This window comes from Pelophylax lessonae, assembly GCF_965119305.1.
Source record: "Pelophylax lessonae genome assembly, chromosome: 12".
NCBI classification, from domain to species: Eukaryota; Metazoa; Chordata; class Amphibia; order Anura; family Ranidae; genus Pelophylax; species Pelophylax lessonae.
The window spans coordinates 223,621,205-223,679,760 of NC_138779.1; the positions used below are offsets into that span (position 1 = coordinate 223,621,205).

Sequence of the window (58,556 nt, forward strand, 5' to 3'; positions counted from 1 at the left end):
ACCTCTGTGCTTCTCTATGCAATGCAGACAGATCATGAATGGTGGGAGGGGCCTTATTTTATACCCAGTGATGTCATCGGTAGATCTCTGTGCTTCTCTATGCAATGCAGACAGATCATGGCTGGTGGGAGGGGCCTTATTTTATACCCAGTGATGTCATCGGTAGATCTCTGTGCTTCTCTATGCAATGCAGACAGATCATGGCTGGTGGGAGGGGCCTTATTTTATACCCAGTGATGTCATCGGTAGATCTCTGTGCTTCTCTATGCAATGCAGACAGATCATGGCTGGTGGGAGGGGCCTTATTTTATACCCAGTGATGCCATCAGTGGATCTCTGTGCTTCTCTATGCAATGCAGACAGATCATGAATGGTGGGAGGGGCCTTATTTTATACCCAGTGATGTCATCGGTAGATCTCTGTGCTTCTCTATGCAATGCAGACAGATCATGGCTGGTGGGAGGGGCCTTATTTTATACCCAGTGATGTCATCAGTGGATCTCTGTGCTTCTCTATGCAATGCAGACAGATCATGGCTGGTGGGAGGGGCTGTACATAGCTTTCTGAGCACAGCCCCGCCTCAATAAACCTCTTCAGAGCCCAAAGTCCTGATAAAGCAGTGGGAGGAGTTATGCAAATATCAAAATGCTTTGATTGGCAGGTATCAGTCTGGAGTAGTGGGTGGTCCTAGGCAGGCTTTATTTGCATTGGTAACGCCCACATTCGATACTGAGCCTCTATGATTGGAAGAACTGAAAGCCAATGAATGATAGAGGCCGGCCAGGGACAGTCAGGCAAACAGTGGGAGGAGTTATGCAAATATCAAAATGCCATGATGGGTGGGTGTTGGTCTGGAGGAGTGGCTGGTTCTAGGCAGGCTGTATTTGCATAGGTAACGCCCACATGTGATGCTAAACCTTTATCAACTGCCATCCAGTGAAAGGGGCGGGGCCAGGGACAGTCAGGGATGGGAGGAAAGAGCTAGATGATGCGGTACGTCCTCCAGGCAGGAAATGGGGCGGGACTTTCTCTGACTTCACTTCTTTTTCCTGAAGACACAACAGGAAGTGGGAAGAAAGCAAACAGCGATGACCTCTCTGGTGTCACTGAACTGGCACCCCCATTGGAAGATATCCCACCACTTCCTGTGCTGGTGACAACTTAAACATTTTGTACTTCCTAATCCCCTTCTATCCCAGTGACCCCTCCCCAGGACAAATAGAGATGGGGAACCAATAGAAATCTCTATAGTTTTTCTATTAGTTATGGACAGAGTGAGGAGGGATGAGACCCCCCCCCCCCCCTGTCAGGTTTTTATTGCAGTCTGTGTCCCCGGTAGGGAGATTCATCCTCTCTATTTGTTCACTGAGAGTGAAAGAAAATCCCAAATGTTGGTGTTGTCACCAGAACAGGAATAGAGGGGGAATCTTCCAATGGGGACAACTCACTGTGGAGAGATTTCCTCACTTCCTGTTGTGTCTATGGGACAGGAAGTGAAGGGAATTCTTCCTGATGGACTGTGAATGGAGTAGAAGGTGCGTGACCCAATGTGACCGGGTGTAAAAGCAGCGCTGTGAATAATTATAAATGGCAAAGAATGTGTAACATGAAATAAGTTACAGAAGTGCGCCAATATCAAACAAGAGAACGATAATGTCCATAAATGTGAAATAAAGTATTTTTCATCCAGAAGAAAGGAAATGACGGGTGATGAGGAATGACAATCCATAAACGTGACTTTACACAAAAATACAACTTAGTGGTGACACCGGTGATGTGAGAGGAGTTTTATCCAATAAGAGAGAGATTGGAGCATAAACTGTGCTACCAGGGATCCAATTGGTCAGCCAGATGGGATGGAATCTCAAATGGGATGGATGGATCACCAACTTCCCTGTTGGGGGGATCGATAGGCCTCCAGGGGTGAGGAGCTCCAGTCCCAGAGGCCGACTTATCAGTAGAAACGCGTCGGAGGGAGCCGGCCGTGCTGCTGCATGTCCCGGATCGCACTGCAGGCGACCATACCGAGTATTTGCTGTTTACTGTTTTGGATCCTGGAAGTGTCTTTTCCCCGTATTTTATTAATAAACTTGGGGGTAATGCACTATCAGTCCCTTCTTCTTTTTTGGTGAGGTCTCCCTGTTGGCATCCTCACCCCTGGAGGCCTATAGATCCCCCCAACCGGGAAGGTGATGATCCATCCATCCCATCTGGCTGACCAATTAGATTCCTCGGTACCACAGTATACGCTCCAATCTCTCTCTTATGTGGTCATCAAGAGAGGGGGGTGACAGGTGAATGTAAAGGGGTGACAGGTGAATGTACACAAGGGAGGGGGAGTGAGAGGTGAATGTAAAGAAGGGAGGGGGGGTGACAGGTGAATGTAAAGTAGGGAGGGGGGGGGTGACAAGTGAATGTAAAGTAGGGAGGGGGGGGGTGACAGGTGAATGTAAAGAAGGGAGGGAGGGTGACAGGTGAATGTAAAGGGGTGACAGGTGAATGTAAAGAAGGGAGGGGGGTGACAGGTGAATGTAAAGTAGGGAGGGGGGGGGTGACAAGTGAATGTAAAGTAGGGAGGGGGGGGGTGACAGGTGAATGTAAAGAAGGGAGGGAGGGTGACAGGTGAATGTAAAGGGGTGACAGGTGAATGTAAAGAAGGGAGGGGGGTGACAGGTGAATGTAAAGGGGTGACAGGTGAATGTAAAGAAGGGAGGGGGGTGACAGGTGAATGTAAAGAAGGGAGGGGGGGTGACAGGTGAATGTAAAGTAGGGAGGGGGGGGGGTGACAAGTGAATGTAAAGTAGGGAGGGGGGGGGTGACAGGTGAATGTAAAGAAGGGAGGGAGGGTGACAGGTGAATGTAAAGGGGTGACAGGTGAATGTAAAGAAGGGAGGGGGGGTGACAGGTGAATGTAAAGAAGGGAGGGGGGGTGACAGGTGAATGTAAAGAAGGGAGGGGGGTGACAGGTGAATGTAAAGAAGGGAGGGGGGGTGACAAGTGAATGTAAAGTAGGGAGGGGGGGTGACAGGTGAATGTAAAGTAGGGAGGGGGGGGTGACAGGTGAATGTAAAGAAGGGAGGGGGGGTGACAGGTGAATGTAAAGAAGGGAGGGGGGGTGACAGGTGAATGTAAAGAAGGGAGGGGGGGTGACAAGTGAATGTAAAGTAGGGAGGGGGGGTGACAGGTGAATGTAAAGTAGGGAGGGGGGGGTGACAGGTGAATGTAAAGAAGGGAGGAAAAAATGAACCTGTGTGGACCCCCCCTCCCCCCAGGTATAGATGAAGGGTGTCCCCGCCTCTTTTGGTAAATAGAAGGAGGAGACGGGGAACATTCAGTGTTGTAGTCGGTATACATCATACAGAGGGGGCACTTCATCTAGCCCTTTCCTCCCCAGCCTGACTGGCCCCACCCCTTTCATCTATTGGATGCCAGTTCTGTCAATCATGGAGGCTCAGCATCAAATGTGGGCGGTACCCAGGGTGGTCTATATGCCAATACCTCCTGCCTAGGGACACCCACCCATCAAGGCATTTTGATATTTGCATAACTCCTCCCAAAAGCATGTCCACTGCTTGAATCAGGATTGAGGGCTCTTGAGAAGAGTACTGACCGGCCCCTCCCACCAGCCATGATCTGCCTGCATTGCATAGAGAAGCACAGAGACCCATTGATTTGGTCTAAAAATAAGGAATGTAATGAGAACAAAGATTTTATTGAATAATTTTATTATGTTAATGAGGGGGGGGGAATATTCTAGGTACAGACAGACGGACACGTGGGGTAGATTTGGTACCATTTATTAGTTTACATGTAAAATCCGAGAACAGGCGGATCCACACAGGAATCCCAATGAAGACAAAAAGCAAAGAGTTCCTGAGTGCGAAGCCTCAGATGGAAGCTGCCTGTTCAGCTTCACCTACGAGCGATGTGACCGGTCCATGCCCCCCCCCCCCCCCCCCCCAGCGGCAGCTTCAATCTGAGGCTTCCCACGCAGCCAGTTTCCCATGGAATCCCTTTTTAAAGAGCACCTGTCACCGCACACAGCGGCGGCCGTCCAATCAGATTCTGCGAATCACATGTCCAGGACGGAGGGGGGGGGGGGTAAGCCTGCTGTCTGGGCTCCTGTTTTACGTTCCGCCCGTGTGCATCCTACAGGCCCCGCCCCCCTCGCTGTGTCTGGGTGACAGGTCCCCTTTAAGAAGGCGTTTCCAGGAATACCCATTGATCTATGCCCGGTAAAAACGTTAAAAATACGCAGAAGACGGGACATGAGGGGTTAACGCTCCGATGTGAACAGAACAGAGGCGCAGCAAAAAGTGCATATAGGTTATTCCTGTGCGATCTGATAGTCCCGCCCCGCAGAGACTCCGCCCACAGCCAAGACACACCCTCCCCCAGATGTGCAAATTAACATCCCAATACTATAGAAAAAAAAAAAAAAAAAAAAAAAAAAAAGCTTAGTCCACTCTCTCGCCATGCAGTCAGTGCAAAGGGTTAAATAAATAGGGAACCTCGTGGGCGGGGCATCGTGCAGGCAGCAATATGGTGATTGGCGTTCTCATGTGGTGGAGGCCGTGCTCGGCCTATAAGGGGAATGTACGACCTTTGCCACACCCCCAATGTGACCTCATCAAACCTGAAACAGCTGGGGGGGGTGGGCTCTGTGCCATTCTGCTGTACTTTAATATCACCTCCAGAGGGCGCCAACACTCAGAATATATCGAACATTTTGTAGCGGGATCTCTATATAAAATCTATAGAATAATACGATCACCATAACAACAAATAAACTTTTTATTCAGTAATAACAACAGAGCAGCTTCAGCCGTCTACATTCCGGCCATGCGGCGGGACGGTCACAGCGCCTACAATCCCGCTCATTACATATCTTAGCTTAAAACTTCTGTAAGAGGCGATAATCTGGAGGCTTGGCGAGGAACGATCGCGGCAGAGACAGTCAATTCCAGAAAGCAGCAGCTGCTGGTGGCGGAACAGGAGAGGAACTGGGATCCCGCTGATCCCTACTATCCCCTCCCCCGCCCCACTAACCAATATACATTCAACACTGTTATTTGGAAGACTCCCACAATCCTCTGCAGCATCAGAAAAGGCGAAAAATAAAGATCCCATAGGATAAAGTGTAATAAAGACAGAAGGCACTACATTCCCGCCTGGGAATCCTGGGGGCGCTACATCCCCGCCTGGGCATCCCAGGGTGCGCTACATCCCCGCCTGGGCATCCCAGGGTGCGCTACATCCCCGCCTGGGCATCCCAGGGTGCGCTACATCCCCGCCTGGGCATCCCAGGGTGCGCTACATCCCCGCCTGGGCATCCCAGGGTGCGCTACATCCCCGCCAGGGTGTACCAGGGCACACTGCAGCTTTACCGGGGCATCCTGTGGCACTACATCCCTGCCTGGGAAAACAAGGGGGGTGACTGGGGGGGACGAGGAACTGCTGGGTGTCCTCTGATATCTGCAGGTTGAAAATGAGTGCTCTCCAGTCTTCGCACAAACCCACAGGCCGCCACAGGAGAGATCTGGGCGGAGCTCTGCAGGCGCTTAATAAATACCAGCTGATATTGGATGAGAAATCCCGCTGTGAGCTCCGCCTACCAGGAACCAAATCTGTACAAATCCAACAGAACCTAAAAGCAGCCAATTGTTAGTGTGTAATAAACCGATCAGCAGATCAATGTGCAAATCTGGACCCTCGCACAGCCCTGGGACCGTATATAATCCGATCAATAGATAAATCTCCGTCACAGAGTGCCCCCCCCCATAGAGCTTGCAGGTTACATGCTTATTCAGTCCTAGCAACACCTGGACTCTCCTCCTCAGACAAATCACCCCCTTCTACGTCACACATACATCCCCCCCTATACAATCACATATACACTCCCCCCACCCCTTATATGTCACACATAAATCCCCCCCATACAATCACATATAATACGAGAACCTTAATTACCAGCCCACACATCAACCAATCACAGCTCTCTATACATGGCCTGTGTGTATACTCACCCCCTCCAATCACAGCTCTCTATACATGGCCTGTGTGTATACTCACCCCCTCCAATCACAGCTCTCTATACATGGCCTGTGTGTACACTCACCCCCTCCAATCACAGCTCTCTATACATAGCCTGTGTGTACACTCACCCCCCCCCCCCCCCAATCACAGCTCTATATACATGGCCTGTGTGTACACTCACCCCCTCCAATCACAGCTCTCTATACATAGCCTGTGTGTACACTCACCCCCCCCCCCCCCCAATCACAGCTCTATATACATGGCCTGTGTGTACACTCACCCCCCTCCAATCACAGCTCTCTATACATGGCCTGTGTGTATACTCACCCCCTCCAATCACAGCTCTCTATACATGGCCTGTGTGTACACTCACCCCCTCCAATCACAGCTCTCTATACATGGCCTGTGTGTATACTCACCCCCCCCCCTCCAATCACAGCTCTCTATACATGGCCTGTGTGTATACTCACCCCCTCCAATCACAGCTCTCTATACATGGCCTGTGTGTATACTCACCCCCTCCAATCACAGCTCTCTATACATGGCCTGTGTGTATACTCACCCCCCCCCTCCAATCACAGCTCTCTATACATAGCCTGTGTGTACACTCACCCCCCCCCCCCCTCCAATCACAGCTCTCTATACATGGCCTGTGTGTACACTCACCCCCTCCAATCACAGCTCTCTATACATGGCCTGTGTGTATACTCACCCCCTCCAATCACAGCTCTATATACATGGCCTGTGTGTACACTCACCCCTCTCCAATCACAGCTCTCTATACATGGCCTGTGTGTACACTCACCCCCCCCCCCAATCACAGCTCTCTATACATGGCCTGTGTGTATACTCACCCCCCCCCCTCCAATCACAGCTCTCTATACATAGCCTGTGTGTACACTCACCCCCCCCCCCCCAATCACAGCTCTATATACATGGCCTGTGTGTACACTCACCCCCCTCCAATCACAGCTCTCTATACATGGCCTGTGTGTACACTCACCCCCCTCCAATCACAGCTCTCTATACATGGCCTGTGTGTACACTCACCCCCTCCAATCACAGCTCTCTATACATGGCCTGTGTGTACACTCACCCCCTCCAATCACAGCTCTCTATACATAGCCTGTGTGTACACTCACCCCCCCCCCCCCTCCAATCACAGCTCTCTATACATGGCCTGTGTGTACACTCACCCCCCCCCCAATCACAGCTCTCTATACATGGCCTGTGTGTACACTCACCCCCTCCAATCACAGCTCTCTATACATGGCCTGTGTGTACACTCACCCCCCTCCAATCACAGCTCTCTATACATGGCCTGTGTGTACACTCACCCCCCTCCAATCACAGCTCTCTATACATGGCCTGTGTGTACACTCACCCCCCTCCAATCACAGCTCTCTATACATGGCCTGTGTGTACACTCACCCCCCTCCAATCACAGCTCTCTATACATGGCCTGTGTGTACACTCACCCCCTCCAATCACAGCTCTCTATACATGGCCTGTGTGTACACTCACCCCCTCCAATCACAGCTCTCTATACATGGCCTGTGTGTACACTCACCCCCTCCAATCACAGCTCTCTATACATGGCCTGTGTGTACACTCACCCCCTCCAATCACAGCTCTCTATACATGGCCTGGGCATTCACTCTCCTCGGAGACAAACAACAACAAAGAGCAGAGCCGCTCAGGTGTCAGTTCAATGGGTGGTGCTGGTCAGATCCGCCGTCCAAGCAATGAAGAATCCAAAAAAGTAGACCGCACTCAGGAAAGTAAGATGAAAACAATCAAAACTCCTTTATTCTTCTTCGGTGCAGCAGACAGACAGTACAATGCACATAACAGACGTGCCGGGTTAACGCGTTTCACAAATTAAATCGCTTACTCATAACCATACACTGTGGAGCTGTGGAAGCCGACGTACATTTGTAGGTAAACCAAAAAAGAGGGAGGTGACCGAAGAATGCAATTACTTGCACCTTGAATTGATTAATTGATGGAAAACAGATGTAGGTTCAGCAAGTCCACAGTCCCACAGTGAAAGACAAATAGATACAAAACTCCTTCACCCAGTGGGGGAATGGAGGTATACATACGAACAATATAAAACCATATGTATGACTATAATACAGAAAAATATATATATATAAAGATATAAAACAATGACTGAAAAATCGGGAACCAAAAAATAAATGAGTCATGTATGAATAAATGAAAAACTTTTTTTCTTCATCATCAAATGCTTTTAAATGCTTCAAACCCCGGTGGCGTAGACATAATAGATGAAAAACAAAGTATATGTAAAAAATGGTCGTTCAGTGTGTGGAGATTTGAAGCATTTAAAAGCATTTGATGATGAAGAAAAAAAGTTTATGGTTATGGTATGGTTATGAGTAAGCGATTTAATTCGTGAAACGCGTTAACCCGGCACGTCTGTTATGTGCATTGTACTGTCTGTCTGCTGCACCGAAGAAGAATAAAGGAGTTTTGATTGTTTTCATCTTACTTTCCTGAGTGCGGTCTACTTTTTTGGATTCTTCATACACTCTCCTCCCCCAACCACAGCACACCGGACCTTTCCTAGCACCATAAAATAACATCCATATATTCTCCTTGATCCAAAGCTAAAATATTTCCCCACCCTCCCCCCCACCAGGCCTATACCCGGCTATACATCCAGGGAGGGCTTTACAGAGTCCAATCAGTACCAAAGAAGCCATCCAGCTCCAGAGTTGGGGGAGGGGCCCCAGGCGGCACCAGCTGAGCGGGGTTAGTGGTGATAAGGATGACCATAATGACGGATGTCCGGGTGAGCCTTGGCACTGCTGGGTATTCCCTGCCCGGGTCCGTCCAGAAGATCCCGGACTGGCACAGCCTCCACCATGAGTGCGGGTCAAAGCAGCAAATTGGCAGCGTATGTACACATATACACCTCAGCCTATATATACAGTTTATATGTATAGATATACAGTCCTGATATCGTCTGTACACACCGCCGCTGGCCAATCAGCACCACGGGTCCCGGGAGGAGCGGCCGCGGCACAGGCTGTCACTGCGCTGCCAGGCACTGTGTATGAGGGCCAGCGCATCCTCGCACTTCTTCACCGAGGATTCCGGGATCGATGTGTGAGGGAGATCCACCTGCAACAACAAGATCGTTTTTTATATCTTTATTTCTAGATATTAACTGCTGAGATCCAGCTGCATGACACCTCTATTATTTATATCGGACAGCTTTATAGTACTCCCATGGAACAGCTATCACTCCGGGAGAGCGACACTGATCCTTCTGGATCTCTGCATCCTTAACTTCGGGACCCTGGCCTCTCCTGCCCAATCAAAGAAGCCTTTGTATTTTGTGAATGTATTCATACAATACAAAGGCTTCTGTGAATGGGCAGCACAGATGCTCTGTGTGTTTCTCTCCTCTCAGATCCCTGGAGTGTTTCTGCACAGAGCAATAATCCTGTAAGATATAAATAAATAGAGATCAGCCCAGGAGATGTCATGCAGCTCCGAGGACTTAACTCATAGTGTGCCTTTTTACAAAGTGGCTAAATACCTGCAATTCAGCTTTAATCACTTGGCGACCAGCAATGAACTGGTACATCGCTAGTATTCAAGTGGTTATAATGGGATGATATGCAGCTGCAGGCATCACCCTGAAACTTTTTTTTTTTAAGAGCCGTCAGTCGGCTCTCTTCTAAAAGCAATCCTAGCAGCCAACTAGCTGCTGGATTGCTTTTACAAGCAGTAGGAGGGGGACATCCCCCCTCCCATTGGCTTCCGCGGCTTTCCCGGGATCTTCCTTTCCCACTAGGAGTCCTAATCCGTCTAACATTGGCGTCTATGGGAAATCTTTATCAGCTTGACATGGCACTGCTCCAAAACATAAGGTGACAGGGACACCAAACTTGGGGAGCACCGAGAGGGGACCCAGGACTTTACTTGTATGTGATTTCACCCAGGAGAGCTGCCACCCTGCAGTATATATATGTGGGGCGGTCAGCAAGTGGTAAAGTGGCCCAATCCCCCCCATACACGCGCAAAGGCGAATGCCCGCTTCTTGCCTCACACATGCAAACAGCGATACTCCTTGAGAGGAAGCTTCCAAGGAACGTCGGCAATAAGCCGCACCAGATCAGCGTACCAGGCCCAGTGAGGCCAGTCTGGGGCCACTAAGATGACCGGAATCCCTTCTGCCTCAATCCTGCGTGGAAGCCTTGGCAGAAGCTTGAGAGGGAAGGCGTAAATCAGATACTGACCCCCACATGGCCACCAGCGCGTCTGTGGCGTCCACCAGAGGATCCTGTGAATGAGCCACGAACCTCTGCACTTTTCTGTTGAGCCGAGACACCACAGATCCACGTCAGGGGTGCCCCACTGGAGACACAACTGATAAAACACCTCCGGATGAAGAGACCATTCCATCTGGTCCAACGGCTGCCGACTGAGGTAATCTGCCTGTCCATTTTCCACTCTGGTAATGTGTACGGCGGAAAGGGCTAGAATGAAAACTTCTGCCCACCTCAGAATGCCGGCTACCTCCAGAGCCACCAGGACACTTTTTGTGCCCCCTTGGTGATTGACATAAGCCACGGATGTGGCATTGTCTGATTGAATGCACATTGGGACATCCATGGAGACAATCTGTCCAATGTTCCAGGCACAGTCTGATCGCTTAGAGCTCCAGGACATTGATCGGTAGTCTGGACTTTCCAGGGTCCAGACCCCCCCCTAAGCAGAATTTCTGTTGAGAACGCCTCCCCACCCAGATAGGCTGGCATCCATAGTGACCACCGTCCAATAAAAGGGGAGGAAGGATTTGTGCCGGAGAGTGAAGCCACCAGATTAGGGACCTTTTTGTACTTCTGCTCAGCTGGATTTGGTTGTCCAGAGACGGCAGATTCTTGTCCCATTTAATCAGAATCTCCCTTTGCAGGAACCTCGTATGGAACTGTGCAAATGGGACTGCTTCAAAAGGTCGACACCATCAGGATCAGCACCCGCATGCAAGTCCGGAGGGATGACCATCTGCTGGACAGCAGGAGGTGAATTGCAGCCTGCAGTTTCTGGAATTTATCCAGAGGAAGGAGTACTCTGGCTAAGGCCGAGTCCAGAGTCAGACCCAGATAGTCCAGCTTTGTGGACGGTACCAAGGCAGACTTCTGAAGATTCAGAATCCAGCCAAACTCCTTCAGGGTCCGTATGGTGATCTCCAGGTTTTCCACCAGCGCAGTAGGAGACTCTGCTCTCAGAAGAAGGTCGTCAAAGTAGCCCAGGACTGCGATCCCCCGCTGACGTAACAATGCTAGCACCGGGGCAATTTTGTGAAGACCCGAGGAGCGGAGGCGAGACAAAACGGTAATGTCACAAACTGATAATGCTCCTCTCCCACGGCAAAGCGGAGGAAGCGCTGGTGACTGACACATATTGGAATGTGAAGGTAAGGGTCCTTGATGTCAATGGGAGGCAAGAAAATCCCCCTCATGCAGGGAAGCCACCACCGTGTGAATGGACTCCATTCTGAACTTCTGTACCCACACAAAGCGGTTTAGCACCTTGAGGTCCAGAACTGGACACACCTTGCCTTCCTTCCTGGGAACTGTGAACAGGTTTGAGTAAAAACCCCTGAAAACGTTCCGAAGTCGGAACAATCACCCTTTGAAGTAAAAGGTCTTGCACCGCCTCAAAGAGAGCCTGTAAGCGGACCAGGGTCAGGCGCATGTTGGAAGGAATGAACCTTACCGGAGGGTAAGAACGAAACCTGATCTTGTAGCCGGACCGCATGACCTCGTGGACCCACTTGTCTCGTACCAGGGAAGTCCACGGGTCCGGGAACAAGCTAAGATGTCCCCCCCCCCCCCATCCTAGATATGGGTGAGGGTGCACCTTCATGCTGAAGGGGCCTTCTCTGGCGGTCTTGACTTGTCAGACCAAGTTTGCTTGAATCCTCCAAAAGGAGGCCCCCGGAGAGCTTCGAGCCCTTGTCAGTCGACCCTGAGGGAGGAAAAAAACATCTTTATGAGCCGAGAAGGATGGCCCATGTCTACGACGACGGTCCTTGCCCTTAGTAGCCTCTGGAAGAAAGGTACGCTTCCCCAGTCAGATCTTTAATGAGGTCATCCAGGGTAGCACCAAACAGGCAATCTCCTTGAAAGGGAAGATCAGTCAAGGCCTTTTTAGAAGTCTGGTCTGCAGACCAGCAATTGAGCCAAAAGACACGCCGAAGGACCACAGCCGAAACAGAGAGCCGAGCCACTAGGGGAGCCGCATCCAAAAAGACATCACAAAGAAACTGCAGCCCCTGGACCAACTGGTCTGCCAGCTCAGCAAAAGCAGGGGGGAGCTGCTCCCCCTTCAGGTCACGGCACAAAAGCTTGGCTCATTCGGTCAGAGTCTGCAACACCAGGGCAATGGTGAATATCGGGCCCTCAGTGATGAACCAGCCAGGGTGTACATATTGCGGGCCACAGCCTCCGCCTTCCTGTCAGCTGAGTCCTTAAAGGGCGGGGACTCTTCAACTGGTCTCTGGGCTCTCACTGGCCATACTCCTCCCTTCACACCATGGGGTATATAGCCAGGCCGGTGACACAATTATTTCTTTGTTCAGCAATGCAGCTTCCTGTGTCACTTCTCAGCCTCTAGCTTGGTCATTGAGCCAATCAGCATCACCTCCTCCTTCCAATCAGCAGGGAGGTGAGCCGGCTAGCAGTAAATCTACAACCAAGCAGTTTTAGAAAGATCTTCCTGAGTGTAAATCACAAGACTGGCCAAACAGCTTCTACTTACCTGGTAGATGGATTTCCAGGCCGCTTGCACGATGGAGATGAACCTGTCCAGCTCCGGTCTGCAGCTAAAATACACCACCCAGGGCGGGAGGAAGTGGCTGCGCTCCTGTGTGAATTCCTGCCGGGAAAAGGGACAGGGAGAAGGAAATCACCATCTGGAGAAGGCGGCAAATTAAAGCCCCAAAGCACCACCCAACTGCGATCACTTCCTTCCAATAGGCCATGGGTGCTCCAACCTGTGACCCTCCAGCTGTTGCCGAACTACAATTCCCATCATGCCTCTACTTTTGGGTATCATGCTTGTAAGGGTCAGTTTTGCAATTCCTCTTGGGACTTGTAGTTCCACAACAGTTGGAGGGCCACAGGTTTAAAACCTATGCAATAGACCCATCACTGGATGCTTACCCCCCTCCCCCACCATCAGTTCTTGCTCTGCCTTTTCTAATGCTCCACCCCACCATAAGCCCCAACCCCTTCTAAATCCACCACCGACCCCTTCTCTTCTACCCCAACCCCACGCTGCTGTGTGCCCCCACCCATACTGTACTCACCATGACACAATACTCCTTGCCATCCACTGTGCCCAGGGAGGACAGGTCTGTCAGCTCAGAGATGCCCAGTGCCCGGAAGAAGCTGGTCTGACAGTCCTGGTGACAAGTGATGATTTTGTCCTGGGTCAGGACCAGACAGCAGGGGAGGCATGGAGAGGGGACCCCCCCCTGAGGAATGACCTGCCAGAAATACATAGGAGAGTCACCACAGTGCAAACCCACCAAACAACCAGCCTGAGCTCAGCGGGCACTGCAATACAGGAGGTACACTGGAGAGTCCCCTAATATTTTGTTGTTCCTACTGGTCCCCACACTGCCCCCCTTCCTCCCGCTGGCCCAATTACTGCCCCCCCCGCTGGCTCGCACACTGCCCCCCCTCCTCCTCCTCCTCTGGCCCCCACATAGACGGCCTGCCCCCCCCCCCCCTCACACTGGCCCGTACACTCTCCCGCTTGCAGGCACACTGCCCCCTATCTCCTGCTGGCCCACACACTGCCCACCCCCCCGCTGTCCAGCACACTGGCCCTCCTCCTTCCGCTCGCCCTTACACTGCCCCCCTTTCCTCCTCCCGCTCGCCCGTAAACTGCCCCCCTTCCTCCTCCCGCTCGCCCGTAAACCACCCCACTTCCTCCTCCCGCACGCCCGTAAACTACCCCCCTTTCTCCTCCCGCACGCCCGTACTCTGCCCCCCTTTCTCCTCCCGCACGCCCGTACTCTGCCCCCCTTTCTCCTCCCGCACGCCCGTACACTGCCTCCCTTCCTCCTCCTGCTCGGCCATACACTGCCCCCCTCTTACTGGCCCCCTTCTACTGCTCTTATTGACTCAAACCAGCCCCCCCCTCCAGCTCTCTACCTCCATCCCACCACTGGATTTTCCTGCCCCATGCTGGGTACACCTGCTGATGCTCAGCACTGCAGCTTGTAACAGACTCAACCTAGACACGTGTACCCGTGTGCAGACTTACCCCCTTGGAGACAGCCTGGCACAGATGCTGCATCCAGTCTGCCATGTCCTCATCATTGGCTGCGCTCAGTTCCAGGGAAGGCTGCTCAGTCAGGATAACCTGGAAGGAGTGTGCTCTCTCTGTAGAATTGGCCCTGCGGCACCCACCACATTGTTCCCCCCTGTAGGACAGTTATATAGAAAAACCCATTATCCTGTGTTTCATCCAACCACCAACCTTATACAGGAACATGGGGGAGGGAGAATGATAGAAAGGCCTTACCCCAGATTGATAGACAGCATGGGGGTCACATCGGTCCTCTCGGGGTACTGGTATAAGATGCCGTTACTGGGAGGAGAAGGGAGCAATAAAGAGATCAGTGGATGGTGTACCTCGCTCAGACTGAAAACCAGACCTTCTGTGTCCCCAATGAAGCCCCCTACACTTCCCCTCTTTCCTGCTCACCTGAGGACTACATAGCAGGTCTTCCAGGTCTCACGGCCCAGGTAGGAGGTGCCGGCCTTGTAATGCAGGACTCCCTCCTTCGCTACAACCTGATCTCTGGATAAATGAGAACTGAATGACCCAACAGCTTCATCCAGAGGGTCCTCCCAGTGCACTAAACCATAGTACAGCATCACCACCTCCGAGGCCTGTGGGAAAAGCACACCACGTTACCGTCAGCTAATAAAAAAAATGGAGCAGCAACACCGACAATATAAAATAACACCAATGACGATACAAGAGACGTTAATACAATAATAAGAGTGACTACTGTAGAGACCCCCAAATGTCACACAGAGGGGTCCCCAGGACTCTGGCTGGTGTTACCTCTAGCTTGGACTCCAGGGATACAAATTTTGCAAGTGCCAGCCTCTCCATGGTGGCATCTGTAAGAACACCAGGGTAAGGGGGCTCTCGGCATCCATTGATCATGGCCGATTTCAATGCAGCAATAAAGATCCTGAGCAAAAAAAGAGCAGACAACAGAACAGACATTAGACATTAGATAAAAGAACAATGCAAGAGGAGGTGGGGGTGGGGATATGTAGTCTGAGGGCTGGCTGGAAAGACAACGTGCTGGGGTGTACTCTGGAGGTGGGAAAGAAAAGGCTTAGGGTGTACTGCAGAGATAGAGAGGTTAGTGGGGTGTGCTGCAGCTGGGGAAGAAAGAGTGGGAAGGTGTAGTGCAGAGCTGGGGAAGAGCGGTTGGCGGGTTGTAATGCAGGGCTGGGGAAGAGCGGTTGGCGGGTTGTAATGCAGGGCTGGGGAAGAGCGGTTGGTTGGGTGTAGTGCAGACTGCAGAGCTAGGAAAGAGAGGTTGGTTGGGTGTAGTGCAGGGCTGGGGAAGAGAGGTTGGTGGGGTGTAGTGCAGGGCTGGGGAAGAGAGGTTGGTGGGGTGTAGTGCAGGGCTGGGGAAGAGAGGTTGGTTGGGTGTAGTGCAGGGCTGGGGAAGAGAGGTTGGTGGGGTGTAGTGCAGAGCTAGGAAAGTCTGGTTGGTTGGGTGTAGTGCAGGGCTGGGGAAGAGAGGTTGGTGGGGTGTAGTGCAGGGCTGGGGAAGAGAGGTTGGTTGGGTGTAGTGCAAGGCTGGGGAAGAGAGGTTGGTTGGGTGTAGTGCAAGGCTGGGGAAGAGAGGTTGGTTGGGTGTAGTGCAGGGCTGGGGAAGAGAGGTTGGTTGGGTGTAGTGCAAGGCTGGGGAAGAGAGGTTGGTTGGGTGTAGTGCAAGGCTGGGGAAGAGAGGTTGGTTGGGTGTAGTGCAGGGCTGGGATAGAGAGGTTGGTGGGGTGTAGTGCAGGGCTGGGATAGAGAGGTCGGTGGGGTGTAGTGCAGGGCTGGGATAGAGAGGTTGGTGGGGTGTAGTGCAGGGCTGGGGAAGAGAGATTGGTGGGGTGTAGTGCAGGGCTGGAGAAGAGAGGTTGGTAGGTACAGTGCAGGGTCAAGGAAGAGAGGTTGGCGGGTTGAAATAAAGGGCTGGGGAAGAGAGGTTGGTTGGGTGTAGTGCAGGGCTGGGGAAGAGAGGTTGGTTGGGTGTAATATGGTGGAAGCGAAGAGCGGTTGGTGGGGAGTAATATGGGGGGAAGGGAAGAGCGGTTGGTGGGGTGTAATATGGGGGGAAGGGAAGAGCGGTTGGTGGGGTGTAGTGCAGGGCTGGGGAAGAGAGGTTGGTTGGGTGTAGTGCAGGGCTGGGGAAGAGAGGTTGGTTGGGAGCAGTGCAGGGCTGGGGAAGAGAGGTTGGTTGGGTGTAGTGCAGGGCTGGGGAAGAGAGGTTGGTTGGGAGCAGTGCAGGGCTGGGGAAGAGTGGTTGGTTGGGTGTAGTGCAGGGCTGGGGGAAGAGTGGTTGGTTGGGTGTAGTGCAGGGCTGGGGGAAGAGTGGTTGGGTGTAATGCAAGGCTGGGGAAGAGAGGTTGGTGGGGTGTAATATGGTGGAAGCGAAGAGCGGTTGGTGGGGAGTAATATGGGGGGGGAAGGGAAGAGCGGTTGGTGGGGTGTAATATGGGGGGGAAGGGAAGGGCGGTTGGTTGGGTGTAGTGCAGGGCTGGGGAAGAGAGGTTGGTGGGGTGTAGTGCAGGGCTGGGGAAGAGAGGTTGGTGGGGAAGAGAGGTTGGTTGGGTGTAGTGCAGGGCTGGGGAAGAGAGGTTGGTTGGGTGTAGTGCAGGGCTGGGGAAGAGAGGTTGGTTGGGTGTAGTGCAGGGCTGGGGAAGAGAGGTTGGTGGGGTGTAGTGCAGGGCTGGGGAAGAGAGGTTGGTGGGGTGTAGTGCAGGGCTGGGGAAGAGAGGTTGGTTGGGTGTAGTGCAGGGCTGGGGAAGAGAGGTTGGTTGGGTGTAGTGCAGGGCTGGGGAAGAGAGGTTGGTTGGGTGTAGTGCAGGGCTGGGGAAGAGAGGTTGGTTGGGTGTAGTGCAGGGCTGGGGAAGAGAGGTTGGTTGGGAGTAGTGCAGGGCTGGGGAAGAGTGGTTGGTCGGGTGTAGTGCGGGGCTGGGGAAGAGAGGTTGGTTGGGAGTAGTGCAGGGCTGGGGAAGAGAGGTTGGTTGGGTGTAGTGCAGGGCTGGGGAAGAGAGGTTGGTTGGGTGTAGTGCAGGGCTGGGGAAGAGAGGTTGGTTGGGTGTAGTGCAGGGCTGGGGGAAGAGTGGTTGGTTGGGTGTAGTGCAGGGCTGGGGAAGAGTGGTTGGTTGGGTGTAGTGCAGGGCTGGGGAAGAGAGGTTGGTTGGGTGTAGTGCAGGGCTGGGGAAGAGAGGTTGGTTGGGTGTAGTGCAGGGCTGGGGAAGAGAGGTTGGTTGGGTGTAGTGCAGGGCTGGGGGAAGAGTGGTTGGTTGGGTGTAGTGCAGGGCTGGGGAAGAGTGGTTGGTTGGGTGTAGTGCAGGGCTGGGGAAGAGTGGTTGGTTGGGTGTAGTGCAGGGCTGGGGGAAGAGTGGTTGGTTGGGTGTAATGCAAGGCTGGGGGAAGAGTGGTTGGTTGGGTGTAATGCAAGGCTGGGGAAGAGAGGTTGGTGGGGTGTAATATGGGGGGGAAGCGAAGAGCGGTTGGTGGGGAGTAATATGGGGGGGAAGGGAAGAGCGGTTGGTGGGGTGTAATATGGGGGGAAGGGAAGAGCGGTTGGTGGGGTGTAGTGCAGGGCTGGGGAGGAGAGGTTGATGGGGTGTAGTATGGAGGAGGGGGGGGGCGGGAGCGGTTGTTGGGTGAAGTGTAGAGACGGCATTGGGGTATAAGCGAATAGGAAAGGTGCACAAGACAAATTCCAACTCACTCAGTCAGGGCAATGTCCGCCGTGTCCACCAGAAACTGGCGCCGCCTGTTGGTACAGACTATCGTCACCGCCTGCTGGTCAAGACCAACCTACCAGAAAGGAGAAGGATAAATGAAAGCTCGCCATTGGCTGATCTTCCCCATCCCGCAGCACAAAGTAAAACTTACAGAGATGTAATCGAGTTCATTGTAGGAGACGGCGTCCTCCACCATGTACGGTTTGTCCGCGGCACCTGGCGAGGGAGGGGTATACAGGTCACACATGCGGGAAAGGATAGGTCTCTATGCAGACAGATTATAATAAGCGTGGTCCCTCACCTTTCCTCAGGAAATAGATGTAACAGTCGGTGAGAAGCACGTAGAGCAGCTGCAGATCCCCCTCCATGTGACCCGTACTCATCCGGAACATCTGAGGAAACAAAGAGAACATGTCATCCCAGTAGAACCATTTTCTGAGATTCACTGCTTAACCACAAAGTGAGGAGCAGCAGCTGGAATCTGACTGACAATGCAGAGGTTTTCCTCCAGTTCTCGCCACAATGCATCAGGAAAGGAAGTCCTCCGATTGGCCGCCATTCCTCACCTTGAACAGCTGCTCCTCGTTCTCTCGGAACACGTGAATCATCAGGAGGAGAAGAAGGTTGTTGTCCACCCTGAAGAAACAGAAGGAGGCGGCATTGTGAGCCATTGTGTGCGCGTCCTACAGATCCTTCCATACCCAGGCAAGCCAGACCAACCAGAGTGCGGGCCAATGCCAGACCAACCAGAGCGCGGGCCAATGCCAGACCAACCAGAGCGCGGGCCAATGCCAGACCAACCAGAGCGCGGGCCAATGCCAGACCACCGGTCAATCCCATTCCCATATAGAAAACTTTTCTCCACCCACTGCGGCCATGTACAGCGATTCCATCACCTGATCTGAGCTGCGGAGAAGCCTGTGAGTACTCAGCAATCAAACTTACTCAAAGTGTCGTCAGGGAATTGCTGCTGAGTGGGGAGATTGGGCTTATCCTCTATGCGCGTCCCGTGACGTCATCCTCTATGTACCCCATAACTTTATCCTCTATGCGCGCCCCGTTACTCCATCCTCTATGCGCGCCCCGTTACTCCATCCTCTATGTGCGCCCCGTTACTCCATCCTCTATGCGCTACCCTTGACTTCATCCTCTATGTACCCCATTACTTTATCCTCTATGCTTATCCTCTATGCGCGCCCCGTTACTCCGTCCTCTATGCGCGCCCCGTTACTCCGTCCTCTATGCGCGCCCCGTTACTCCGTCCTCTATGCGCGCCCCGTTACTCCGTCCTCTATGCGCGCCCCTTGACTTCATCCTCTATGTACCCCATTACTTTATCCTCTATGCTTATCCTCTACGCGCGCCCCGTGACTCCGTCCTCTACGCGCGCCCCGTGACTCCGTCCTCTACGCACGCCCCGTTACTTAATTTTCATTTACCTGAATTCACAAGGATGAGGGGCATCTGTGGGGCTGCCCTGCCCCTCCTCCACTCCAGAGTCCTCTGCAATACTCAGGCTGGGACTCCCCTTTCCCCCAGAGCTGGTAGACAGCATGGTCTGGCCGGAGTGCTCCTCTAGGGATCCTTTAGCTGAAGTCTCTCCTCCTCCTCCTCCTTCTTCTTCTTGTCCAACATCCTCAGGGCCACCAAAAACATGTGTTGGTTGGCTTTGGCCTGGAGAGTCATGGTCGCCACCACCTGCTGCAGGAGAGTTTGGACTCTCTGGGGTAAAGTAGTAGAAGTCCATGGGATCCTGCAAGCCCTTACTACTGTCCTGGCTTCGGGTATCGCCGGGGGTCTCCCCCGGGGAGCAGGTCCGAAAGGAATGGTCAGTGGCTTCTGGGTTACAGGACCAACTCTGAGGGTCCAGTTGGCCATTCAGCTTCTCTATGACCTCGGTGAGAGGCTGCCCTACTCTCTCCATGGACGTGTCTTGCATCTTGGGCAGGCGGAGGGCCGGTTCGCTGAGATCTCCCGGCTTCTCTTCCAGTTCTCCGTTACAAATGTTGGACTTGTGCTCAGGGTCCAGGTCCTCGGGCTCGGAGGTACTAAGGAGGGGGCGTTGGGTGCTGTCCTCTGATCGACCCTTTTTACGCTTTCCACTCCGCTTCTTCCTTACCATCCTGAAAACAGAGAATATTAGGAAAGCTTCACTGACCAAGAATTACAAAATCAGGATCTCTGCACTTTTAGAGAAAATGTATTAATGTGAATAACGTGAACCAACCAGCTTGATGGTTAGGTGGCCAGGCTTTTAGGATGGAGAGGCCGGGCCTGGGCTCTCGGGGGCAAGAGGTTGGAGGGCCTGGGCTCTGGGGGGCAAGAGGGTGGAGGGCCTGGGCTCTGGGGGGCAAGAGGGTGGAGGGCCTGGGCTCTGGGGGGCAAGAGGGTGGAGGGCCTGGGCTCTCGGGGGGCAAGAGGGTGGAGGGCCTGGGCTCTCGGGGGGCAAGAGGGTGGAGGGCCTGGGCTCTCGGGGGGCAAGAGGGTGGAGGGCCTGGGCTCTCGGGGGGGGAAGAGGGCCTGGGCTCTCCGGGGGGAGGAGGGTGGAGGGCCTGGGCTCTCCGGGGGGAGGAGGGTGGAGGGCCTGGGCTCTCGGGGCAGAGGGGGTCCAGGCTCTCGGGGCAGAGGGGGTCCAGGCTCTCGGGGCAGAGGGGGTCCAGGCTCTCGGGGCAGAGGGGGTCCAGGCTCTCGGGGCAGAGGGGGTCCAGGCTCTCGGGGCAGAGGGGGTCCAGGCTCTCGGGGCAGAGGGGGTCCAGGCTCTCGGGGCAGAGGGGGTCCAGGCTCTCGGGGCAGAGGGGGTCCAGGCTCTCGGGGCAGAGGGGGTCCAGGCTCTCGGGGCAGAGGGGGTCCAGGCTCTCGGGGCAGAGGGGGTCCAGGCTCTCGGGGCAGAGGGGGTTCAGGCTCTCGGGGCAGAGGGGGTCCAGGCTCTCGGGGCAGAGGGGGCCGGACAGTATAACACAAACGTGTAACACTGAAGGGAAAAAAAGCTTGCTGTCCAAACCAGAGTGTGTTACCATTGTATTGGACACAACTGAAACCAAATTCCACTTAATTTTTATGGAGGTGGAAGAGGCCCCTCCTTCACACCTGTGTTGTGGTTTTTATATGCTTTACCTGCACGGCTGGGGAGGGGTGGGTTACTGTCAACCAATCAATGGCTGCCAAAACAGACTGACCTATTGCCAGGAGTCATGTGGCTCCATACTAGGACACCGAGCCCGGATTGGCGGTAGACGAGTATAGAAAAACTTAGCAGCCTATCACAGATTAGTGGTAGTTTTGGGGTGGGGCAGAGCTGGTGATGAGAAAGGGGGCGGACACTAAGGGATCTGACACTCCTGGAAGTGTCAGTTCCCGAAGAAACTTTAAAGGTTTAGAGAATGAAGAAAATCAATCTGCAAACATGTGAGCGCACAATATTCACTACAAGGGTCCATCACCCCCCACCTCCCATCCATCCCACAAGCATAAAATTATGGGATAGATATTATTTTAAAGAACTTTGATTGCTAATTTGATATATTGTAAATAACTGGGGTTTCTCCCACATGTGCGCTCACCTGATGACCTCCAGCTCGGCGTTGTTCTCGGTGTAGGTGGTAAAGGCGGCACCTTTGCTCTTGGCGGCGTTGTGCACTGGAGTGGACTCAGAAGTAGAGAGGCCGTCGATCACATCCTGGGTACTCAGGTCAGTGCTGTCAGAGGCCGGCTCGGTGGCCCTCAGGGGCTGGTTATAGGACAGGGTGGTGTCCAGGGACGTCGTCATGTCCACCTCGGAGTCCTGGGTGAGCGGGTCGCTTGTGTCGGGTGTATCCGCCGCCGTGCCGGGCCCTGGGGTGACATCAGAAGACGACAGATCTTGTGTGAACGGGTTGTAGCGATGCATTGAGCTCCTCGTTTGTGATTGGGGGCGGTGGAGCACAAATGGCGGCGGGCGGGGGAAGCTGCTGCCATCATGGAGGTCTCCGTCTGTCACAGAACAGCACGAGAGAGACGGGTGACAGTCAGGGCAGGAAGAGGGGGGATGGTGGGAAAGGAACAACAAACCAATCCATCAATTATAGATTTCTAATACAGGAATTCAATAGGGGGGGGGGGGGAACAAACAAGACAGGACTGGCAATAAGGGGGCGTGGCTTTATGATTAAAAATTGAAATGGGGGGGGGGGGGGGGGGGGGTAACGTGTCCTGTCTACAACACCAGGGAAGAGAGAGCGGGGCTTTTCAGGGGCTACTTATAGATATTCACTTATATTTTATTATTCTATGCAGACATTTGTACAACCAAAACACAATAAAAGGATTTTTTTTTTGTCTGTAGACTTGTAGTCATATATATGGAAGCTCCACAAGAAGGACCCCCCCAGCTGCAGGCCGAATAAAATCTCATCTAGCCCCCCCCCCTTACATTACTAATCCCCAACAGAGCGGGCCCCCCACCATACATTACGGGTTCCTCAACAGAGCCCCCCCAATACATTAGGGGTTCCTCAACAGAGCCCCCCCAATACATTAGGGGTTCCTCAACAGAGCCCCCCCCATACTTTACAGGTTCCCCAAAAGAACCCCCCCTATACATTACAGGGTCCCCAACAAAGCCCCACTCTACTTTACGGGTCCCCAACAGAACCCCACAATACATTACGGGTCCCCAACAGAGCCCCCTCAAGACATTACCAGTCCCAACAGCACCCCCCCCCCGTATACATTACGGGTCCCCAACAGAGCCTCCCCCTATACATTACCGGTCCCCAACAGAGCCTCCACCCAATACATTACAGGTCCCCAACAGAACCCCCCAATACATTACGGGTCCCCAACAAAGCCCCCCTCTACATTACGGGTCCCCAACAGAACCCCCCAATACATTACGGGTCCCCAAGAGAGCCCCCCCAATACATTACCGATCCCAACAGAACCCCCCAATACATTACCGGTCCCAACAGCACCCCCCCTATACATTACGGGTCCCCAACAGAGCCTCCCCCTATACATTACCGGTCCCCAACAGAGCCCCCCCTATACATTACAGGGTCCCCAACAAAACCCCCCTCTACTTTACGGGTCCCCAACAGAACCCCCAATACATTACGGGTCCCCAAGAGAGCCCCCCCGATACATTACCGATCCCAACAGCACCCCCCCTATACATTACGGGTCCCCAACAGAGCCTCCCCCAATACATTACCGGTCCCCAACAGAGCCTCCCCCCAATACATTACCGGGCCCCAACAGAGCCTCCCCCCAATACATTACCGGTCCCCAACAGAGCCCTCCCTATACATTACAGGGTCCCAAACAGAGCTCCCCCTAGACCTTACGGGTTCCCAATAGAGTCCCTGCCCTTGCATCAGGGTCCCCAACAGAGCCACCCCCCCTTTTATATCAGGGTCACCATCAAACTCCCCCTTAAATCAGAGTCTGCCATTACATACACAGAGGGGGCTGCATCAGGGTTTTCCCCCCTACAGAGCCCCCCCTCTTCCACATCAAGGTCCCCAACAGAGCACCCCCTTGCATCAGGGTCCCCAACCGAGGGTCCCTATTAAATTCCCCCTTAAAACAGAGCCCTTTGAATCTGTGTATATTAAGCATATGCCACTGACTCTGGCCGCGGGACAGATAACATCTTATAGAGGGCCGATTGTGGCCCCCGGGCCGTAGTTTAGAGGGCCCCTGCTCTAGACTTGTGGGGGTAATATCGGGTAACGTCTATGGAAGCTGCACTGAAAACTCGGAGCGTTCACAGAATGACTACAAACTAAAGTCATGGAAAAATGCTTTGTATTGCTTTCGTTTGTTTGTCCAAAATCTCTAAATAAAGTTTTATTATAACAAATAAAGTGATGGAAAAAGTTTTATCCAAGCAGAACCTGAAGGTGGCGCTCTCTCTAGGGATGTGGGATTATTGCCAGTCTTGGTTACCCATCTACAATATAGAATTCTAGAACAATCCACACCAACCGCAGCCATAAAGAAAACAAAGGCAGACGCCCAGGCACAGCCCGCACGGGGAGGTTAGTAGGTCAGCTGGTTAATGAGGAGAACACAAACCACGAGAACGTCTCAATTAGCGATAACAGAATTATAGAGGAGGAGGAGGGGACTGTGAGATCCAGATTAAGGGGGGGGGGGGGGGGGGAGTCATCTTCATTTCTATGGCCATGGTTTTGGAATCGGAGGATGGATGAGCTCCTATAGGTGGGAGGGTCAGGTGACCACAAACCATTGGCCATATAGTAAATATAAGGTATGATAAGTTGGAGGGGGTTCTAGTGAGGGGTACAGAGGAGGGGACCCCTGACATAGAATTGATTCCCGGGATAGGTGAGAAATCTCAGCCCATGCAATCAGAATCTGCAGCATTGTCACGTGTTAGGTGGTTACCGAGGTTACCGAGCCAATCAGAGGCAGCGTGCGGGTAGGGGGTGGTAGGTGACAAAACACAGAAGAGAACGTGAGGAAAGCCGGGGGGGGGGGGGGGGGTTAAATGCAGAAGGGAAGGAAGAAGGGGTGTAAATGTACACACAAAAGAAATCACTTCAAGGTGATGGGATTAGTATCTGAAATAAGAACTGTCTGTGGATACACTGCAACTGACAAGTGAGAATGCAAAGTAGAGTCTCTGCAGGGCAACACAGACAGTTCTCATTTCACAAACTAAAGCAGAAGTGAGTAGGGGGATAAGGACAGAGGAGGACCAATGGGCCTCATGTATCGAAGGGTCATCACTAGGAGGAGTGGAGGAGATCTGTTATGTATAGAGGAGCAGAGGGCCACAGACAATGCTGGGTGGAGGTACGAGGAGTGGGGGACAACTGTTAGGTATATAGGAGGTGATGGCGCAGGACCACAGACAGTTATGGTTGGAGGTACGAGGAGTGGGGGACAATAGCCAGAGATTTAGGAGGTGATGGCAGAGGAACAAAGACAGTTCTGGTTGGAGGAGGAGTGGAGGACAACTGTTAGAGATATAGGAGGTGGTGGCAGAGGGCCACAGACAATGCTGGGTGGAGGTACAATAAGAGGGGACAACAGTTAGAGAGATAGGAGGTGACGGCAGGGGGCCACAGACAGCTCTTGGTGAGGGTACGAGGAGTGGAGCACAACAGTTAGAGATAACAACAGTTGTCCTGCACTCCTCGTACCTCCACCCAGAACTGTCTGTGGCCCCCTGCCGTCTTCTCCTATCTTTCTAACTGTTGCCCCCCTTTCATTGTACCTTCAACCAGAACTGTCTGGGGCCCTCTGCCATCACCTCCTACATACCCAACAGTTGTCCTTCACTCCTCGTACCTCCACCCTGCATTATCTGTGGCCCCCTGCCACCCCCTCCTATATCTCTAACAGTTGTCCTCCACTCCTCGTACCCTCACCCAGAACTGTCTTTGGCCCTCTGCCACCCCCTCCTATATACCCAACAGTTGTCCTCCACTCCCCTTACCTCCACCCAGAACTGTTGGGTATATAGGAAGGGGTGGCAGAGGGCCAAAGACAGTTCTGGTTGAAGGTACAATGAAAGGGGACAACAGTTAGAAAGATAGGAGAAGACGGCAGAGGGCCACAGACAGTTCTGGGTGGAGGTACGAGGAGTGGAGGACAACTGTTGTATATATAGGAGGTGAAGGCAGAAGGCCACAGACAGTTCTGGGTGGAGGTACGAGGAGTGGAGGACAACTGTTGGATATATAGGAGGTGAAGGCAGAAGGCCACAGACAGTTCTGGGTGGAGGTACGAGGAGTGGAGGACAACTGTTGGATATATAGGAGGTGAAGGCAGAGGGCCACAGACAGTTCTGGGTGGAGGTACGAGGAGTGGAGGACAACTGTTGGATATATAGGAGGTGAAGGCAGAAGGCCACAGACAGTTCTGGGTGGAGGTACGAGGAGTGGAGGACAACTGTTGGGTATATAGGAGGGGGAGGAACAGACAGTTCTGGGTGGAGGTACGAGGAGTGGAGGATAACTGTTGGATATATAGGAGGTGATAGCAGAGGGCCACAGACAGTTCTGGGTAGAGGTACGAGGAGTGGAGGATAACTGTTGGATATATAGGAGGTGAAGGCAGAAGGCCACAGACAGTTCTGGGTGGAGGTACGAGGAGTGGAGGACAACTGTTGGATATATAGGAGGTGAAGGCAGAAGGCCACAGACAGTTCTGGGTGGAGGTACGAGGAGTGGAGGACAACTGTTGGATATATAGGAGGTGAAGGCAGAGGGCCACAGACAGTTCTGGGTGGAGGTACGAGGAGTGGAGGACAACTGTTGGATATATAGGAGGTGAAGGCAGAAGGCCACAGACAGTTCTGGGTGGAGGTACGAGGAGTGGAGGACAACTGTTGGGTATATAGGAGGGGGAGGAACAGACAGTTCTGGGTGGAGGTACGAGGAGTGGAGGATAACTGTTGGATATATAGGAGGTGATAGCAGAGGGCCACAGACAGTTCTGGGTAGAGGTACGAGGAGTGGAGGATAACTGTTGGATATATAGGAGGTGATAGCAGAGGGCCAAAGACAGTTCTGGGTGGAGGTACGAGGAGTGGAGGACAACTGTTGGATATATAGGAGGGGGAGGAACAGACAGTTCTGGGTGGAGGTACGAGGAGTGGAGGATAACTGTTGGATATATAGGAGGTGATAGCAGAGGGGCCACAGACAGTTGTGGGTGGAGGTACGAGGAGTGGAGGACAACTGTTGGATATATAGGAGGGGGTGGCAGAAGGCCACAGACAGTTGTGGGTGGAGGTAGAGTCATGTTGTTCAGTTCAGGATGGAGTCAGGTACATACAGGACAGAGAAGGAAGAAGGAAGGGGAGAAGTCAGGAGGAGGCAATAAAGCAATATGGCTGTTCCCACCTTCCCAGTCTGTGCTGGGCACGGACCGCGCTGCAGGGTAAGCATCTCCAAAATCATAATCTACAGAGACCGGGGACAAAACAGCCGGGTTAGAAACAGTCGCTGCAGACGGCGTGTTACCGCACCATGTTCTGTGTGTGGCAATATACAATACAGTGCCCCCTAGTGGCGGACAGGTCAGTATGTCATTTTATGGACCCCCCAAAACAGATGTTTGTTCTCCTTACAGCCCATCTGAACTTTTAAGGAAGAGGGGGGGTAACATGATTTCAGTTCTGTTAACATAACATAATAGGAAGCTGCACAATCCCCCGGGGGGGGGGGGGGGGGGGGCGGGGGGCAAATGCATCAAAGAGAAGCCAAATGAAGTGTTCTTAACAGTACTGGAACAATAAAGTTATATTTATGCCCAACGGTGCAACTATTATGGTATGTTGACTGGTTTGGGAGGAGCTGAGATGGGGACAGTGGCGGACCCCTGAGCTGTACCAGGGATACTGCAAATAATAGGACCTCTGTAAATCCCTGGAGGACTCGGACATCGCCTGAGACTCCACCACTCACTATGGAGGCCAGCATTGTATGGAGAGGCCCGTACCTTCACTGGAGGGTGCGATGGCGCTGTCGTCCCACTCTAGGTTGGCGGAGTTTATGGAGTTGAAGGAATTGAGGGACAGGCTGTCAGAACCGCGGGTGTTGCTGGGGAGGCGGTCCTCAAAATCCAGGAGGTACTGCGGTTTGTAGTATTCAGGCATGTATGGAGCCAAATCCAAGTACGGGACGTCCTAGAGGGCAACCATTAACCAGAAAAACACCATCACATTAACGGTTCATTATATGGAAACAACCAGATTCTCAATGCTACTGCAGGAAATAGAAAGGATCCCCACGCTCTCATCCCACAATCGCCACGCCCTCCTCTCCCAATCACTTCCCAATCACCACGCCCTCATCCCCCAATCGCCTCCCAATCGCCACGCACTTCTCTCCCAATCGCCTCCCAATCACCAGGTCCTCATCTCCCAATCACCACATCCTCATCTCCCAATCGCCTCCCAATCACCACATCCTCATCTTCCAATCGCCTCCCAATCACCACGCCCTCATCTCCCAATCGCCTCCCAATCGCCACGCCCCCCATCTCCCAAACGCCACGCCCCCCATCTCCCAATCGCCACGCCCCCATCTCCCAATCGCCACGCCCCCCATCTCCCAATCGCCACGCCCCCCCATCTCCCAATCGCCACGCCCCCCATCTCCCAATCGCCATGCCCTCATCTTTAAAACAGCAATAAGAAATCCTGGAGAAAAGGGGGTATATCCCTCTGCCAATTGGACCATAAACCAAATGGTCATCACCCCAAAACACTCAAACGTGAAGTATAGAAAACACATGAAGGCACGGGGTGTTCAAGGATGACCAATCAGTATCAACACAAACAGATTAGTATATAAAAAAAAAATATACGTTTATTTTAGAATCATAGAAAGTACTCGCGTATCAATAATTATAATATATTAAAACTATAAAAGTCACATCGAAGACAAATGGTTTGTATCGCTTGCTGAGTCTACGTGTTTCGCAGTCACACCGCTTCCTCAGGACTGCATTTTAGGTGTAGCATATACTATACATGTACAAACTTCACTCTACAAATCAAAGGAGAACTGTAAATATCATAGGGAACATAACAAAACCTTTGTTTTTTAATGCAGTCTTTTGATTTGTACATGTATAGTATCTGCTACACTTGAAATGCAGTCCTGAATAAGCGGTGTGACTGCAAAACACGTAGACTCATGTGATACAAACCATTTGTCTTCGATGTGAGCTTTACATTTTTGTTACTTTGTAATTATTGATACATGAGAGTGTAATTTTTAGGATTCAATAATAAATTTATAATTTTTATATACTATTATGTGTGTTGATACTGGCTGATCATCCTTGAACCCGCCATGTCTATATACATTTTCTTTACATCATACTCCCTTAATGCCTCATCTGTACTCCGCCCCCCCAATCTCCAAATCTGTACTCCGCCCCCCCAATCTCCAAATCTGTACTCCGCCCCCCTCCCAATCTCCAAATCTGTACTCCACCCCCTCCCAATCTCCAAATCTGTACTCCGCCCCCTTCCCAATCTCCAAATCTGTACTCCGCCCCCCTCCCAATCTCCAAATCTGTACTCCGCCCCCCTCCCAATCTCCAAATCTGTACTCCGCCCCCTCCCAATCTCCAAATCTGTACTCCGCCCCCCCTCCCAATCTCCAAATCAGTACTCCGCCCCCCCTCCCAATCTCCAAATCAGTACTCCCCATACCAACTTCCGCAGTGTTTCTGTGCTACATTGTGTCTCATCTTTCCTGGTATTTAAACAGCAGCTATAAAAAGTTTAGTCCTCGCCCTGTATGTAATCAGTCTCTGCATCACAACACCCAAAAGACCTCCCTGCCCATTACTAGACTACCGAGTCAGTGGTGAGGGAAACAGACAAGCGGCCGGTGAGCTACTTTAATGAGTTGTGGATAACGAGCTGCCAGGGTGGAGTGATCATTCTAGAAGCATGCAGTGTAGAGTTTATCCTATACTCACTCATACTGGAATAGAATATCAATGTATCATTGTGGGGACAAAACATTTATTTGTTATTATTATTGAAGGTACGTGGAAGTCATTACCTGCCAGGTTTATATCGCCACCTACAGTAGGATTGGACACTGGCAAACAAAACTGTAGACCAGGGATATGCAAACCTTGGCCCTCCAGATGTTGCGGAACTACAAGTCCCATGAGGCATAGCAAGACTTTGACAGCCACAAATATAACACCTACAGTCAGAGGCATGATGGGACTTATAGTTTTGCAACAGCTGGAGGGCCACAGTTTGCATATCCCTGCTGTAGACCATCCCCAGGATAACCCCTCCTCTACCCAGAATTCCTTAGTTTTGTAAGAAGCGGTATCAGGAGCATGACCATAGACACAAAAGTAGTGGGACCAGTGTCCTTCAATGGACTCCAAGAAAAGAGGTTTATGGTGTCTTACTCGTGTCCTAGGGGGATGGAGGTCGTCCTCAACTCTTGGAACAGTCCATCCATTTTGCTTCTGATATCTTTATCATTTTCTCTGAAGAGTCATGTTCGGGATTTTCCCCATTGGTTTGTTCGAGGTATAGGTCTTCTTCAGTAGTCTTTAGAACATAGAGTTCCTCTGCGTTCCTGGATCCTTTGGATTGGGCCAGTTGGGGCTTATGGCCCCATTTTTTTTTTTTTTACACCAATTTTTGGTCTTCATTCTACTGGGAATTCTCTGCTGGGTTATAATTCCTAATGAGGGGGGGGGGTTCTCCTACTTGTTGACCATGGGTCAGGTTCTAGTTTTTCCTCGTCATGGCTCTTGGGTTGGATACGGTTTACCGGCTTCCCACTTCTGGTCTGGCTGGTGTCTTCTGCGGTGTTATGACATTCTTCGCAGTAACCTCTATCTTATTCCTCAGGCATAGTTCTCCATCTTCTCCTCGTAGAGTTAGTTCTTACCAAGTGGTGGTTTTGGCCTTATTTGGTGCCAGCTTTGGGGATTGGTCCCTCAGACGACTCCAGACAGTCCCCAGTCCTCGTTTACATTGGGCCCGATAGCGGTTGTTTGCAGTTTTCCACATCTTGCTTGGGCTGATTTTGGATGTGCCACCAGTTAAAAAGGGAACTTTACATTACCTAGCCCCCCCTTTTTTTTTTTTCTTACCCCCCCCCTTTTTATTTCTTACCCCCACTTATCTGTCTGCAGGTCCTGCACATTTAAGGTATTCAACCGCCCAGTGGATCCAGCATTGTCCTGTTGAGATCCGCTTCTTCTCTGCACCCCCCTAAGTCCCACGCCGTCATCTTCTGTGATGTCATCGGTAAGCTGCCAGCTCTTCCAGGTTGACTGATGACACGCCGTCTGGCCCTGCCACCTCCTCCTTTCCCTCTGAAGGGCTATGCAATGTACATATCCCAGGAGGCGATGCGGGTAAGTGTGGGTCATTCGTCTAGATCAGCGATCCTCAAACTACGGCCCTCCAGCTGTTGCGGAACTACACATCCCATGAGACACTGCAAAACTCTGATATTCACAGACATGACTTGTAGTTCCTGAACAACTGGAGGGCCATAGTTTGAAGACCCCTGGTCTAGATGAATGACGTGCACAGGGGAGGGGGGGCAGGCCAGGTCATTTTTACAAAAATTAAAGGACAAGAAAAAAAAATGCCCAATTTCTGTAGTGGAGGAGAGGAGGGGTGGATGGGAGGCAACACGTCCTGGAGGGTAAATTTCCACTTTAATGACTGGAGTGCTGCAATGGAGAAGGACAAAGATCGTACTTACCATAAAACCCTTTTCCTGGAGTCCATTGAGGTACACCGGTCCCACTCCTTTGTGTCTATGGTCCTACTCTCCGTACGATTCCTTACAAAACTGAAGCATGCTGGGAAAAGGGGTGGGTCCTCCTGAGCTGGCCTATAGTTTTTTTGCCAGTGTCCAATCCTCCCGAAGGCAGCACCATAACCCAACAGATAATAACTTGGGTGCTGCAATGGACAAGGAGGACAATCATGGTTGTACTCACCATAAAACCTTTCTTTGGAGTCCATTGAGGGAAACCGGTCCCACAGGTCTATGGTCATGCCTTCAGTACCGCTTATTACAGAACTGAAGCATGCTGGGAAAAGTGAGGGGCTGGCTGGCATTGTTAGTTTGCCAGTGTCCAAGCCTCCTGTAGGCAGCACCATACCTCAATGTGTCCCTCAGTGGAGAACAAACAGATTATAAGCCCCAATTAGGCACAACCCCCTAGAGCAGTGGTCCTCAACCCTGGCCTACAGGGCCCACTAACAGGCCAGATTTTCAAGATAACTGAAATACATCCCAGGTGATATCATTTGCTGCTCAGTGATTGCAGTACTCTAGTCTGCATCTCCCCAAGTTAATACTTAAAATCTGGCCTGTTAGTGGGCCCTGTAGGCCAGGGTTGAGGACCACTGCCCTAGAACACAGAAGGAAGATTGGTCAATTGATCCTCCTGGTTTATCCCCAGTGGCTGAGGCTCCGGCGTTTAGCTGGTGGAATTGGTGGGATACACCCAGGGATGGACACTTGGGGTGCTGGCTGTTTGTGTCCCGGGCATTCCTCCAGCCGGACATGCTGCCAGCAGAGGGGCCGGACATGCTGCCAGCAGAGGGGCCGGACATGCTGCCAGCAGAGGGGACGGACATGCTGCCAGCAGAGGGGACGGACATGCTGCCAGCAGAGGGGGCCGGACGTGCTGCCAGCAGAGGGGGCCGGACATGCTGCCAGCAGAGGGGGCCCGAACATGCTGCCAGCAGAGGGGACGGACATGCTGCCAGCAGAGGGGGCCGGACATGCTGCCAGCAGAGGGGGCGACGCCGGGACATGCTGCCAGCAGAGGGGACGGACATGCTGCCAGCAGAGGGGACGGACATGCTGCCAGCAGAGGGGGCCGGACATGCTGCCAGCAGAGGGGGCCGGACATGCTGCCAGCAGAGGGGCAGGGTGATGCCCCGGTGTCCTCCAACCACAGCTAAACCTCCAGTGTAAAAGAAGCCTTCCAGAACCCCCCATAGAATCACACACATCCAGAACCCCCCATAGAATCACACACATCCAGAACCCCCCCCATAGAATCACACACATCCATCCATCTACTCACCAGCTCCAGCTCGAATCGGATAAATTCCAGACCAGAGACGAGGGTGAGGAAGAGGGTGAGATGGTCATGGCTGCACACCAGGGCGTTCCTAGAACAAAGGGGAGGGGAATGCAGAGGATGAGGCAGAAAGAGGTTCCGGGAGGGGGGTGGGGAGATTTGGGGGGGGGGGGGGCGGCACTTACTTGTAGTAATATTTCTGTAACAGACTTTGATTCTCCTGGAACAACCTCAGGTAACTCTCCAGGGAATTCTCATTGAGCGCCAGATAGAGCCAGGCCCGACCTGCCGGGAACATGGATAGGAATAACACAAGAGACCCTACAGAGAACATCCGAGCCAATCAGAATCAACCCCGCCCCCCCCCCTCCCTACCCCAACCGCCAGCTCTGTACTACACTACACAACAGAGCTATAGAAATGTACAATAATGTGTGACTGTGGGGGAGGGGACATTAGAGTGTAAGCTCCTCTGGTGAAGAGACTGATGTGACTGTGGGGGGAGGGGACATTAGAGTGTAAGCTCCTCTGGTGAAGAGACTGATGTGACTGTGGGGGGAGGGGATATTAGAGTGTAAGCTCCTCTGGTGAAGAGACTGATGTGACTGTGGGGGAGGGGACATTAGAGTGTAAGCTCCTCTGGTACAGAGACTGATGTGACTGTGGGGGGAGGGGACATTAGAGTGTAAGCTCCTCTGGTGCAGAGACTGGTGTGACTGTGGGGGAGGGGACATTAGAGTGTAAGCTCCTCTGATACAAAGACTGATGTGACTGTGGGGGAGGGGACATTAGAGTGTAAGCTCCTCTGGTACAGAGACTGATGTGGGGGGGGGAGGGGACATTAGAGTGTAAGCTCCTCTGGTACAGAGACTGATGTGACTGTGTGGGGGAGGGGACATTAGAGTGTAAGCTCCTCTGGGGGGATATTAGAGTGTAAGCTCCTCTGGGGGGATATTAGAGTGTAAGCGCCTCTGGGGGGATATTAGAGTGTAAGCTCCTCTGGTACAGAGACTGATGTGACTGTGGGGGAGGGGATATTAGAGTGTAAGCTCCTCTGGTACAGAGACTGATGTTACTCACTGCGGCCCAGGAGAGTGGCCACATGCTGCTGTTCCTCGATTTGTTTCACGGCCTCCCTGCGGGTAAAATGAACGACCAGCACCCAGTACCCGGAGGAGATGTCCTGTAACCTGCGGGGGAGGAGAGCGGAGAGCACTTAGTGTTGGTCTGTCTGTGTCTTCCATACAATCATAAAGGGGGAGGAGCTTAGAGCGGAAATTATCGTATAAAGTGAACCCGTCACCTATCCAGTGTTAAAGGGGTTGAAAACAAACCGGGTCAATGTGTACAGTGCTAGCACTGATCACTGTATTAGTGTCACTGGTGATGTCAGTGGCAGTAAGTCCGTCCCCCCCTCCCCCCCAGTGTTAGTTAGTGTCAAACTGTCCGCCGCACTATCACAGTTCCAATAAAAGTCTCTGATCACCATCATCAGTAGTGAAATAAATAAATCCAGTATATGATACTTTGTAGACGCCGTACATTTCATGCAAACCAGGGTGGATTAAATGGAGACTTTTTATAAGCAAATTAAATAAAATCCCCTCCCCCCCCCGATGCAAAACCAATTCATTTACACTTATTGGGATTTTTTTCATCTAGCAGAATACATTTTGGCTAAAATGAAAGAAGAAATTTGATTTTTAAAATGTTTTTTTTTTTAATTGGTTTTATATCAGAAAGTGGAAAAAAATGTCCCCCCCCCCCCAAATTTTCTGTCTTTTTTTTTTATCTAGATCGCAAAAAAAAATAAAAACCGCAGTGGTGATCAAATAGAACCAAAAGAAAGCCGTGTGTGAAAAAAATGATATAAATGTAATTTGTGTGCAGCGTTGCATGACCGCGCAATTCACTTCCAGAAGATTTATCTTGGCAGTGAAGGGTGAGGTCGGGGCTGCAGCCATGTCAGTAGTGGGAGGGGCAGTATAAGACCACGGATGGTGAAAGCTGAAGCGTGATTGGTCAGGGAGTCTCACCCGTAGAGCAGCGCGTGGTCCAGGTGTTCGCAGAGCCTCTGCAGGACGCGGTCGTGGTTACGAATGGCGGGCGTCTCATCCTCACATGCGGCAAAGTAACTCTGTAACTGAGAAGAGAAGAGAGGTCAGGAGAGGCGGAGACCCCCCCCATGTATGAGAGATGCAGAGACCCCCCCCAATGTATGAGAGACGCAGAGACCCCCCCCATGTATGAGAGACGCAGAGACCCCCCCCCCCATGTATGAGAGACGCAGAGACCCCCCCCATGTATGAGAGATGCAGAGACCCCCCCAATGTATGAGAGACGCAGAGACCCCCCCCCCAATGTATGAGAGACGCAGAGACCCCCCCCCAATGTATGAGAGACGCAGAGACCCCCCCCCCCAATGTATGAGAGACGCAGAGACCCCCCCCATGTATGAGAGACGCAGAGACCACCCCCCCATGTACGAGAGACGCAGAGACCCCCCCCCAATGTATGAGAGACGCAGAGACCCCCCCCCCATGTACGAGAGACGCAGAGACCCCCTACATGTACGAGAGACGCAGAGACCCCCCCCCAATGTATGAGAGACGCAGAGACCCCCCCCCCCATGTACGAGAGACGCAGAGACCCCCCCCCATGTACGAGAGACACAGAGACCCCCCCCATGTACGAGAGACGCAGAGACCCCCCCATGTATGATGCAGAGACCCCCCCCCCCATGTACGAGAGACGCAGAGACCCCCCCCCCAATGTATGAGAGACGCAGAGACCCCCCCCCCCCATGTATGAGAGACGCAGAGACCCCCCCCAATGTACGAGAGACGCAGAGACCCCCCCCATGTACGAGAGACACAGAGACCCCCCCCCCCCATGTACGAGAGACGCAGAGACCCCCCCATGTACGAGAGACACAGAGACCCCCCCCCCATGTACGAGAGACGCAGAGACCCCCCCCATGTATGACGCAGAGACCCCCCCCAATGTATGAGAGACGCAGAGACCACCCCCCCATGTACGAGAGACGCAGAGACCCCCCCCCAATGTATGAGAGACGCAGAGACCCCCCCCATGTATGAGAGACGCAGAGACCCCCCCCCCAATGTACGAGAGACGCAGAGACCCCCCCCCATGTACGAGAGACACAGAGACCCCCCCCCCCATGTACGAGAGATGCAGAGACCCCCCCCCATGTACGAGAGACGCAGAGACCCCCCCCATGTACGAGAGACGCAGAGACCCCCCCCCCGATGTAGAGAGACGCAGAGACCCCCCCCCCGATGTATGAGAGACGCAGAGACCCCCCCATGTACGAGAGACGCAGAGACCCCCCCCCGATGTACGAGAGACACAGAGACCCCCCCCATGTACGAGAGACGCAGAGACCCCCCCCCCGATGTATGAGAGACGCAGAGACCCCTCCCCCATGTACGAGAGACGCAGAGACCCCCCCATGTACGAGAGACGCAGAGACCCCCCCCAATGTACGAGAGACGCAGAGACCCCCCCCCCCCCATGTACGAGAGACGCAGAGACCCCCCCCCCGATGTATGAGAGACGCAGAGACCCCCCCCCCCATGTACGAGAGACGCAGAGACCCCCCCCCATGTACGAGAGACGCAGAGACCCCCCCCCTATGTACGAGAGACGCAGAGACCCCCCCCCTATGTACGAGAGACGCAGAGACCCCCCATGTACGAGAGACGCAGAGACCCCCCCCCCCCCCCAAGTACGAGAGACGCAGAGACCCCCCCCCATGTACGAGAGACGCAGATACCCCCCCCAGATGTACGAGAGACGCAGAGACCCCCCCCCCATGTACGAGAGACGCAGAGACCCCCCCCCCCCCCGATGTATGAGAGACGCAGAAACACCCCCCCATGTTCGAGAGACCCCCCCCCCATGTACGAGAGAAGCAGAGACCCCCCCCAGATGTACGAGAGACGCAGAGACCCCCCCCCCGATGTATGAGAGACGCAGAGACCCCCCCCATGTTCGAGAGACGCAGAGACCCCCCCGATGTATGAGAGACGCAGAGACCCCCCCCGATGTATGAGAGACGCAGAGACCCCCCCCATGTTCGAGAGACGCAGAGACCCCCCCCATGTACGAGAGACGCAGAGACCCCCCCCCATGTACGAGAGACGCAGAGACCCCCCCCCATGTACGAGAGACGCAGAGACACCCCCCCCCCCCCCCCCGATGTACGAGAGACGCAGAGACCCCCCCCCCCCATCTGGTCATCTCACACGGACATCACTGGTCTGGGCATCCCTCCCCCATGTACAGAGACCGCATGATGGTGGATCACAGAGTCCCAACTACATCAGAGGTCTCTGGTCTCCCCGATGTATGAGAGACGCAGAAACACCCCCCATGTTCGAGAGACCCCCCCCATGTACGAGAGACGCAGAGACCCCCCCCCCCATGTACGAGAGACGCAGAGACCCCCCCCGATGTACGAGAGACGCAGAGACCCCCCCCATGTACGAGAGACGCAGAGACCCCCCCCCCCCCGATGTACGAGAGACGCAGAGACCCCCCCCATGTACGAGAGACGCAGAGACCCCCCCCCCCCCGATGTACGAGAGACGCAGAGACCCCCCCCCCCCATGTACGAGAGACGCAGAGACCCCCCCCCATGTACGAGAGACGCAGAGACCCCCCCCCATGTACGAGAGACGCAGAGACCCCCCCCCCCGATGTACGAGAGACGCAGAGACCCCCCCCCCCGATGTACGAGAGATGCAGAGACCCCCCCGATGTACGAGAGACGCAGAGACCCCCCCAATGTACGAGAGACGTAGAGACCCCCCACCAATGTATGAGAGACGCAGAGACCCCCCCCCCCCGATGTACGAGAGATGCAGATACCCCCCCCCAGATGTACGAGAGACGCAGAGACCCCCCCCCCCCATGTACGAGAGACGCAGAGACCCCCCCCGATGTATGAGAGACGCAGAGACCCCCCCCCGATGTACGAGAGATGCAGATACCCCCCCATGTATGAGAGACGCAGAGACCCCCCCCCCATGTTCGAGAGACGCAGAGACCCCCCCATGTACGAGAGACGCAGAGACCCCCCGATGTATGAGAGACGCAGAGACCCCCCCCCATGTTCGAGAGACGCAGAGACCCCCCCCATGTACGAGAGACGCAGAGACCCCCCCCCCCCGATGTACGAGAGACCCCCCCATCTGGTCATCTCACACGGACATCACTGGTCTTGGCATCCCTCCCCCATGTACAGAGACCGCATGATGGTGGATCACAGAGCCCCAACTACATCAGAGGTCTCTGGTCTCCTCATTGTGCTGCAACCTTAACCCACCCCCAAATTATCCTCCCAGCATGGAGGTATAATAATGGTATATATTATATATGGGGGGGGTTTGGGCAGGCCTGGAATGAGAGGAATAATAATATGGGGGGGAGGGGTGCCAGGCCTGGACTTGCTCCAGAATAAAGGGACTATAGTGCTGGAACACGGTCGATGCTTCGGTGAATCCCTGATCCAAAGTTGTGACTCTGGAGTTGTACCGATGTGATTGGAGCCTTACCAGGACGGGGCTTCATTCACATGGCTGTACTGATCTGTACATCTGCACAGGAGGCACAGCAGCTCCATGCAGGCAATGACATGGACAAGCACATTGGGAGTGTATATCCATTGGGGAGCAGGCAATGGATGGGGGCGCAGTTTGTCTGCATTGGACCCACGTGGATGTACACTTTGGGATGTCCTTGCATTGGACCCACGTGGATGTACACTCCAGGATGCGCTTGCATTGGACCCACGTGGATGTACACCCCCGGGATGTCCATGCATTGGACCCACGTGGATGTACACCCCGGGATGTCCATGCATTGGACCCACGTGGATGTACACCCCGAGATGTCCTTGCATTGGACCCACGTGGATGTATACTCCGGGATGCTCTTTCATTGGACCCACGTGGATGTACACCCCGGGATGTCCATGCATTGGACCCACGTGGATGTACACCCCGAGATGTCCTTGCATTGGACCCACGTGGATGTATACTCCGGGATGCTCTTTCATTGGACCCACGTGGATGTACACCCCGGGATGTCCATGCATTGGACCCACGTGGATGTACACCCCGAGATGTCCATGCATTGGACCCACGTGGATGTACACCCGGGATGTCCTTGCATTGGACCCACGTGGATGTACACCCCGAGATATCCATGCATTGGACCCAGGTGGATGTACACTCCAGGATGTCCTTGCATTGGACCCACGTGGATGTACACTCCGGGATGTCCTTGCATTGGACCCACGTGGATGTACACCCCGAGATATCCATGCATTGGACCCACGTGGATGTACACTCCGGGATGCGCTTGCATTGGACCCACGTGGATGTACACTCCAGGATGTCCTTGCATTGGACCCACGTGGATGTACACTCCAGGATGTCCTTGCATTGGACCCACGTGGATGTACACTCCGGGATGTCCTTGCATTGGACCCACGTGGATGTACACTCCGGGATGTCCTTGCATTGGACCCACGTGGATGTACACCCCGAGATGTCCATGCATTGGACCCACGTGGATGTACACCCCGGGATGTCCATGCATTGGACCCACATGGATGAACACTCCGGGATGTCCTTGCATTGGACCCACGTGGATGTACACTCCGGGATGTCCTTGCATTGGACCCACGTGGATGTACACCCCGAGATGTCCATGCATTGGACCCACGTGGATGTACACCCCGGAATGTCCATGCATTGGACCCACATGGATGAACACTCCGGGATGTCCTTGCATTGGACCCACGTGGATGTACACTCCGGGATGTCCTTGCATTGGACCCACGTGGATGTACACTCCGGGATGTCCTTGCATTGGACCCACGTGGATGTACACCCCGAGATGTCCATGCATTGGACCCACGTGGATGTACACCCCGGAATGTCCATGCATTGGACCCACATGGATGAACACTCCGGGATGTCCTTGCATTGGACCCACGTGGATGTACACTCCGGGATGTCCTTGCATTGGACCCACGTGGATGTATACTCCGGGATGTCCTTGCATTGGACCCACATGGATGAACACTCCGGGATGTCCTTGCATTGGACCCACGTGGATGTACACCCCGAGATGTCCATGCATTGGACCCACGTGGATGTACACCCCGGAATGTCCATGCATTGGACCCACATGGATGAACACTCCGGGATGTCCTTGCATTGGACCCACGTGGATGTACACTCCGGGATGTCCTTGCATTGGACCCACGTGGATGTATACTCCGGGATGTCCTTGCATTGGACCCACATGGATGAACACTCCGGGATGTCCTTGCATTGGACCCACATGGATGTACAACCCCGGAATGTCCATGCATTGGACCCACGTGGATGTACACCCCCGGGATGTCCATGCATTGGACCCACGTGGATGTACACCCCGGAATGTCCATGCATTGGACCCACGTGGATGTACACCCCGGGATGTCCATGCATTGGACCCACATGGATGAACACTCCGGGATGTCCTTGCATTGGACCCACGTGGATGTACACTCCGGGATGTCCTTGCATTGGACCCACGTGGATGTACACCCTGGGATGTCCTTGCATTGGACCCACGTGGATGTACACTCCGGGATGCGCTTGCAGATGTCTGCAGCCGGCTGCCTGTCATTGGCTGTACGGAGCACCAGGTGATGGCGGCACCGCGCTCCGGTGTTTGGGTCGCTATAATTGCACTGCGATCACACGGAGCCAAACAGAACAGCAGCAACCTCCTCCTCCGTCTCCCCGCCATGGCTGTGCGCTGACTGGAGACGCCAAGCTGGTTCATCAGGTCTGACATTACGAAACTATTTATGTGACAATCCGGGTGTGGCCAGAGAGAAAATCCTTACAGCAAATTCACATCATTCCCTGGCCCAAGGAGCTTACAATCTAAGATCCCGAACTGACATATTGGAGACCATTTAGAGTGGAGCCAATTATCCTCCCAGCATGTCTGTGGATTGCGGGAGGAAACCCTGCACAGGAGGAGAACATGCAAACTCCATGCAGATCCCAACCTGACTGCCATTTATAGGATTCCGACCAACAACAACGTAACCCAACACAGCCAATCACAGCAATCCAATCACATGAAGGCCAGTCAGGGCGCCCCCCACTGTACACACAGCTGGTAATAAGAGGTGCTGATTGGATAATCTGACTGGAGTGGGGGGGACCCATCACACACATGGGGGGGGAACCCGGCACACCCCCACCCCTCAGGGGGGGAACCCAGAACACACAACAGGAATAAAAATGGTATATAATATATGGGGGGGGGGGGCCTGGAATAAGAGGCACAATAATTGTATATATTATATATAGGGGGGGGCAGGCCTGGAATAGAAGGAATAATAATGGTATATAATATATATGGGGGGGTCTGGAATAAGAGGAATAATAATGGTATATATTATATGGGGGGGGGGCATGGAATAGAAGGAATAATAATGGTATATATTATATAGGGGGGGGCAGGAATAATAATAGAATATATTATATGGGGGGGGCATGGAATAGAAGGAATAATAATAGTATATATTATATTGGGGGGGGGGGCTGGAATAAGAGGAATAATAATGGTATATATTATATGGGGGGGGGGCATGGAATAGAAGGAATAATAATGGTATATATTATATAGGGGGGGGCAGGAATAATAATAGTATATATTATATGGGGGGGGGCATGGAATAGAAGGAATAATAATGGTATATATTATATATTGGGGGGGACAGGCCAGGAATAATAATAAATGGTATATATATATATGGGGTGTCTGTCCAGGAATAATAGTGGTAAATATTATATGGGGGGGGGCATGGAATAGAAGGAATAATAAAAGTATTATATAGGGGGGGGGGCCATGAATAATAATATTATATATTATATGGGGGGGGCAGGGAATAAGAGGAATAATAATGGTATATATTATATATTGGGGGGGGGGGACAGGCCAGGAATAATAATAAATGGTATATATATATATATGGGGGTGTCTGTCCAGGAATAATAGTGGTAAATATTATATGGGGGGGGGCATGGAATAGAAGGAATAATAAATGTATTATATAGGGGGGGGGCCATGAATAATAATATTATATATTATATGGGGGGGCAGGGAATAAGAGGAATAATAATGGTATATATTATATATTGGGGGGGGGGCAGGAATAGAAGGAATAATAATAGTATATATTATATGGGGGGGGGCAGGGAATAAGAGGAATAATAATGGTATATATTATATATTGGGGGGGGGGGGCCAGGAATAATAATAGTATATATTATATGGGGGGGGGGGAGGCAGGGAATAGAAGGAATAATAATGGTATATATTATATATGGGGGGGGGGGGGGGGGTCAGGCCGGCAGACGGTGAGCTCACACATGACGACGTGTTCCGATTGGTCACACCGACCCAGAATAAGGAACTTCTCACCACAACAGCTGCAGTCACGAGACCACATGGCAGAGGAGACTTAAAGGGCCGGATTGGGCCTCAGCTGATTACACGGCGTACACCGGGAGGGGGGTGTAAAGGGTCCCCCCCCCCGCAGGGAGAGACGCAGACATAAAACCACTGCCGGCCTTTTTTATGATCACCCAACAAGGAGGGAGAACTCTGACCACAGGGGCCAACCATGCCGGATAGATTATTATTTAGGATTACAGCGCAGGCTGCAATAAACCATAAAATCTGATAATAAATCCATCGGTCATGTGACTTCCGGAATCTTCTTCCAGATCTGTGCAGGAATCCAATGTGAGACTTCCTGTAATAAAGACCGCCCACTGCTGCCCCCTCTCCTTGTGCAGGGTGACTGGTCTTGTCTCCCCTCCTGTAGTGGGTGGAGCCTGCTGAGCCCCTCCCCTAGCTCTGCTCTCTCTCCTTATGCAGGGTGACTGGTCTTGTCGCCATCCTCTCCCGTAGTGGGTGGAGCCTGCTGAGCCCCTCCCCCAGCTCATCTCTCTCCCCTTATTCAGGGTGACTGGTCTTGTCGCCACCCTCTCCCGTAGTGGGTGGAGCCTGCTAAGCCCCTCCCACAACCCTGCTCAGGCTATGTACAGCACAGGGATGATGTCACCTCTGTATTCGGAAAAAGGTAAAAATCTGAGTTTGCAAGTGAATTTCCATCATAAGTGGCTATTATATATATACACACACACGTTTTTGGAAAACGATCGATCCCGCATGGTGGGGAGACCGCGACAATTCACCGGGTTCAGCGAACAACTGAATGATAGAGAAGAGTCTTCTGCAGATTCGGTTTTGTAGTGAACTTCTATGACAGCGGACCCCCCGCACATCCGCCGGCCGTATTCCCTCCAGCCGACCCCCAGCACATCCGCCGGCCGTATTCCCTCCAGCCGACCCCCAGCACATCCACCGGCCGTATTCCCTCCAGCCGACCCCCCGCACATCCGCCGGCCGTATTCCCTCCAGCCGACCCCCAGCACATCCGCCGGCCGTATTCCCTCCAGCCGACCCCCAGCACATCCACCGGCCGTATTCCCTCCAGCCGACCCCCCGCACATCCGCCGGCCGTATTCCCTCCAGCCGACCCCCAGCACATCCGCCGGCCGTATTCCCTCCAGCCGACCCCCAGCACATCCACCGGCCGTATTCCCTCCAGCCGACCCCCCGCACATCCGCCGGCCGTATTCCCTCCAGCCGACCCCCAGCACATCCGCCGGCCGTATTCCCTCCAGCCGACCCCCAGCACATCCACCGGCCGTATTCCCTCCAGCCGACCCCCCGCACATCCGCCGGCCGTATTCCCTCCAGCCGACCCCCAGCACATCCGCCGGCCGTATTCCCTCCAGCCGACCCCCAGCACATCCGCCGGCCGTATTCCCTCCAGCCGACCCCCCGCACATCCGCCGGCCGTATTCTCTCCAGCCGACCCCCAGCACATCCGCCGGCCGTATTCCCTCCAGCCGACCCCCCGCACATCCGCCGGCCGTATTCCCTCCAGCCGACCCCCAGCACATCCGCCGGCCGTATTCCCTCCAGCCGACCCCCAGCACATCCGCCGGCCGTATTCCCTCCAGCCGACCCCCAGCACATCCACCGGCCGTATTCCCTCCAGCCGACCCCCAGCACATCCACCGGCCGTATTCCCTCCAGCCGACCCCCAGCACGTCCGCCGGCCGTATTCCCTCCAGCCGACCCCCAGCACATCCACCGGCCGTATTCCCTCCAGCCGACCCCCAGCACGTCCGCCGGCCGTATTCCCTCCAGCCGACCCCCCGCACATCCACCGGCCGTATTCCCTCCAGCCGACCCCCAGCACATCCACCGGCCGTATTCCCTCCAGCCGACCCCCAGCACGTCCGCCGGCCGTATTCCCTCCAGCCGACCCCCAGCACATCCGCCGGCCGTATTCCCTCCAGCCGACCCCCAGCACATCCACCGGCCGTATTCCCTCCAGCCGACCCTCAGCACATCCACCGGCCGTATTCCCTCCAGCCGACCCCCAGCACGTCCGCCGGCCGTATTCCCTCCAGCCGACCCCCAGCACATCCGCCGGCCGTATTCCCTCCAGCCGACCCCCAGCACATCCACCGGCCGTATTCCCTCCAGCCGACCCTCAGCACATCCACCGGCCGTATTCCCTCCAGCCGACCCCCCACACATCCACCGGCCGTATTCCCTCCAGCCGACCCTCAGCACATCCACCGGCCGTATTCCCTCCAGCCGACCCCCCACACATCCACCGGCCGTATTCCCTCCAGCCGACCCCCAGCATGTCCGCCGGCCGTATTCCCTCCAGCCGACCCCCCGCACATCCACCGGCCGTATTCCCTCCAGCCGACCCTCAGCACATCCACCGGCCGTATTCCCTCCAGCCGACCCCCCACACATCCACCGGCCGTATTCCCTCCAGCCGACCCCCAGCACATCCGCCGGCCGTATTCCCTCCAGCCGACCCCCCGCACATCCACCGGCCGTATTCCCTCCAGCCGACCCTCAGCACATCCACCGGCCGTATTCCCTCCAGCCGACCCCCCACACATCCACCGGCCGTATTCCCTCCAGCCGACCCCCAGCACATCCGCCGGCCGTATTCCCTCCAGCCGACCCCCCGCACATCCACCGGCCGTATTCCCTCCAGCCGACCCCCAGCACATCCACCGGCCGTATTCCCTCCAGCCGACCCCCCACACATCCGCCGGCCGTATTCCCTCCAGCCGACCCCCCACACATCCGCCGGCCGTATTCCCTCCAGCCGACCCCCCACACATCCACCGGCCGTATTCCCTCCAGCCGACCCCCCACACATCCGCCGGCCGTATTCCCTCCAGCCGACCCCCCGCACATCCACCGGCCGTATTCCCTCCAGCCGACCCCCAGCACATCCACCGGCCGTATTCCCTCCAGCCGACCCCCAGCATGTCCGCCGGCCGTATTCCCTCCAGCCGACCCCCCGCACATCCACCGGCCGTATTCCCTCCAGCCGACCCCCAGCACATCCACCGGCCGTATTCCCTCCAGCCGACCCCCAGCACGTCCACCGGCCGTATTCCCTCCAGCCGACCCCCAGCACGTCCGCCGGCCGTATTCCCTCCAGCCGACCCCCAGTACATCCGCCGGCCGTATTCCCTCCAGCCGACCCCCCGCACATCCACCGGCCGTATTCCCTCCAGCCGACCCCCAGCACATCCACCGGCCGTATTCCCTCCAGCCGACCCCCAGCACATCCACCGGCCGTATTCCCTCCAGCCGACCCCCCGCACATCCACCGGCCGTATTCCCTCCAGCCGACCCCCAGCACATCCGCCGGCCGTATTCCCTCCAGCCGACCCCCAGCACATCCGCCGGCCGTATTCCCTCCAGCCGACCCCCAGCACATCCACCGGCCGTATTCCCTCCAGCCGACCCCCAGCATGTCCGCCGGCCGTATTCCCTCCAGCCGACCCCCAGCACATCCGCCGGCCGTATTCCCTCCAGCCGACCCCCCGCACATCCACCGGCCGTATTCCCTCCAGCCGACCCCCAGCATGTCCGCCGGCCGTATTCCCTCCAGCCGACCCCCAGCACATCCAACGACCGTATTCCCTCCAGCCATATCTCCGCATGGTGTGACCCCCTCTGATGGGCTGGAATGCCTCTGCGTGGGGTGACCCCCTCTGATGGGCTGGAATGCCTCTGCGTGGTGTGACCCCCTCTGATGGGCTGGATACGGGATCTGATGGGAGTTCATTGGCAGGCGTTGCCGGGCTCCGGCTCCTTAGAAGCAGATGTTGTTTACTAGGACGAGTCACACGGAAAGTGATGCAACCAACAAGTACACAGCTGGTGTCACACAGCTTAATGACGGGGAGGAGATCCATCGTGCTGGGGGGTCCATAGGAATCAGTGGGGGGCGGAGACAACTGGGGCTGAGGGAAGGGTGGGGAATGAAGATCATTAGGTCTGGAGGATTGGTGGGTTACAGGACCAATGAATTATGGAGAGGAGGATAGGATTGGGGAGGAGTAGGGCCACAGGTAGAGGTAAGGTAGGAGGGAGGGGTGGGATATGGAGACAATGAGGTCCGTTCCACATTTCATCCTCGCCGTGTGCCTGGCCCGTTCCACAGTTGGTCCTCACCGTGTGCCTGGCCCGTTCCACAGTTGATCCTCACCGTGTGCCTGGCCCGTTCCACAGTTGGTCCTCACCGTGTGCCTGGCCCGTTCCACAGTTGATCCTCGCCGTGTGCCTGGCCCGTTCCACAGTTGGTCCTCACCGTGTGCCTGGCCCGTTCCACAGTTGATCCTCGCGGTGAGCCTGGCCCGTTCCACAGTTGATCCCCGCCGTGTGCCTGGCCCGTTCCACAGTTGATCCTCGCGGTGAGCCTGGCCCGTTCCACAGTTGATCCCCGCCGTGTGCCTGGCCTGTTCCACAGTTGATCCTCGCGGTGAGCCTGGCCCGTTCCACAGTTGATCCCCGCCGTGTGCCTGGCCTGTTCCACAGTTGATCCTCGCGGTGTGCCTGGCCCGTTCCACAGTTGATCCTCGCGGTGAGCCTGGCCCGTTCCACAGTTGATCCCCGCCGTGTGCCTGGCCCGTTCCACAGTTGATCCTCGCGGTGAGCCTGGCCCGTTCCACAGTTGATCCCCGCCGTGTGCCTGGCCTGTTCCACAGTTGATCCTCGCGGTGTGCCTGGCCCGTTCCAGAGTTGATCCTCGCGGTGAGCCTGGCCCGTTCCACAGTTGATCCCCGCCGTGTGCCTGGCCCGTTCCACAGTTGATCCTCGCGGTGAGCCTGGCCCGTTCCACAGTTGATCCCCGCCGTGTGCCTGGCCTGTTCCACAGTTGATCCTCGCGGTGTGCCTGGCCCGTTCCACAGTTGATCCTCGCGGTGAGCCTGGCCCGTTCCACAGTTGATCCCCGCCATGTGCCTGGCCCATTCCACAGTTGATCCTCTCGGCGTGCCTGGCCCGTTCCACAGTTGATCCTTGTGGTGTGCCGGTCAGGTGCCAAGTTTTATTCTACCTATAGAGAGGACGCCGTATAATCCAAACACTCGGCCCTTTGTTTCTCTAGCAGCATATATATAGGAGGATGGGACATGGGGGGGGGGGGGGGGGTAATAATACAACCACACCGCTCTGTAATAAATAATTCTCTGCACTCTCCTGGCTCAGCCTGGCTCTGCTGGGAGTTGTAGTACTAAAGAAGCAGTGTCCAATCCAAGTGACCAGGTGACAGAGACATCTTGTATCCAGTGACATCGCAGACCCCCCGGAGGCCACAACCTGAGAGACCCCCAACCCCCACCCGGAGACCACATACCGAGCACTCAGCACAAAACTGCCCCTTCAAACACAACGATCTCCAACCTCTCTAGAGGCCCCCGGGGTCACCACATGGGGCTATTCCTGGTCATCCACTACAGAGACTCCTCCCCCACACCACAGATCTCCCCATCACAGCCCCGGAACTCAGCACAGGGATGGAGGAACCCCTCATAATGGGCACAGCGGGGGTACAGACCCAGGAACTCAGCACAGGGATGGGGGAACCCCTCATAATGGGCACAGCGGGTGTACAGATCCAGGAACTCAGCACAGGGATGGGGGGGAACCCCTCATAATGGGCACAGCGGGTGTATAGACCCAGGAACTCAGCACAGGGATGGTGGGAACCCCTCATAATGGGCACAGCGGGTGTACAGACCCGGGTACTCAGCACAGGGATGGAGGAACCCCTCATAATGGGCACAGCGGTGTACAGACCCAGGAACTCAGCACAGGGATGGGGGAACCCCTCATAATGGGCACAGCGGGGGTACAGACCCAGGAACTCAGCACAGGGATGGAGGGAACCCCTCATAATGGGCACAGCGGGTGTACAGACCCGGGAACTCAGCACAGGGAAGGAGGGGGGGAGGGGTATATATTGGGGTGTCTGGTGGGGAAGGGGTATATAATATGAGGGGGGGAAGCTTGGAGTACATAGTGCAGTATATGAGGGGGAGGGGTGTAATTTTGGGGCATACATTATAAAGGGGGGAGGAGTATATATATTGCAGTATATGATGGGGGAGGGGGTATATAGTGAAGAAAGGGGGTGTATATTGGGGTGTATGATGGGGGAGGGGTATATTGGGGTGTATGATGGGGGAGGGGTATATTGGGGTGTATGATGGGGGAGGGGTATATTGGGGTGTATGATGGGGGGAGGGGTATATTGGGGTGTATGATGGGGGGAGGGGTATATTGGGGTGTATGATGGGGGGAGGGGTATATTGGGGTGTATATTGGGGTGTATGATGGGGGAGGGGTAGATATTGGGGGGAGGGGTGTATATTAGGGTGTATATTGGGGGGGTGTATGATGGGGGGAGCAGTGTGTATATTGGGGGGGAGGGGAGTATATTGGGGTATTATGGGGGAGGGGGGTATATTGGGGTGTATGATGGGGGAGGGGTAGATATTGGGGGGAGGGGTAGATATTGGGGTGTATATTGGGGGGAGGGGGGTGTATGATGAGGGAGGGGTATATATTGGGGTGTATGATGGGGGAGGGGTATATTGGGGTAGATATTGGGGGGAGGGAGGGGGGTAGATATTGGGGGGAGGGGTATATATTGGGGGGGGAGGGGTATATACAGTGATAGTCTATGAGGTTTAGTAATTCTCGGGGTGTCCCTCCCCTCCCCCTCTCTCCGGGTCTCTCACCTTCTTCACGGACAGGTTGATATTCTCCAGGATTCGGTCCTTCACCTCCCGGGGATCCATCCGCCCTCACCGGCCGTCATGTGACCCCCGGACACTCCGCGCGCTGCCTGCCGGGACATGGGGCGGGGTCACTGTATTCCAGGGGCGGAGACATGCTAATATCAGTGAAGTGAGCGCTGGTGGAGGGGGCGGGGTATGCTTGTACAGAGGAGGGGCGGGGTTACCAGGGACGTGGGTGGAGCGACTGTCACAGTACCGCCCCGTCCTGGCTGCATGCGATACACAATAATAGCGATATACAGTATATCCCTCCCCTCCCCTCTCCCTATATATATATATATATACTCTCTGCTCCCTTACTATATTTATATACAGTATCTCCCAAAAGTAAGTACACCCCTCCCATGTGACTACAATGTAAAGTAGTGAGTGTACAGCTTGTATAACAGTGTAAATTTACTGTCCTCTCAAAATAACTCAACACACAGCCATTAATGTCTAAACCGCTGGCAACAAAAGTCAGTACACCCTGTATGTGGATGCACACAGCGCCCCCCTGGGGTTATTGGGTTGTATATCTTGTAGTAGAGGAGAGCGGTGTGAGGACTGTCCCCCAATATCCATAGATCGGGGTGTCAGTGTATGCTGGAGGATATATCATCATCGTGGTATATATAATATACGGCCACTTTATTAGGTCCTCCGTGCTAGTAGCGGGTTGGACCCCCTTTATTAGGTCCTCCTTGCTAGTAGCGGGTTGGACCCCCTTTATTAGGTCCTCCTTGCTAGTAGCGGGTTGGACCCCCTTTATTAGGTCCTCCTTGCTAGTAGCGGGTTGGACCCCCTTTATTAGGTCCTCCTTGCTAGTAGCGGGTTGGACCCCTTTTATTAGGTGCTCCTTGCTAGTAGTGGGTTGGACCCCTTTATTAGGTCCTCCTTGCTAGTAGCGGGTTGGACCCCCTTTATTAGGTCCTCCTTGCTAGTAGCGGGTTGGACCCCTTTTATTAGGTGCTCCTTGCTAGTAGTGGGTTGGACCCCTTTTTTAGGTCCTCCTTGCTAGTAGTGGGTTGGACCCCCTTTATTAGGTCCTCCTTGCTAGTAGCGGGTTGGACCCCTTTTATTAGGTGCTCCTTGCTAGTAGTGGGTTGGACCCCTTTATTAGGTCCTCCTTGCTAGTAGCGGGTTGGACCCCCTTTATTAGGTCCTCCTTGCTAGTAGCGGGTTGGACCCCCTTTATTAGGTCCTCCTTGCTAGTAGCGGGTTGGACCCCCTTTATTAGGTCCTCCTTGCTAGTAGCGGGTTGGACCCCTTTTATTAGGTGCTCCTTGCTAGTAGTGGGTTGGACCCCTTTATTAGGTCCTCCTTGCTAGTAGCGGGTTGGACCCCCTTTATTAGGTCCTCCTTGCTAGTAGCGGGTTGGACCCCTTTTATTAGGTGCTCCTTGCTAGTAGTGGGTTGGACCCCTTTTTTAGGTCCTCCTTGCTAGTAGTGGGTTGGACCCCCTTTATTAGGTCCTCCTTGCTAGTAGCGGGTTGGACCCCTTTTATTAGGTGCTCCTTGCTAGTAGTGGGTTGGACCCCTTTATTAGGTCCTCCTTGCTAGTAGTGGGTTGGACCCCCTTTATTAGGTCCTCCTTGCTAGTAGCGGGTTGGACCCCCTTTATTAGGTGCTCCTTGCTAGTAGCGGGTTGGACCCCCTTTATTAGGTGCTCCTTGCTAGTAGCGGGTTGGACCCCCTTTATTAGGTGCTCCTTGCTAGTAGTGGGTTGGACCCCCTTTATTAGGTGCTCCTTGCTAGTAGCGGGTTGGACCCCTTTTATTAGGTGCTCCTTGCTAGTAGCGGGTTGGACCCCCTTTATTAGGTGCACCTTGCTAGTAGCAGGTTGGACCCCCTTTATTAGGTCCTCCTTGCTAGTAGCGGGTTGGACCCCCTTTATTAGGTGCTCCTTGCTAGTAGTGGGTTGGACCCCCTTTATTAGGTGCTCCTTGCTAGTAGCGGGTTGGACCCCCTTTATTAGGTCCTCCTTGCTAGTAGTGGGTTGGACCCCCTTTATTAGGTCCTCCTTGCTAGTAGCGGGTTGGACCCCCTTTATTAGGTGCTCCTTGCTAGTAGCGGGTTGGACCCCCTTTATTAGGTGCTCCTTGCTAGTAGCGGGTTGGACCCCCTTTATTAGGTGCTCCTTGCTAGTAGTGGGTTGGACCCCCTTTATTAGGTGCTCCTTGCTAGTAGCGGGTTGGACCCCTTTTATTAGGTGCTCCTTGCTAGTAGCGGGTTGGACCCCCTTTATTAGGTGCACCTTGCTAGTAGCAGGTTGGACCCCCTTTATTAGGTCCTCCTTGCTAGTAGCGGGTTGGACCCCCTTTATTAGGTGCTCCTTGCTAGTAGTGGGTTGGACCCCCTTTATTAGGTGCTCCTTGCTAGTAGCGGGTTGGACCCCTTTTATTAGGTCCTCCTTGCTAGTAGCGGGTTGGACCCCCTTTATTAGGTCCTCCTTGCTAGTAGCGGGTTGGACCCCCTTTATTAGGTCCTCCTTGCTAGTAGCGGGTTGGACCCCCTTTATTAGGTGCTCCTTGCTAGTAGCGGGTTGGACCCCCTTTATTAGGTGCTCCTTGCTAGTAGCGGGTTGGACCCCCTTTATTAGGTCCTCCTTGCTAGTAGCGGGTTGGACCCCCTTTATTAGGTGCTCCTTGCTAGTAGCGGGTTGGACCCCCTTTATTAGGTGCTCCTTGCTAGTAGCGGGTTGGACCCCCTTTATTAGGTGCTCCTTGCTAGTAGCGGGTTGGACCCCCTTTATTAGGTGCTCCTTGCTAGTAGCGGGTTGGACCCCCTTTATTAGGTGCTCCTTGCTAGTAGCGGGTTGGACCCCCTTTATTAGGTCCTCCTTGCTAGTACAAAAATATGTAGCAGAATACAAATTGGCCTAAACTGATAAAAAAATTACATTTTGAATTTTTTTTTATTAGGAATGTTTTATATTAGAAAGTAAAAAATATGGCGTTTTTTTCAAAATTGTCGCTTTTTTTTTGTTTATAGCGCAAAATCTAAAAATCGCAGAGGTGATGAAATACCAGCAAAAGAAAGCTCTATTTGTGGGGAAAAAAGGACATCAATTTTATTTGGGTACAGTGTTGCACGACCGCGCAATTTTCCATTAAAATAACAGAGTGCCGAATCGCAAAAAATGGCCTGGTCATTAAGGGGATAAATCCTTCCGGGGCTAAAATGGTTAATGGAGGCTTCACCTCCCTCTTATTATAAGACACAGTCTGTGACTGGCAGAAATCCGCCCACACTTTGTTATTGCCAAAAAGCAATAAAGATTTGATTTCAAATATACATTTGTATGATCATTTTAAAACAGTTTATTGATATAATTTACTTTTACTCTGTACTCCAAAGGCTGAACATGTGACCGGCTGCTGAGGACTGGAAGCTCCTCCTGCTTATGTTTCCCTGCAGACAGGCTGAGAGAGAGCCGGGTCATGTGACAGCTGGATGTCCAATAGGAAAAAGGGAATTGGGGATTTGGAAAAAAAAAAAAGATAATTACAGAGCCGTCATCCATGTACAGAAATGGAAGGGGAAAAATGGTATCATCCCCTCCGGCCTTGCTGATAGGAGACGTCAGCTGGTACTGTTCACCCCCACCATCACAGGAGGGTGCTCTTTTTATCTCAGTTATATTTGTAGACTTTTTTTTTTTTTTTTTTTTACCTTTTCCTGCCGGGGCAGCCCCTGTGGTGGATGATCACAGGGTGCCAGCCATCCACCACAGGGTGCCAGCCAGCCGCCACAGGGTGCCAGCAATCCGCCACAGGTTGCCTGCCAGCCATCCACCACAGGGTGCCAGCAATCCGCCACAGGGTGCCTGCCAGCCATCCACCACAGGGTGCCAGCCAGCCACCCACCACAGGGTGCCAGCCATCCACCCACCACAGGGTGCCAGCCAGCCATCCACCACAGGGTGCCAGCCAGCCATCCACCACAGGTTGCCTACCAGCCAGCCACCCACCACAGGTTGCCTGCCAGCCACCACAGGGTGCCAGCCACCCACCACAGGTTGCCTGCCAGCCAGCCACCACAGGGTGCCAGCCAGCCACCATAGGATGCCAGCCAGCCACCACAGGGTGCCAGCCACCCACCACAGGTTGCCTGCCAGCCACCACAGGTTGCCTGCCAGCCACCACAGGGTGCCAGCCAGCCACCCACCACAGGGAGCCAGCCAGCCACCATAGGGAGCCAGCCAGCCACCATAGGGTGCCAGCCAGCCACCACAGGGTGCCAGCCAGCCACCATAGGGTGCCAGCCACCCACCACAGGGTGCCAGCCAGCCACCATAGGGTGCCAGCCACCCACCATAGGGTGCCAGCCAGCCATTAAGCATTAGGGCTCTTTCACACGGGTGTTCCGTATGTCCGTTTTTCATCCCATCCGTTTGCGGATGAAAAACGGACATAATGTATCTCTATGGAAATACGGATGTCATCGGATGATCATCCTCTGACATCCGTTTTTTGTCAGTTCAGTTCAGTTTTTTTGAATGGAGGAGAACCCTATTTTTTCTTCCTTTCAAAAAACGGAACGGAAGCAAAAATGGATGTCAGTGGTGTCATCCGCAGACATCCGTATTTACATAGACATGCATTATGTCAGTTTTTCATCCGCAAACGGATGGGATGAAAAACGGACATACGGACCGGATGACACAAGTGTCATCCGTGTCCGTTACAAAAAAAAAAAAAGGACCTGATCGGGCAAAAAAAAAGGAACGCCCCTGTGAAAGAGCCCTTAAACAGAAATTAACATGTTCAGTACCAGATTTGTGTCAAAATTGTCTCTATTTTTCAAAACTTTAAATGTACAAAATATCGGCCGATATCGATACGTTGTGAACAAAATATCGGTATCGGCCCTGAAAAAAAACCATATCGGTCTATCACTAGCCTGTAGCTTTTCCTCCACCCCCACATATAGATGGTACTGCCCTGCAGTATCCTCCATCCCGGTGTATGTAGAGCTCACATTAATATATAGAGGAGAGCGGCCAACAATGAACAATGGTCACCTGACTGTGTAATCATAGAGCGGGCCATGAGACCCTGTAGCGTGAGAATTACCTACCCCGTGAGAATTACCTACCCCTCGTCACTTCCTGCCAGGAACAGCTGAGCAGCGCAGCAGTGCGCATGCTCACAGGGCCGGATACCTAAAGGGACGACAGAGGAGCAGACTAGTGCGCATGCGCACTAGTATGGAAATAGCACGGTGTACCGTGGAAAAAACCTACCCACGCGGCGGTTAAATAAAACAGCGGGGTTGCAATACGAATCATCTCCGCTCATGTGGCTGTCACTTCCCTGCTCTCGGCAAGTAAATATAAAAGCGGCTGGCGTCTCCGTGATTTATCTTTTCATACAGCCGCCGCCGCTTTTATATTTACTTGCCGAGAGCAGGGAAGTGACAGGCACAGGAGCGGAGATGATTCGTATTGCAGCACAGTTGTTTTAATGTAACAGCTGCATTCCATACAGTGCCGTGAACCGGAAGTGACGAGGGGTAGGTTTTTCTCACGGGTAGGTAATTCTCACGGAACAACGGCTCAGAGATCACACATACTGAGATTCCACATTAATGATAAGCCAATCAGATCACCAGAATAAAAACCTAACACGGGGCGGGCTCTTCTTCTCAGGATCCAACGCAGAGATCTGATCAAGATCAAGAAAAGGTCCAATAGGGGGGCATTTACTAAAACCGGGGCACAAAATGTGGTGCAGCTCTGCATATAAACCAATCAGCTTTCAGGTTTTATTGTCAAAGCTTAACTGAACAAGCTGAAGGTAGAAGCTGATTGGTTACTATGCACAGCTGCACCAGATTCCCAAAAATGTCAGTTAGGGGTCCGATCTGTCCCCCGCAATGTCGCAGTCCCGATACAAATCGCTGATCGCCGCCATTACTAATAAAAAAAGTCCCATCGTTTTTAGACGTGAAAACTTTTGCGCAAACCAGTTTGGGATGTTTTTTTTACCAAAAATATGTAGCAAAAAATCTGAGGCTGCATTCACACCTGAGCGTAGCGTCTTTGGTTTTTGTTTTTTTGTGCGATTTTGGCACATTTTTATAGTGATTTTTTATTAGTCAATAGAGAAAACGATCATCTGTTGCATCATTTTTTGCTCGGTTTTTCATCTTTTTTATTATTGTTATTCATTTTTTTTCTTTTCATGTTATGGGTTAGAGTTACAGTTAGATTAGGGCAGCGGGTTAATATTTTAGTGTCTTATTTTTGTTAGGGTGTTAATACTACTACTACTACTACTACTACTAATAATAATAAATGAATAAATAAATATAAAATAAATAAAAATAATAACTAAATAATAAATAAAATAAAATGTAATAATATATAAACCCCAACACAAAATAAATATTATTAACCACTTAAGCCCCGGAAGATTTTACCCCCTTCCTGACCAGGCCCTATTTTGCGATTCGGCACTGCGTGACTTTAACGGACAATTGCGCGGTCGTGCGACGCTGTACCCAAATTACATTGACGTCCTTTTTTTCCCACAAACAGAGCTTTCTTTTGGTGGTATTTGATCACCTGTGCGATTTTTACTTTTTGCGCTATAAACAAAAAAAAGAGCGTAATTTTTGAAAAAATAACAATATTTTTCACATTTTTTTATATAAAATTCCCCCCCCCCAAAAAATGTAAAAATCAAAATTTTTTAACATTTTAGGCCAATTTGTTTTCTGCTACCTATGTTTGGTAAATTAAAAAAAAAAAATCGCAATAAGTGTATTTTGATTGGTTTGCGCAAAAGTTATTGCGTTTACTAACTAAGGGAAAGATTTTTGTCATTTTTGGTGTTTTTTTTTTTACGAGTAATGGCGGCGATCTGCGTTTTTTTTTTTTGCGGGACTGCGACATTGCGGCGGACAGATCAGACCCCTGACTGACATTTTTGGGGGTACCAGTGACATTTCTACAGTAATCTGTGCTATATATATATGCACTGTTACTGTAAAAATGACACTGGCAGGGAAGGGGTTAACTTTATTGGTAATGCAGGGGTTAAGTGTGTCCCTAGGGGCGTGCTTCTTACTGTAAAGGGGTGTGGCTAGTGACGTAAACACAGAGACATACAATCCTACATAGCAGGATCGTATGATCTCTGCAGTTACACCAGGGAGAATGACAGGCGGCTTTGTTTACATCAGCCGCCTGCCTTTCTCCCTCTCCACAGGGAGATTGCGAGTGGCCGGCGGACATCGGAGCCGCTGGTCACACGCGCAGACATGTCAGGGAACGAGCGGGGGCGGGAGAGCGCCTCCGGCGCGCGCTCGCCCCCTAGAGGCTCACAGGCTAGCGACGTAGTCCTACGTCACTTTGCCTGTACGGGGCTGACAGCCGCAGTAAATAGTCGTGCGGCGGTCGGCAAGCGGTTAATAAATTAATATTTTTACGTTATATATTTTATTTTTTTGTTCGGGTTTGGGGGTTTATTAATATATATATATATTTTTTTTGTTTTTAAGGTTGAGGTTATTATAACATATTTTTCATTTATGATTATTTTTAGTTGTGTATTTAAAAAAAAAAAAAGTACTGTATTTTTTGGCGTGTAAGCCTACTTTTGAACCTCAAAAAACCCCCCCAAAAATGGGAGGTTTTCTCCAAGGTAACCTAAGTATAAGTATTACCGGTAGATCATGTAATAGGGGGGGTCGTCTTATACGCCGGAAAATACGGTAATATATGAAAAAATAAATGTAAAATAAAAATATGTTTTCATTGGAGCAGAAAATCACATGAAAGCGCACAAACATGCAAATCTCATGTTTCCCTGAATTTCTATGGGAATAAAAAACACACTCAGGCCGGGTTCGCACTCGCTGCAGGGGTCCGGTGCGTCCCTGGTCTCCATTTCAGGTGTGAATCAGGTCTGAATTCGGACCAGAAACGGAGCCAAAGACGCACACAGGACCTTTTCCAGTGCGGCCCTCGGCTGCCCCGGGGATGTGAGAGCCGGTCACGCCTCATCCAATTCGCATACGTGTGATCCCGGCCTGAAATCTGCCCAATTTGAGCTCCAAAAAAAATCTCCAGAACCTTTTTGAGCTCCAGGTGATTGGAGAGGAGATGCGAACCGTCTGCATACAGAATCATTGATTATTTTTTTGTTCTCCTCCAGCGATTTGGAGCTTGGAGTTACAGAACGGTGAGGTGTAAATGGGGGGGCAAGTGTTGTAGTTTTAGTAAATCTCCCCCATAGAGTTCCTGTGGAAATCATCTCCATGGTGTCAGAAGTCCGGGGATCTCTCCATCCAGGTCCGGTGGGGTCTCCAGGGTGAGGGGCTGCCGGCAGTTGCTTCTCACACTACATTCCTTGTTATCTTTATTACAATGTTTTCTTCTTTTGTTTGCAGATAAGGGGTCGGGTCCCCTCCTCCGTCCTGATAACAGATCTGAGCAAAAGGTGATAGGACAAAGGTTGTCAGCTCAGGAACCACCATAGGGATCAATGATGTCCTACTGATCACCCAACCTGTCGTCTTCTAATCCTGACCAGACTGGGAGGTCACCCAATATTTACACAGCATGGACAATGATTAACACTGATAATGATGGGAGGTGTTAGGAAAGGGGGGGATGGGCATCAGAAACCAAATTAAAAAGATTTTCCAGAATGTTGGTAAATGCCCCCCCCCCCCATCTTCTCAGGAGAACTATCCTCTGGAGTGGGGTGCTCAGCATTTCCCAATAACAGAAACAGATCATGGAGTCCTCCAGAAGAAGGTGACTCCACCCATAAAAATATACCAGATTACTAATTGTATGTTACCCTCCCCGGGAAAGGAGTCACACTTGTACTGGACCACACGAGAGGAACACATACAGTCCTCACTACAGGACATTGAGAGCCACTGTCTGCATCATCCATCCTGCAAGCATTGTCACATAACACAGAGCTCAGGTCCAAATACCCCTCCCCGTCTCATGGGCTAGCACTCGGGTCCAAATACCCCTCCCCGTCTCATTGCCTAGCACTCGGGTCCAAATACCCCTCCCCGTCTCATTGCCTAGCACTCGGGTCCAAATACCCCTCCCCGTCTCATGGGCTAGAACTCGGGTCCAAATACCCCTCCCCGTCTCATGGGCTAGAACTCGGGTCCAAATACCCCTCCCCGTCTCATGGGCTAGAACTCGGGTCCAAATACCCCTCCCCGTCTCATGGGCTAGAACTCGGGTCCAAATACCCCTCCCCGTCTCATGGGCTAGAACTCGGGTCCAAATACCCCTCCCCGTCTCATGGGCTAGAACTCGGGTCCAAATACCCCCCCTCTCATGGGCTAGAACTCGAGTCCAAATACCCCTCCCCATCTCATGGGCTAGCACTCGGGTCAAAATACCTCTCCCCGTCTCATGGGCTAGAACTCAGGTCCAAATACAAGTACAACGACCTCTGGATGAGAGGCAACGTGATCGGGTAGCAGCGCTTAATAACCGCTATCCACTTCTAGAAGAGATACCACTTAGGGCATGTGATGGGGGATGGGGAGAAAAAGTGATGTAGGGGCAATTTTTTTAATGGATGGAAGAAAAAAGGGGACAACATTTGGCTGAAGATGTGCTTTACCACAGAAC

General features: G+C 53.1%; 1 protein-coding gene across 5 annotated transcripts; it reads right to left on the minus strand.

The window, feature by feature from the left end:
- Positions 1-8,803: 8,803 nt before the first annotated feature.
- Positions 8,804-49,036, minus strand: PLEKHM2 (pleckstrin homology and RUN domain containing M2). 5 transcript variants are annotated; one of them, XM_082273092.1, is made up of 20 exons: positions 48,899-49,036; positions 34,688-34,794; positions 33,732-33,841; positions 32,837-32,936; positions 32,655-32,742; positions 27,543-27,729; positions 26,945-27,004; positions 21,650-21,920; positions 19,529-20,212; positions 18,656-18,725; positions 18,391-18,481; positions 18,241-18,305; positions 18,074-18,162; positions 15,163-15,295; positions 14,797-14,984; positions 14,614-14,679; positions 14,353-14,512; positions 13,388-13,567; positions 12,838-12,954; positions 8,804-9,186 (listed from the first exon to the last, which is right to left on the minus strand). In XM_082273092.1, exons 1-20 carry the CDS (start codon positions 48,956-48,958, stop codon positions 9,052-9,054), a joined length of 2,961 nt encoding a protein of 986 aa, XP_082129218.1. In that variant the 5' UTR covers positions 48,959-49,036; the 3' UTR covers positions 8,804-9,051. The 5 variants fall into 5 exon arrangements, with proteins under 5 accessions (XP_082129218.1, XP_082129215.1, XP_082129216.1 ...); XM_082273089.1 differs by having other exon boundaries at positions 21,650-22,058; XM_082273090.1 differs by having other exon boundaries at positions 21,650-22,058; positions 34,688-34,788; positions 48,899-49,029.
- Positions 49,037-58,556: the final 9,520 nt, after the last annotated feature.

What these genes read in the sequence shown, in the direction of transcription:
- PLEKHM2 (XM_082273089.1), bottom strand. Translation starts at nt 48,958, where the DNA reads ATGGATCCCCGGGAGGTGAAGGACCGAATCCTGGAGAATATCAACCTG. An exon ending in GCCCAGCACAGACTGGGAAG is followed by an intron (nt 22,059 to 26,944) that starts GTGGGAACAGCC and finishes GTTCTGTGACAG; the next exon opens with ACGGAGACCTCCATGATGGC. An exon ending in ACCTGCTATGTAGTCCTCAG is followed by an intron (nt 14,680 to 14,796) that starts GTGAGCAGGAAA and finishes TTCTCCTCCCAG; the next exon opens with TAACGGCATCTTATACCAGT.